The following is a 72089-nucleotide window of genomic DNA, read 5'->3' as shown; positions in this document are numbered from 1 at the left end:
GGGGTGAGGAATGGAAGAAAACCACCACACGTCTTGGGTATTTATAAAACTCGAGGTGTTTTAACCGCTCCTCTTCTTCTTCCCACTCATTTATGCTTCAGAGCGTTTTTATCTGCACACATCTCTGTCACGATACAGTTCTTCCAACACCTTTGCTTCCCATTCTTCTTCTTCTTTTGTGCACATGTGCAGCGTTCATAACTCGTTATAACTCGCTTGAAATTCATCACTCAGAACCCAACTTAATTTTTCCACGCATGGTCTTATTAACTGCAAAAGCTGCTGTGCGTTGACCTATACCAATACACTTTCTTCTGCCTATTACCTTTGCCTTATCAGCTAAACTCCATTCTGCCGTGTGACGACTAGGGAGAACTTTATTTGCAGCGTATGCAATGTCGCGTTCCTTACACGCTTCGTCGAGCGCATTAATCCCCTTATCACCACCCGCCAAGAGTTTTTGAAGCTTTGTTACAGGCCTACAGTAGCTATATCCTGGAATGTGTAATTCCACTGGCAGTTTGTCTAGAATACCCCCACCTACTTTAATGCATCTCCTAGGACGCACGTCATGCTACTGCGGTGGTTGTGGACTGCGTACCCCATTATATAACAAATCGTTAACATCAATCCCACTGTTTTGTGCTTCAGGTAAACCAAGCCACTTCACTAGCGCTCTATTTCGTCAACCTCTTATGACTCAATCCACGAGAAAAACATCCGGTTCTGAGCTTCTCTGCAACTCGTTTCTGTAGAACGTAGAAGAACCTGCAATTTCTTCACCTTTATTATCCTTCAAGATGTAAGTTCTAGGATTCTTTCTTTGCACCTCGGAGACTGTAAATATCTCTGTTGACCAGTTTGGCAGGTATGATTCCCCAAATGCTGTCTTGTGATTTTAAATAAGGACGAAATCACTTACATAAAATTTCTGTTTGCACGGATCCAACATTTTAATACGACAGTACACCATATCCATGAATCCATTATCACGAACATCGACTGGTCTCATTTTTATTGTGCTATGTTTGGTTCGATTATAACGTGCAGTTATTGCTGGGAGGATATCTGTCCATTTGTATGAGCCACAAAGATTAAAATGCTATGACATGACCAAGATATTGCAACTCAGGTTTAAAAAAAAAAAAACACTTGTCCAGACTACACTTTAGTCCTGCATATGATAACACACGAAACGAAGCACGTAAATCTGCAACATGTTCTTCAGGTGTATGACCTGATACTACAATAACGTCCAATTAGTTTCAACAGCTTGGCACTTGTGCAGTCAGCTGTTCCCAATACCATTGAAAAATGGCGGGTGTGGAAGCACTGTCAAAAGGTAAACGCAAATATTTAAACAAGCCCAAGTGACTTTTGACTACACACGCTTTTTGAGATTCTTCATCGAGCGGCATTTGAAAACATGCATTGCGCAAATCAATTTTTGAAAAATAGAGTCCAGCCCGTAATTTGCCCATGAGATCTGGGAGTGGCAATGGGTAAGTATCGATTACAGTTTGTGGGTTGACTGTAAACTTGAAGTCAACACAGAGGTGAATGCGACCTGAAAGTTTAGGGAGCAAAGCCAGTGGACTTGCCCAGTGACTAGCTGACATGGGTTCAATAACTCCGCTATCTAGCAAGTCTTAAAGTTCAGCAGCGACGTTGTCGCGTAATGCACTGGGAACAGGTCTGGCCTGGCAAAATTTCGGCTGAATAGTGTCTTTCAGCGTAATATGTGCAACAAAATTGTTAGCTTTGCCTAAACCTTCAGAAAAGAGTTCTGGCAATTCTTTTAGCACTGACAACATATTGTCCTGAATGTTGAAGCCAAACAAGTCAAAAGAATCAATTACAAATATGCTCTCCAATCTCGTGATTGTAGCACTGTAAAAGTCATTTTTCGTGTTTGCGAGCGTTACATGAGAGGCAAAGTAAATGTTCCGAGAATGGGAATGTCTTGTCCATTATAGGCCGTCAGAGGTGTGCTAGTTTTAGACAAGTGTGGAGAGCCTAACGGTTCACATGTGAGACAATCTAGCAATCTGACAGAAGCATCTGTGTCCATCTGAAATTTCCCACACATAAGTAAATGAACGAAAAGTTTTTTGACTGACGTATCACTGACGAACCTGGACGCTTGCTGGTTGCAGACTTGGAATATACTGCATTAATGACATGGGCTTTGTGACGAGCATTTTGTGAGTGAGCTGAACGCTTATGTTTGTTCTGTTGCAAACATACGGATTGCACATGTCGTTTCCTACCACAGACGTAACGCTGAGCTTGTCAGGAGGGGCAGTCTCGGCGTTTGTGTCGTGTAAAACAACGAAGGCAAGACTTTATTCCGTTCGCCTGTATAGTCGCCTGTTCAGCGAGCTGTGTACGTGGCTTGGAAGGCAGTTTACTTGGCGTGGCCAGGGCACGGCACCGGTGTGGAATGGGGTGATCACAGCTAAGGGACTCAACCCGACAAATAGCTGGCTGCTGAAATGTATGAGTAGACAAGACAGCGGAATCGTACTGATCTAAAATTTGCACTACCTGCTTAAATGATGGATCGGACTGTTTTAACATCTGTTCTCTGATTCTGACATCAGGCACATTGTACACGATCACATCACACAGCATAATGTCTGAATATAAAGAATCGTAAGCACATTTAAATTTGCATTTTCTTGTCGTTATGTTTTCACTGACCGTTTTTTTTTTTTTTGCAATTTAGGAATACATACCTAGCTGCTACCACATTCACTTGTTGGTCATAGCCGGCCGGGGCGACCGAGCGGTTCTAGGCGCTACAGTCGGGAATCGCGCGACGTTACGGTCGCAGGTTCGAATTCTGCCTCGGGCATGGATGTTTGTGATGCCCTTAGGTTAGTTAGGTTTAAGTGGTTCTTAAAGTTCTAGGGGACTGATGACCTCAGAAGCTAAATCCCATAGTGCTCAGAGCCATTTGAACCATTTTTGATTTTTGGTCATAATAGATCGTTAGTGAGGCTGCGACCGGAACGGTCATGGAGTTGCCGAGAAGGAAAGCGTGGCGGGACCAAACGGGAACGCCCCGTGAACAAACAAAATGTGGTGTTACAGCCAGACACCACACTTGCTAGGTGGTAGCCTTTAAATCGGCCGCGGTCCGTTAGTACACGTCGGACTCGCGTGTCGCCACTATCACTGATTGCAGACCGAGCGCCGCCACACGGCAGGTCTAGTCGAGAGAAACCCCCTAGCACTCGTCCCAGTTCTACAGTCGACATTCCTAGCGATGGTTCCCGGTCTACATACGCTCTTATTTGCCGAGACGACAGTTTAGCATGGCGTTCAGCTACGCCATTTGCTACGAGCAAGCAAGGCGCCATATTCTTCAAGACAAAATTGTGAATCATGTTCCGTCAAAATGGTTCAAATGACTCTGAGCACTATGCGACTTAACTTCTGAGGTCATCAGTCGCCTAGAACTTAGAACTAGTTAAACCTAACTAACCTAAGGACATCACACACATCCATACCCGAGGCAGGATTCGAACCTGAGACCGTAGCGGTCGCTCGGTTCCAGACTGTAGCGCATGTACCGTCAAGAGGTGACATTCATCATTAATGCATTAAAGTTAAGTATCAAACTAATTACGTCCGCTTTCTGAATTCTAATTCCTTGTCATGTTCCAGACCTCAAGTCAGTAGAGTCCTTCCCTCCTCACGCCATCCTGCGTGAGCTAAAACGTGTGTATTTCGGCCTCCTCTAGTAACATTCTGTTGGCTCTTTTGCCAACACAACATTGGCGACGACTATAAATCCGGTGTTCCTATCTATACTGCCCTGATTTAAATGTGTAATGGCTTCGCCATAATCTCCAGATGTACTGTCCGAATTTTATCGCGTACAGAATCAGCAGACACAGGCATTACTGGATGCCCTTCGACAGCTCGTCCAGGGTAAACGTGCAATGCAAAACGATTGGGCAGCCGCCGCTCCACCGCTAACGCAGCCACAACAAGCAGTTGCACCGACCTTCTGACCTTTTGATGCTGCACTGGAAAGCTGGACGGAGCGGTCACGCCCATTTGGATTCCATCTCGCCGCCTACAGGATTCAAGGTAACGAGCGGCAGCCTAATCTTTTGTCGTCCGTCGCTGTGCAAGCCTACCATGGGATAGTCAAATTACACTCCTGGAAATGGAAAAAAGAACTCATTGACACCGGTGTGTCAGACCCACCATACTTGCTCCGGACACTGCGAGAGGGCTGTACAAGCAATGATCACACGCACGGCACAGCGGACACACCAGGAACCACGGTGTTGGCCGTCGAATGGCGCTAGCTGCGCAGCATTTGTGCACCGCCGCCGTCAGTGTCAGCCAGTTTGCCGTGGCATACGGAGCTCCATCGCAGTCTTTAACACTGGTAGCATGCCGCGACAGCGTGGACGTGAACCGTATGTGCAGTTGACGGACTTTGAGCGAGGGCGTATAGTGGGCATGCGGGAGGCCGGGTGGACGTACCGCCGAATTGCTCAACACGTGGGGCGTGAGGTCTCCACAGTACATCGATGTTGTCGCCAGTGGTCGGCGGAAGGTGCACGTGCCCGTCGACCTGGGACCGGACCGCAGCGATGTACGGATGCACGACAATACCGTAGTATCCTACGCACTGCCGTAGGGGACCGCACCGCCACTTCCCAGCAAATTAGGGACACTGTTGCTCCTGGGGTATCGGCGAAGACCATTCGCAACCGTCTCCATGAAGCTGGGCTACGGTCCCGCACACCGTTAGGCCGTCTTCCGCTCACGCCCCAACATCGTGCAACCCACCCCCAGTGGTATCGCGACAGGCGTGAATGGAGGGACGAATGGAGACGTGTCGTCTTCAGCGATGAGAGTCGCTTCTGCCTTGGTGCCAATGATGGTCGTATGCGTGTTTGGCGCCGTGCAGGTGAGCGCCACAATCAGGACTGCATACGACCGAGGCACACAGGGCCAACACCCGGCATCATGGTGTGGGGAGCGATCTCCTACACTGGCCGTACACCACTGGTGATCGTCGAGGGGGCACTGAATAGTGAACGGTACATCCAAACCGTCATCGAACCCATTGTTCTACAATTCCTAGACCGGCAAGGGAACTTGCTGTTCCAACAGGACAATGCACATCCGCATGTATCCCGTGCCACCCAACGTGCTCTAGAAGGTGTAAGTCAACTACCCTGGCCAGCAAGATCTCCGGATCTGTCCCCCATTGAGCATGTTTGGGACTGGATGAAGCGTCGTCTCACGGGGTCTGCACGTCCAGCACGAACGCTGGTCCAACTGAGGCGCCAGGTGGAAATGGCATGGCAAGCCGTTCCACAGGACTACATCCAGCATCTCTACGATCGCCTCCATGGGAGAATAGCAGCCTGCATTGCTGCGAAAGGTGGATATACACTGTACTAGTGCCGACATTGTGCATGCTCTGTTGCCTGTGTCTATGTGCCTGTGGTTCTGTCAGTGTGATCATGTGATGTATCTGACCCCAGGAATGTGTCAATAAAGTGTCCCCTTCCTGGGAAAATGAATTCATGGTGTTCTTATTTCAATTTCCAGGAGTCTGTTTCCCCGAAGCGACGTAGCAACTCTGTCCTACGAAGAAATTTTGTCTGCATTAGATGCATATTTCAAACAATCAGTCAATGTAGTTGCAAAACGGTATACCTTCTTTCGTGCAAAACATTTGGCAGGTCAGACTAATCGGGAGTGGGTTGCAACCTTGCAAGGCCTTACTAGGGACTGTGCTTTTGAGTGTCAATGTGGACTCCCATATTCAGATACTATGGTATGAGATGCAATTCCACAGAACGTTTCTGATGTTCGTGTAAGGGAACAGATTTTGAAACTAGTCAATCCCTCCCTTCAACAAGTGATGGACATATTGGATCGGCAGGACACACTTGACTTTGCTCAGGAGTCATTTGAAACTTCGCCAGCTGTGTGTCAGGTTAACCGGCCCACCGGGCGAGCTGTACGGCGCAGTAAACAACCATCGCGCCCCGCCGCGCCACTGCCGCCAGGCTCGCAGCCACGTATGCTGCGCCGGCAAGTATATGCAGTGGTCAATTCATGCCCGCGGTGCGCTACTAAACATTCACGTGAGAATTTCCCGTCACGCCAAGCTATTTGCTTTTACTGTAATAAAAAAGAACATGTACAGAGTGTTTGCCAGAAAAAGCTCAGATCGGAAACTCAAAACCCTTCCAGGCCCTTTGCTTCGCTCCGGAATCGGAATCGAACCAAGGATACACAGGCTCGGAAAACTTTGCCAATGGAAATTCATGTCGTTCATTCCACTCCACCCAGTGCCACTCTCTCTACCAGTGACTGTGTTCGTCCCACAAATAGTGTGCGTCGACATCGCCTGAGCTCCCGTCAAGTAGTAAGTAATTTTGTACCAGAGTCAGTTCACGTTGCACGAGACAGTCGCTCTTGTCATCAGCAGGACAATATACTTTTTGTAGACTTGGACATTAACGGCAAAGTGATACTGATCAATCAAGACTTAAAAACTACTGGGCACACCTCCGTTGCATGCCGCAAATGTTAAGATAACTAGCTACTCAGGTCAAGAGATCCCTGTGTTAGGACATTGCAGCCTTCTTGCAACATACAAAGGACAAACAAAACTTGTCATTTTACGTCCTTCGTTCTTCTTCTGCAGTGAATTTGTTTGATTTAGATTTATTTCAGTTGTTTAACTTGTCTATAGTAAATCAGGTCCTATCAGTGAACCAGACTGTGCCTTCAGACAGTGTTTCTCGTCTATGTGAAGAATTTTCAGACATTTTTGCACCGGGCCTCGGTTGCGCTATGAACAATAAAGCACATTTGGAAGTGAAAGTAAACGCACAACCAAAATTTTTTAGAGCTCGCAATGTTCCCTACAGATTGCGTGATGAGGTTGCAAAAACATTACACGATTTGGAATCACAAGGTGTAATTGAACGTGTGCAGGCTTCTCTCTGAGCATCAACCTTAGTAATTTTGTAAGTAGGCTGTTTAAGTTTTCTTATTGGCAACGTTACGTAGCGCTCTGTATGAAAATCACTGGCTGTGCTGTGTGCAGTCTGTGGCTAGTTTGCATTGTTGTCTGCCATTGTAGTGTTGGGCAGCTGGATGTGAACAGCGCATAGCGTTGCGCAGTTGGAGGTGAGTAGCCAGCAGTGACGGATGTGGGGAGAGAAATGGCGGAGTTTTGAAATTTGTAAAAATGGATGTAATGAACTGCTGTATATATTATGACTTTTAAACACTATTACGGTAAATACAATGTTTGTTCTCTATTAAAATCTTTCATTTGCTAACTATGCCTACTAGTAGTTAATGCATTCCATAGTTTGAATCTGTTATTTAGCTGGCAGTAGTGGCGCTCGCTGCATTGCAGTAGTTCGAGTAACGGAGATTTTTGGTGAGGTAAGTGATTTGTGAAAGATATAGATTAATGTTAGTCAGGGCCATTCTTTTGTAGGGATTTTTGAAAGTCAGATTGCGTTGCGCTAAAAAAATATTGTGTGTCAGTTTAAGCACAGTCGTGTATAATTGTTCTAAGGGGACGTTTCATATGTCGACCCTTAGCCGAGGATACCTCACTGGAATCTTCTGATTTTTTCTTGTAGTTTGTGTAATTAGTGTAGATTTTGTTTATTGCTAGTGCGTAATTGTAGAGAGAATCTCCTTTGTAGTTGCAGTCTTTCATTGTTGTACAGTAAAACAGTTGTGGCATGCATGTAGATTTGCACCAAGAATTTCGCAGCTGTGCTTGCAATTAACTAGATATTATTTTCAGTGCTATGTTAATGTGTTCCCCTATTTTGGCTCTTCAAATTGTGTTTTTCTCTGTTGTCTTGCGAAATATTGTGACAATAATGGCGTGTGAAAAACGTAATACTAGGCTCCAAAGTAAACTGAGAAATGACAGTGAAGACGAAAGCAGTGTGTTAGCGCCACCGTGTAATGAATTACTAATGTTCAACATAGTAATTTGGTAATTGTGCATAGGGAAATGGAGCGGGCGGCAAACAATGGCGTAGGCAGTGGATCAATTAGTGAACAGGGAAGCATTATCGATCGATCGCTCGGCAACAGCTCGCCTCAGGAATCCGAAATGACAGGACACAATTTTACAAATACTGTAGATTCAGGTTTTGCGTCCTCACCGTTTTCTCAAATAAGTCAAGACACATTTTCTGCTTGTCAAAATGTGAATGTTCCTGGCGCAAATGCACTGCCGAAAAGCGTAGAGGAACAGATTCCAGACACTAATGAATTGTTATTACAATTAATGCAACAAATGGGACAAAATCTTCAATAGTTAGACACAATGGAACAAAACACAGACAAACACAGCAAAAGCTTCAAAAGTTATACACAATGGAACAAAATCTTCAAAAGTTAGACACAATGGAACAAAATCTTCGGAAGTTAGACACCACACATGAACAAACACGTGAAGATTTAACTACTGAGTTACATAACATTGAATCGAAATGTCAAAAAGTCTGTAATGACGTAAAAACACAAACTTGTGAGCATTTTCAACCTATTTTTTTGCGGCATGAAAATGCATTACAGAATCACGAAGCAGCCATAAAAGAACTGCAAACCATTGTTCATGAAAATCATGAGACCTTGTGGGCTAAAATTGACTCAGTTGCATCTACTGATTCGGTTACGCAACTTGCAAAAACTCAGGAAAACTTAAAGGACACAGTAGATTCGATTTCAACACAAATGGACACTCTGAAACTTGGTTCAGAAAAACACACTGAGGAAATGTGTTCACTATCGGAGAAAGTAGCCGAACTTTCGGATCAGGTCACTAACTTATCCATATAGGTAGATGATGATCTGAATGACACAAGACCTGTAGCCATCACTGACACAGAAGAGTGCGAACAAATTAGGAAATTCAAACAAAATCAGAATCAAATTAATACGCAACACCAAAGAGATATCCGGGAAGTACAAGATCAGCTGACGCAGGTAATACAAGAATTACGTATTTCAGAGGCCACTCGCGCTCCAATACGGGAAGAGGGACATAGAAATACGGAACAGCCACAAAATAATAACTCGGGGCACTTCGGAAATTATGAAAGAAATTGGCAAGGTACACCGAATTTTGAGATGGAACCGCCGACACGACGTAACAATGACCGATATGCTACTCGCTGACACGATGATTTTGACTATAAGTTGTTCATTACTACACGTAAATTCAAAACGTTTAAGAATTTTGCCAACGACATTCATCCACAAGCGAGGCTCCATCAATTCTCTCATTGTTTTCCACCCAACAGGTCATTAGAGCACAGATTAGAATTTACGTGTGGCTATTTAGAGAATGAACCAGCTGTAAGACTGCGATCGGTCATTCACGATTGTCACAGTGAAGGAGAATTTTACCATGCATTCCTCTCAGCATATTGGTCTCAAGCTACACAAGACCGAGTAAAGCATAGCATCATAATGATGAAACATTTTGAACAATCTGAATTTTCCAGTCTTGTGAAATACGTATTTTGAAGATATGTTGCACAAGAATCAGTACCTGTCAAACCCATACAGCCCCTGAGAACTCATCCGCATTTGCTTAATCAAACTGCCTGAACATTTGAGACATATTATTTTAGCAGGACGTTGCAAAGACGACATTGAAGCTTTTCAGGGACTGTGACAAGAACTGTAAATTGACACTGACAATCACGGAACGTGAAAACAGGGGCAAAACAATTACAGATCACATCCGTCACAATTCCGTGATGACAGAAATAATATACGACAAGGTTATTCTTTCAATGTAAATCGTGACCGAAGCAGACACCACCCGTATGAGAACCGTTGGCAGAGTAGTAATAATTACAGGGAAAGATCAACTCTCCGCGGTAATGACTATCACAGAGACAATCAGAGAAACAGACAATATGGGAACCAAAATAATTATTATCAAAGGAGACAGAATAACTTAAGATGCAACGGTCCAGCGCGCAGTTACGATTCAGGGAGAAATTCTCCACCACGTGACCGACAAGAAAGAAACTATGGAATCTACCGACATGACGACAGACGATATAATCGTACCAACAGACCTGAACTGCATCAGAACTGGCGGGATTTAAACAGGGCAGGGCCCTCTCGTCACGGTGAATTTGTAGAAGTTAGGTCTCCAAATCCCAATAACGACGCACGCCAACAAAGGAACAGACTTCTGCACCGCAGGTTGCTGCGTGCGCCGGCTGGCTCAGAGAAAAATAACATAGACGCTAACCTTGAGAAAAATTCCAGTATTCTTTACCGACGTATACGACATGATAGTTCCGTTGTAGCTCGAGCTTTGCATAGTAGGAAGAGTAAAGGCTTGCACCACATTTCACATGTAAAACCGTTTATTGAAAGATAATCTGCTTTTTAACTTCGTCTTTCCCATAAAACGTTTCTCTTCACATTTCTAGTATGCATTGTCAAACTTAGAAACTATTACCATGCAACAATGTTTGAAGTTAAATATCCAGTCAAGAACCAAGAGAAATTATTTAAACAGAAATTACGAATGCATTGTTATTGTGAACAGATGACAAAGTGTTATTGTGTGTGTACATTCTTGCTTGTTAGTTGCACGATTACGTAACGACCATAAGGCTGACATACTTAGAACATGTACCTGTACTGCTAACGAGATTTTAATGCAACATTTTGGTTTACTTGAAAATACATTCTGGATTTAAAGTACTTTCTGTGAGATACCAGATGACACAGTGGTTAGTTTATGTGACAGCTACACGATTTTATCACGACACTACTAATGAGTGACAATTTACAATGTTGCTTTTGTGGTGTATCTGTTTTATATCCGCATAGTTTTTCTGAATTCTTCTGTAAAGTAAAACATGTTTTAGTAGTAACTTTTGTGGTATAGCTACAATGAGACAGCCTTTTCCGTAGCACAACAATACGTTACAGCACAGTAATTTCTTCATCACAACAATAAGCGTAATAACTAACATATCTATACGCAAAACATTTCACTTTTGTTTATCATGAGGTAAGTACATTGACTTCTGCAGAACTTAGCTTTTTGAGGACAATAACTACAACACTTCCACAGAGATTATCTTACAGGAAGACGCACATTTAGCGCTACAGGACACGTATTTGAGTGATTAATTTTGTTCTTAAATCATTTATTTTTAAAGATATTTGAAGTACAATGATACAAAGGTTTTCCGTAGTACATTTCATTCCATTCTTGTAATCTGTAACACCTTAGGGTATAATTACATTAATCCTCAGGGGGGTACACGCTTACTTTGTGTATCATGTGTTTGGATAGCACAAGGAGCCCTAGATAATATGGTATTTGCTTATACAACTTTACATGTCGGTACCATATTTCTCTAACACATAAATTACACAGCTATCTGATCATTTAACTGAGAGAGACAAACTTTTTTTTACTATGGCAGTGACAGATGTTTACGTAATTACACCGTTGGATAACTTCACACTTACGAAATTGTATTTTGTCTGTACTTTGTGAACTGTTCATATTTTTTCAGACCCATTGTGATATTATGAGAACTTTAAATGATATATTTGGTATGGGATCACGATTTTTAAAGTACGATTGAGGTAGATGACACTACTGAAATGAGCAGATAATTTTCTTAGGTTTCGAAATCATTTGCTCTGATTGATCTCAGAAAGGTACCAGTTAGTTCAATGTAGTCAATTACAGTCATTGGAAAAGGAATGGACAAGGTACAGGGACACAGTACAAGAAGTGGCTAAAGAATGTCTTGGAACAGTAGTGTGTAAAAGTAGGATGAAGCAAACAGCTTGGTGGAACGATACAGTCAAGGCAGCCTGTAAAAGGAAAAAGAAGGCGTATCAAAAATGGCTACATACCAGAACCCAGGTAGACAGAGAAAGTTATGTTGAAGAAAGAAACAAAGTCAAACAGATAATTGCAGCATCCAAGAAGAAAGCGTGAGAAGACTTTGGAAACAGGTTGGAGACTATGGGTCAAGCTGCTGAAAAACTATTCTGGAGTGTAATTAGCAGTCTTCGAAAGGGAGGTAAGAAGGAAATGACAAGTATTTTGGACAGGTCAGGAAACCTGCTGGTGAATCCTGTGGATGCCTTGGGCAGATGGAGGGAATATTTTGAAGAGTTGCTCAATGTAGGTGAAAATGCGATCAGTAATGTTTCAGATTTCGAGGTAGAATGGAATAGGAATGATGATGGAAATAGGATCACATTTGAGGAAGTGGAAAAAATGGTCAATAGATTGCAGTGCAATAAGGCGGCTGGGGTGGATGAAATTAAGTCGGAACTCATCAAATACAGTGGAATGTCAGGTCTTAAATGGCTACACAGGATAATTGAAATGGCCTGGGATTCGGGACAGGTTCCATCAGATTGGACAAAAGCAGTAATCACACCAATCTTTAAAAATGGAAACAGAAAAGATTGTAACAACTACAGAGGTATCTCTTTAATCAGCGTTGTGGGTAAAATCTTCTCGGGTATTGTTGAAAGGAAAGTGCGAGTATTAGTTGAGGACCAATTGGATGAAAATCAGTGTGGGTTTAGGCCTCTTAGAGGTTGTCAGTACCAGATCTTTAGCTTACGGCAAATAATGGAGAAGTGTTATGAGTGGAACAGGGAATTGTATCTATGCTTTATAGATCTAGAAAAGGCATATGACCAGGTTCCTAGGAGGAAGTTATTGTCTGTTCTACAAGATTATGGAATAGGAGGCAAACTTTTGCAAGCAATTAAAGGTCTTTACATGGATAGTCAGGCAGCAGTTAGAGTTGACGGTAAATTGAGTTCATGGGTCAGAGTAGTTTCAGGGGTAAGACAAGGCTGCAACCTGTCTCCACTGTTGTTCATATTATTTATGGATCATATGTTGATAAACAATAGACTGGCTGGGTGAGATTAAGATATGTGAACACAAAATAAGCAGTCTTGCATATGCGGATGACTTAGTTGTGATGGCAGATTCGATTGAAAGTTTGCAAAGTAATATTTCAGAGCTAGATCAGAAATGTAAGGACTATGGTATGAAGATTAGCATCTCCAAAACGAAAGTAATATCCGTGGGAAAGAAATATAAACGGATTGAGTGCCAAATAGGAGGAACAAAGTTAGAACAGGTGGACAGTGTCAAGTACTTAGGATGCATATTCTCACAGGATGGCAACATAGTGAAAGAACTGGAAGCGAGGTGTAGCAAAGCTAATGCAGTGAGCGCTCAGCTACGATCCACTCTCTTCTGCAAGAAGGATGTCAGTACCAAGACTAAGTTATCTGTGCACCGTTCAATCTTTCGACCAACTTTGTTGTATGGGAGCGAAAGCTGGGTGGATTCAGGTTACCTTATCAACAAGGTTGAGGTTACAGAAATGAAAGTAGCTAGGATGATTGCAGGTACTAGTAGATGGGAACAATGGCAGGAGGGTGTCCACAATGAGGAAATCAAAGAAAAGCTGGGAATGTAGCAGTCAGGGCGAACAGGCTTAGATGGTGGGGTCATGTTACACGCATGGGAGAAGCAAGGTTACCCAAGAGACTCATGGATTCAGCAGTAGAGGGTAGGAGGAGTCGGGGCAGACTGAGGAGAAGGTACTGGAGAGGGGATCATGGAAGAATTTTATAAGGGGGCTATGCTCCAGACTGAACGCTGAAAGGCATAATCAGTCTTAAATGATGATGATGATTCGAAATTATTGCAGAAAGCTACGACGTTTTTGAGATTTTGCTGAGTTTTTATGATATTATTATGATGACAATGTGTATTATGCTGTTGAGGAATGTTTATTATGATATGTTTTTATTATGATGAAATATTGAAGAAGTGTCGACGAATATGTATATGTGTAATAAGGTAAGGAATAATGAATAGTAATTAGGGATGCTGATTTGTGAAAAAGGTTGCTGAAAACCAAGAATCGTACTTTAAGAGTTATGAAATGTGTGTAAATGCGTGACTGTATCACAATGCCGGCGAACATTTTTTTGGACACTGTTATATTCATAAGATTTTGTTTCTACACATTTGCAACCCAAATTCTCGACCCGTGAAATTTTGTATATGAGACTGTCACTGTAGCGGAAACTGCTGTCGTAAATATTTCCGTAAGAAAGTTAAGTGACCACCTGCACATAATGCGTCGTGGGCACCCAGCTGTGTCACACACCTGGAGAAAAAGCCATTAGGGTGTGCCTTTCCAGAGGCACAGGTAGAAAAAAAAGGAAGGCCATTATCCTCGCTGTTGACATACCTTTGTAGAAAGCATCGTAAATACGACACCCTCAAACTTGAAAACATGATAACACTGTGGAGCTCTTAATTTATGATATTTACTGCAATGCCGAATGAAATGACGAGAAATATTTTTATGTCTATACATCTGATTATGACTACTGTCTTTCTAGTTGAGAGAAATGCCATATGGCTTGCTTTATGTATTTATTTGCTCATTTTCTTTAATATCTAGTTTCTAGCTGCACTGCATCATTGTTTAAAATAAAATTTTATGAATGTACTAATATAAATATTTTATGCCTACAGACCCAGTAAAGAATAACTTAAAAAAAACGAAGGAGCACAAAAAGACATTTCCCTTCACAGGACTTGCATACATAATTTTCTTTTCAAGTACTTGGTAATTTCTCTTGTAGAATAAGTTGTGGTGCACCACTTTAATTACATAGACATAAGATGTGAATATACATTTCCCTTGTCTGCATTGTTGTCTTTAGTGTAATTTTTTTTTCTGCTTGAGCTATGTCATGTTTAGATATAAGTTATTTCTGCTGCTGTTTGCCAGGCATAGTGTTACTGAATTTGACTTTGTATTACGCTGTTAAGCCAGTTTTACTACGAATTTATTTTTCTTGTTTGCTGCACATTCCCTTATATTAGTTGTAATATTGCTTTTGCTTTCCTAATTTATGCTGCTTGCTTTGCCATTTGTATTTTTTATCATTGCTGTTTGTGTTAATTGTTTTATGCTGCTGCATTGCCTCGTCCCTTAGTTTAGCATCTGAGCTCAGTAGATTTAAGTTAGCTTAAGAGGGTGTAGCCTATAAAGGAATGAGTTGCGATGAATTTGAAGAAATGCACTGAGAGGTTATATGAGAAAAATACAGAAAGCATGCTTGGATAGGATTCTTTTTGGTGGAAACAAAGTTTGAAATAAGATGAAAGATCTATGGAATGAAGTTTTGGGTTGGACTGCAGTACCAAATGTTACACTGAAAACAAACCCTGTCCTTTCCTTTTGTGTTATCCCACTATGTGTTTGTGTACCCTTGTGTATTTGTTTTCTTCCTGTCTCTGTGTAGTTTCATAGAATATTTTTCTTCTTCTAATACTAAGCTACATTCACTATGATGAGGAATACTGTTATTCTCAAATATAATTGGCATTAATAATATGTTATTTACTTTGTAAAGATGTTTAGACATTATTTATTCTGTTTTGTTTTAATGCTCATGTGTGAAGTTGATGTTTCAATAATTATTCTGATCTTTTATGTATGTACTTATGTCATAATTCCTGTAACACTGACGTATCTGTCTATTTCTATTCTTTTGTAAAGCCTGTTTTACTACAAATGTTATCTGTATTGTTATGTTCTTTAATGATGTATTTTGTACTTTTGTTATTGTATTTTTATGTTACAAAATTGTAATTGACACCAGTTCATCATATTAGTAACTTGTAAGTTACATTTCACTGCACACGTTTCTGTTGGTCATAGTATATGGACAATATGTGAGAAGTAGGGACTGTTAGTGTTTGCACGTGTGTTAATAATTCAGCAAGGGACTGGATAACAGCATTGCTGGTTCTAAGGACAATTCCAAAAACTTTGTGAGTGCACAAGTGGTGGTTTATGGACTTGCTATATTCTCCGCAAGACTCTTCGATGGTGAATGTGCACCTGCACAGTCGCAACAGATGGCTTCTGGCCGTCTCTACATGGACAACAGTGGGTCTGCATCTTTGATGGCTCACCAATACCATTATTTCTACAAGGACTGCAGTGGGTCTGCACCTCTGGTGGCCCACCAATACCATACTCTCTACCAGGACTACAGTGGGTCTGCTCTGTGATGACCTACCTACCAATATTCTTCAAAACGTCGAATGACTCTGCTGTGGGTTTGCTCTGTTGTAGCCCATTACCTGTCAGCATGTCAAGAGTCAGCACTGTCTTTCCGTTGGAAGGACAACACTACTTCTTCAAGACTGCATGGTCATCCACTATTTCCGTGTGCATTGTCTTTTACTGCTAAGACTTTGAGAAAAGAAACGGCAGTTTCACTGTGTTGAATGCTCAGGACTGTCTTTATGGACTGTGAGAACATTATAGCTTTTGACCAACATTGTATCAATAAGTGTGTGCATTTGATTTCTTTGTTATTGTAATTACGATTATGAAAAATTTTAACAAATATGTATTGCCCAGTGCCCAAAACAATTTGTAAAATTTTTTGTGGGGAGCGTGGGGGCTATGTAAGTAGGCTGTTTATGTTTTCTTATTTGCAACGTTACGTAGCGCTCTGTATGAAAATCTCTGGCTGTGCTGTGTGCAGTCTGTGGCTAGTTTGCATTGTTGTCTGCCATTGTAGTGTAGGGCAGCGGCAGCTGGATGTGAACGGCGCGTAGCGTTGCGCAGTTGGAGGTGCGCCGCCAGCAGTGGTGGATGTGGGGAGGGAAATGGCGGAGTTTTGATATTTGTAAGAATGGATGTTATGAACTGCTATATATATTATGACTATTAAGGTAAATACATTGTTTGTTCTCTATTAAAATCTTTCAATTGCTAACTATGCCTATCAGTAGTTAGTGTCTTCCGTAGTTTGAATCTGTTATTTAGCTGGCAGTAGTGGCGCTCGCTGTATTGCAGTAGTTCGAGTAACGGAGATTTTTGGTGAGGTAAGTGATTTGTGAAAGGTATAGATTAATGTTAGTCAGGGCCATTCTTTTGTAGGGATTTTTGAAAGTCAGATTGCGTTGCGCTAAAAAAATATTGTGTGTCAGTTTAAGCACAGTCGTGTATAATTGTTCTAAGATGACGTTTCAATTTTGCCGAAACCTTCGGGAATATTGAGACTTTGTGTGGACTTCAAGGAAACGCTGAATCCACAACTAGCGATTTCAACTTTTCCTTTACCCCACGCCGAAGATCTTTTTGACAAACTGTGCCCAGGCAAATATTTTTCGAAGTTGGACCTAGCAGATGCGTACTTACAAATACTGGTGGACGGAGAATCCCAGCGCGTTTTGGTGGTTAACACGCATCTTGGTTTGTATCAATTCAAACGACTGCCATTTGGGTGTGCATCCGTCCCTGCATTGTTTCAGCAATATCTACAAACTGATTGTGCATCGGTCCCTACTGCAGCAAACTATCTGGACGATATTGTGATATCCGGAAAGATGGAAGAAGAAGATTTAGCCAATCTCAGAACATTATTTCAGGTCTTGCGACATCATGGTCTTCGCTTACGAAAGGACAAATGTGTGTTTTTTGCCCGTGACTTGCCATACCTGGGACATGTACTCAATGCCCAAGGCTTACATCCCAGTCCCGCGCACCTCCGTGCCATACAAGACTTGCCTTCGCCGCAGAATTTGAAGCGGCTACAGAGTGTGCTGGGAAAAATCAACTATTATCACAGATATGTGCTGCATGCCTCTTCCATTTCAGCTCCGCTTCATCGCTTACGCCGTAAAGGTGTTCCTTTCGTCTGGACGACAGAATGCGAACGTGCCTTTCGCTGTTTGAAATCGGCGTTGCTTTTCAGTACTTGCCTTACGCCATTCGATCCCCGGAAGTCCCTTTTGTTGATGGTGGATGCATTGGATTTAGGGTTCGGTGCTATGCTTGCGCACAAAGATGGCTCGCACGATCGCCCTATTGCCTTTGCGTCCAAATTGCTCTCGTCTGCGGAAAGAAATTATTCACAGATCGAGAAAGAATCATTGGCTCTCGTATTTAGTGTTACAAAGTTTCATGACTTCTTGTATGGTCGTCACTTTACCATAATCACAGTCCACAAACCTTTGACTTTGCTTTTTCATCCGATCATGCCTGTACCTCCATGTACAGTGCAGAAATTCATTAGCTGGTCTATTTTCCTCTCACAGTACCGCTACAGCATATAGTATCGGTCCACTGCTAAGCACGGAGACGCCGATGCGTTGCCCCGTTTGCCTGTTGCTGAGGATAGGGCATTCGATTGCTCCGAACTTGCTTGCATGTTCATTGATTCGGAAACTGATGACGTAGTGGAATCGATTCCAATTGATTTTCGTCGTGTCGCTACAGCCACAACTGCCGACCCTGTCCTTGCTACCATTCTGCATTTTGTAGCTCTTGTCGAAGTCACAGATCCGGGACCCGTTGGTTCGCCGATTTTTTGCTCACAAGGAGAGACTTTTTGTTCAATGTGGTGTTTTCCTGTTGCGTTCTGATGATGATCAGTCCAGGGTCGTGGTCCCATGTTCGTTACAGTCCTCTGTCTTAAAGATTCTCCTCCAAGGACAATGGGGTATAGCGAGAACGAAACAACTTGCTCGTCAGCACTGTACTTGGTTCGGAATCGATGCCGCGATTACGACTAGGTGCTCTTCTTGCATGGTGTGTGCCGAACAACAATCAGACCACCACGGAAATTCTTTGCATGGCCAAAAGCCACTTTCCCTTGGCAACGCTTTCATATCGATTTTGCTGGTCCATTCTGGAATGCTCGATGGTTGGTTGTGATAGATTCATTCAGTAATTTTCCTTTTGTTATAAGGATGTCTTCCACGACATCATCTGCCACCATCCAAGCGTTATCTGCTGTCTTTTGCATTGAAGTCTTCCACAGACAATTCTTTCCGACAATGGCCAACAATTCATGTCTGCAGAATTTCATTCACTCTGCAAGGCCAATGGTATTCAACATCTGACGTCCGCGCCGTTTTCGCCACAGTCTAACGGTGCCGCTGAACGATTGGTCAGGACTTTCAAGTCACAGATGTTGAGGTTAAAAGAGTTGCATTCTCGGAAGGAGGCGTTATTGCTCTTTTTGTCCTCGTATCGCTCTCAGCTCCGAGATGGTCGCTCGCCGGCTGAGTTGCTCCACGGTCGCCATCATCGAACCTTGATGTCTTTGCTACATCCGACGCATCAGGTTCTTGTGCAGCGGCAGACACCTGCTTTTGCCCCAGGCGACATTGTCTACTACCGCCACTATCGAGGTTCACGGCGTTGGCTCGAAGGGCGCATTCTTAGCTGCCTCGGACGCGCTATGTATCTGGTTTTGGAGGCCTCTGGTGAGGTGCGCCGATATCTCAGTCAGCTGCGCCTCTGTCGTCGCACGGGATCTGCCGCTCGCCATCTGCTTTCAGTGACGATGCCGTCTGGTCAGCGCCCTGGGGATCCATCTACTGGCTCACCTCAGCCCCAGGTGTTAGCGACGCTGCCTTCCATTTGGCCCCATGGCGACGCGCTCCCGCCGCCGTCTGTTCTCCCGTTGGCGACGCCTGCAGTGGACGCGTCGCTGCAGCCGTAGGGCGCCCCCCTGGGTCACGCGCCTCCGATCGCTTCCCGTGACCAGTTGTCCTCCGACATGGAACTCTTGAACGCTCCGGACCATACGTCGTCTTCGCCCGTCGGGTGCCCCAGCCCGATGGAGGTCGACCCTTCGGCTCCTCCTGACTCTCTACAGGCGCATACACCGCATGTTGGCGTGCACCCTGGAGTAGGTTTTCAGGCGTTCCCTAGCTCCCCGCGGGCTAGGCAGGGTGCGGGTGGCACAGCCTCGCCTGTTGTTAGGGTCCCCAACTCGTCGCATATGTCAACATGGGGTCCTCCCCACGGCGGGCGGAGGCCTTATACCACAACCGTCTGCCGATTTGCGGGGAAGGAATGTGGTGTCACCGCCAGACACCACACTTGCTAGGTGGTAGCCTTTAAATCGGCCGCGGTCCGTTAGTATACGTCAGACCCGCGTGTCGCCACTATCAGTGATTGCAGACCGAGCGCCGCCACACGGCTGGTCTAGTCGAGAGAGACTCCCTAGCACTCGTCCCAGTCGCACAGCCGACTTTGCTAGCGATGGTTTCCAGTCTACATACGCTCTCATTTGCCGAGACGACAGTTTAGCATAGCCTTCAGCTACGTCATTTGCTACGACCTAGCAAGGCGCCATATTCTTCAAGAATGTATTCTGAAGAGACAAAATTGTGAATCATGTACCGTCAAGAGCGACGTTCATCATTAATGGATTAAAGTTAAGTACCAAACTTATTAGTCCGTTTTCTGAATTCTAATTCCTTGTCATGTTCCAGACCTCACGTCAGTAGAGTCTTTCCCTCCACACGCCAGCCTGTGTGAGCTAAAACGCGTGCATTACGGCCTCCTCTAGTAACACAGTGTTGGCTCTACTGCCGACAAAACACAAAACGAATGGGGAATTACGGACACGACGACCAAGCAAGACCTAACGAACAACAACACGCAAATAGCAACGTGGTCACAAGCGAAATCTCACGAAACCACAACGTCCACTCGTACACGGAGTAAAGTAAACACTCTGTCTGTAGGCGTGATGTTGATAAACTAACGCGAATATCAGACTGCCTGCTGAGCGAGAGGCAGGCGCTTAAATACATGATAGTCCATCGCTATCGGCCGCTGGGACCACGTGCTCCACCGTGGCGCCCTCACATTATACGCGAGACAGGAGCTCCCGCGCAGCCATGGATTACGACGCTTAGAGAGCCTGTATAGGGAGAGAGTGGCCAACCAGACGATACGGCGGCCATTTTTCTGCCAAACTGCGTGCGGGACTTTTGAATGGCCAGTAGTGGAGTAGTGGAGTACACACCCACCGAATCAAAAGCACAAGACAATATGGCGAAATCATTCGTTAAATGCCTTTGTTTATAAGAATAATGTGTTATAATAATTTTCACACAGCCAATTTACAGGTCTGTTTTCAAATTTAACTATGTATATTGCAAGTTGCTTTATATGTAGTAAAAAGCAAAAACGACTTACTTCGCATAGATAAGAGTACTTGGTAGGTTTCCACAAGGCTCCTGTTTGATTTATGTCAGCCCTGTTGACTGTGACTGCCCACTGCTTTCGTCTTTCTTCATTGCGTGGAAATGCTAACATACGAAATCCACCTTCGACTCTATTAGAACAACCAAATGCAGCACAACGTGGCATAGTTTACGAACGTCTGCAGAACGAATTACAGATGTCAAACATAATACTGTACAATTACTAACGTGTTTACTTCAAACATGTAGGCCTACCGACTTCATCACAAAATGCTTCATTATTTCAGCTTGTATTTAAGATCGCAAACGCTAATTACGTACTAAAAACGATATACAACTAAATCGAACATGCATGCACAACGCATAACAAGTCTCTCAATAATTCAAATACCTTTTAATCGTATCCAAAAGTCCTCTGAAGTCCAATTCAACTCAAAAGCATGGCGAACACAGGAAGCACAAGAGACGTTTGGCGCCATTTTTCTGCCAAAGTTAATCAACCAATCACGGGCAACTTCACCTATGGCCACTCTCTTCCTATACAGGCTCTCTAACGACGCTACGGGTGGAGAGACCTCTATTGGTAATCGAGGTCCATGCCATCTGGCGCGGATTCGAAACCCGCGGCACTCGGTACCAGATCCCACCCCCTGAAACTTGCGGAAACGCCCCGGAGAGTTCCGAGACAGATGGGAGGAGACCCAGGCTCGTCCACCGCCAGTGGCAGGGAGGAAGGGATGTCCGAGGTATCCATGACGGCCGATCCAGACTCCAGGGCAGCAGAGGGAGCCGCCGTTCCACCTACGGGTTGAGAGGGCCGGCAGCAGGCCCGTGGGTAGGCAGCAGCCGGGCGCAGTGGCGGCGACTCGAGGAACACGTCTGTACCTGAAGAAGGTAGAGGCGGTGGCGGGAGTCCCGCGAAGGCACGCGTGCGGGGCTGGTTATGATGGCGGTGCTCCAAACCTTTCGGCGTGTGCACAAACGTCACACGCTGCCTATGGGCCACGACGACGTGGCAGGCGGCCAACCTTCCTTGCTCCCATTCATGCTGGCTCACATTGCCGCGCAAGTGGAGTAACACTGAGAGGGCTGGGAGTGCGGGCGGGAGCGAGACGGCATCAGCAAATGGAGCAGGGTCCGTGGCTGTCGCCCATGGGGGAGCTCAACCGGACAGCAGCCATCCATTTACGTGGTGCGATAGGTGCTCAGAAACAGGTTGAGAGCTGATGTGGTTGGAGATGAGTCGACCACCTTCGTCAGCTGTTGTTTAAATTTGCAGACAAGCCTCTCTAACGCGACGTTTGAGGAAGAGTGGATAGGCGGGCTATGGATATGTTTGATACCGTTGGCCTGACAGAAGTCGTGGAAGGAGGATGCTGTGAATTGGAGACCAATGTGTGGAACATGCCCTCTATGGCGAGAACCTGGGCCAGGGCCGTGAGTGTGGCCTCTGTGGTGGTGGATGCCATGCGGACGACATATATGTATTTGGAGTAGTCATGAACGATAAATGACGACATGGACCCAAAAAACGGGCTCACAAAGTCAAGATGGATGTGATCCCAGAGCCAGCGAGGCACAGGCCAAGGTGCGAAAGACTGAGGGGGCTTGCCTGGTGACGGGCACAAACAGTGCACCCGCGGACCAGGTGGTCAATATCGCCATCGATGCTGGACCAATACACGTGCTGGTGAGCCGAAACTTTCATGCAGGACTTACTTGAGTGCCTGCAGTGTAACAAACTGAGCACTTGGTGCCTCAAATCCAGAGGGATGACCACCTGATGGGCACCCGAATCTGTGGCCAACAGAAGGACATCATCAACCACAGAGAGCCTGTGGGATAGGTGGCTCCAGGGGCTGAAATCGGTCTCCATCCGACAAGTAATATAGGAGGGTCAGCCGTGGACCATGTATCGGAGAACCTGCCGTAAGATAGGGTCGCGGCAGGTAGTTGCAGCAATGTGAGCAGCAACCAAGAGGCGGTCCGGAGAGAAGGGAGTAAGGCAAGGGACAGACTTCAGCATCGCCTTTAAACGGAGAAAAGCCTGGTCACAGGCAGGAGTCTAATCAAAATTCACCCCTTTGCAACGCAAGTGATTGAGGGGTTGAGCAAAGGAGGCTGCCTGAGGTAGGAACTTTAAGTAATTAGTAACCTTGCCCAAGAAGACCTGGAATTCAGATAAGTCCTTGGGATGAGGAAGGGCCTCAATGGCCGCTACATTACGATTTGAAGGGCGAATGCTATCATTGCTAAGCCAGAGGCCTAAGTTGGAAAAAACAACACTTGTCCAGCCAACAGCGTAAACCTGCAGAATGCAGAGCGTGAAATAAGGGGCTCAGGTTTTGCAAATGTTCCTGGTGAGAACACCCAGTGATCAAGTTGTCATCCAGATAATTCACGCAGGCAGGGATAGGCTGTGTAAGCTGCTCCAGAAGCTGCTGGAAAATGGCCGGCGCCGAAGAGACACTAAATGGAAGGCGCTTGTACTTGTACAATCCAGAAGGCGTATTGATAACCAAGGTGATCTGGGAATCGGCATCCAAGAGTAAATGGTGGTATGTCTCAGCCAGATCGACCTTGGTAAAGTACTCTCCCTGGCAAGCTTGGTGAGATCTTCCTGAGGGGGAATGGGGTACGTGTCTACGAGGGACTGAGCATTGACAGTATCACTGAAGTCCCCACACAGGCAAAGGGATCCATTGGGTTCCCATATGACCACCAATGGTGTCGCCGAGGCACTGTAATTCACAGGATCCAGAACGCCAGTGGCATGGAGCCGACAGGTTCCTGCTTGACTGCCGGCCGTAAGGCCACCGGAAGGGGTCGTGTCCAGAAAAAGCGAGGCTGCGCATCCGGTCGAAATGTGACGAGCGCATGAAAATCGGAAGAACACCCGAGACCCGTTTCAGACAACGACGCAAATGCGGAGCACAGATCGTCCAAGTCCTGAAAAGGAACAGCCATGGAAACGACCTTAACTTCATCGGAAATTGAAAAGCCAAACAACTGAAATGCATCCAGGCCAAAAATATTCGAAGCCGGCGGATGGTCGACGACAAATAGGGTAAAGAGCCGGGGAACACGTTTGTACGTCGCCTGGATGACGAACTGCCCACGAAAGGGAATGGAACTGTCTCCGTAGGCGACCAAACACCGAGGGGGAGGTGACAACTCTGAAGAGCCCAGGTGGGTATATGTCGCTATATTAATCAGTGAGACGGTGGACCCAGTGTCGACCTGAAAACTGACATCCTCAGTGAAAAGGCGGAGCGTGAAGAAAAACTTCTGGGCTAATAGGTCATCGTGTGGGACTACCGATTGCAGAGCATGGACGGTATCTTGAGGCCCAGGAGGGGCAAGACCGGAGCGAGTAGAGCGACTACGACACACCGATCGAATGTGGCCCTCCTTGTTACACAGCGTGCACGTTTTCCAGCTTTGGGGACAATCAGCTCGAGAATGTTCGGTAAAGCACTGTGGGCAAGATGGAAGCGGGCCGCGCGACCGGCGACGAGGGGCGACCGGAGGCGCCGATGCAATAGAGACGTCGGACAACGAGGAGTCCCGACGGCGCATGCCTCTGTCGGCCGGGCCACGTCGACGTCACGAGGGCGGAACCCGCCGAGACGCATCGATCGACGGCAATTGCGGAGCCCTATGAAACGCTCATTAGCCTCCTCTGCAATTTCAAAGGAGCGTGAAATGCAGAGAATCTCCTCCAAGGAGAGGTTATCGAGTTTCAACGCCGCAGTGCGGACCTCAGGATCGGGAGCCAGCTGAACCACCAAATCTCGGATCAGGGAATCCGCATACGAAGCCTTACACTGCTGATTGGTGCAAGTAAAATCGCATCGACGGCTGAGACCCTGCAAGTCCGTGACCCTGGAACAATATGATTGACCAGGCTGTTTATGGTACTGGAACTCCAGCCGAGAGGCGACCACGTGGTAGCACTGGGAATAATAGTTCGTCAGCAAAAGGCATATCTCCTGGAAAGAGAGAGCCACAGGGTGGGACAACGGTGCCAACTTGCGGAGAAGTAAGAATGTGTCTGCGGAGGCCCAAGACAAAAACAACAACCGCTGCAAGGAGTCACCTGTGAGTTGAAAAGCTGTGAAATGTTGATTCAGCCGATGTAAGTACGTTTCCCAGTCTTCTTTAGGATATTTAAATGGTGGGAATGAGAGCGGACGTGTTAAAGCATCGGACACCCGAGCAATTGGATGCTGTTGTGGTAATGCATCCCAAGCATCGACTTTGTCCGTTAGTAACCGCAGCAACTGTTGTAAGGTGTCTAACTGGAGCTGCTGCTGCTGTATGAGCTGCTGCTGTTGCTCAAGAAGACAGACTAACTTCGCCTCCATGCTAACAACTACCACCGATTATCTCGTCACCAAATTGTTGTAACCGGAATGGTCACGGGGTTGCCGAGAAGGAAAGTGTGGCGGGACCAAATGGAATCGCCCCACGAACAAACAAAACGAACGGGGAAGGACGGACACGAACAACAATGGACGACCAAGCAAGACCTAACGAACAACAACACGCAAATAGCAACGTGGTCACAAGCGAAATCTCACGAAACCATAATGTCCACTTGTGCACGGAGTAAGGTAAACACGCTGTTTGTAGGCGAGAGGTCGATAGACTAACGCCAATATCAGACTGCCCCCGAAGAGGGCGGGCTGGCAGCAGCTCAGTATACCGCTCTTCAGCCTACAGAATTTGTTTTAAAAAGAGGGTCCGCAGCTCGTGGACGTGCGGTAGCGTTCTCGCTTCGCACGCCCGGGTTCCCGGGTTCGATTCCCGGCGGGGTCAGGGATTTTCTCTGCCTCGTGATGACTGGGTGTGGTGTGATGTTCTTAGGCTAGTTAGGTTTAAGTAGTTCTAAGTTCTAGGGGACTGATGACCATAGATGTTAAGTCCCATAGTGCTCAGAGCCATTTGAACCATTTTTTTTAAAGAGGAAGATAATAAATAATAAAAACAGGCGATAAAATCGGAGACTTAAATGGTAACATGGTGGAAAAAAAATCGTGGAACCTAAAACATAGAAACAATGGGATGATGATGCTAAGAAAATACATATGAGGCAGACAGGTAAAATAATAGAGAGACAATTAAAAAACACAGCGACTGTCCGGTTTCTGTTCGCAAGCGACATAAAATTCACACCCAGCGACAGGATGGTTCCTGTTCGCAACTCGTAGCAAAGACGAAACAACACTGAACATTCCCTTGAACACTGCACTAAAAAGTTGGCAAATATGACCAAAAAAATGGCTCTGAGCACTATGGGACTTAACTTCTGAGGTCATCAGTCCCTTAGAACTTAGAACTACTTAAACCTAACTAACCTAAGGACATCACACACCTCCATGCCCGAGGCAGGATTCGAACCTGCGACCGTAGCGGTGGCGCGGTTCCAGACTGTAGCGCCTATAACCGCTTGGCCACTATGGCCGGTAGCAAATATGACATACCACAGCCGAGGGCAGGTGGGGGAAACCTGGACAGATAATGGGAAAATAAAAGGGGTGAAGGAGAGGAAAAACGAAAGTGGGGAAGGGGGGAAATGAGCCGATGGAGGACGAGTACCCACAAGAGGGGGGAGGGGGGCAGGGGTGCTCGGCAGAAGCTACAGGGAGTGGGGAAGGCAGAGGAGGGGAATACAAAAGGACTCGGGGGGCAGTCTGGGACCACGTGCTCCACTGTGGCGCCCTCACATTATACACGGGCCAGGAGTGTGCGTACATCCACGGCTTAAGGCACGACGGCTGGAGAGACCTCTAGTGGTAATCGAGGTCCATGCCGTCTGGCGTGGATTCGAAACCCGCGGCGCTCGGTACTAGAGAGGCGATAACCTGGTCATAAACAAGTTCACTCGGAGTGGCGTTAGGAAAAGGTCTATGAATGAGGCGGAACACTGCACAACCTACCACTGATAATAGATGGCGAAGTTTCTCAGTACCTGGAACTTTGTGGGCGAGTAAATGTGCCTCGAACTGGGACATCATTCGAGCTATTCTTCTTCGTGTTGTCTAAACTTTCGAAAAGGTGGTATAGCAGCTGTAGTAGGCTGCTCTTGTTCTGTCGGGCGCAGAGTGTTGGCGAGTAGCTGCTGCACTGTATTGAGAAAGTAGATATCTGGTTCGTCTGAACTGGATTAGCTGTGGGGCATCTAAAACTTGCGGCTGTGGCGGGATAGGTGGGGTGGCCATATTGGAAGACACAAATGCAAAAAAATATACAAGGCAAGAACGCTAAATAACGACAAAATCAAAGAAATTTTCTGCAACGCCCACTTAAATACACTGATTAGCAAAAACGACAAGAAACTGGTAAAGCAAAGCGAGCGTAATGACAAAAGAGAATGAACGTGCTGGCAAAATATGGACAAAAAACAGAAGTCTGTGGCCGGCAGGCATGTACAGGGTGTTTCAAAAATGACCGGTATATTTGAAAGGGCAATAAAAACTAAACGAGCAGCGATAGAAATACACCGTTTGTTGCAATATGCTTGGGACAACAGTACATTTTCAGGCAGACAAACTTTCGAAATTACAGTAGTTACAATTTTCAACAACAGATGGCGCTGCAGTCTGGGAAACTCTATAGTACGATATTTTCCACATATCCACCATGCGTAGCAATAATATGACGTACTCCTGAATGAAATTACCAGAAACCTTTGACAACGTGTCTGGCGGAATGGCTTCACATGCAGATGAGATGTACTGCTTCAGCTGTTCAATTGTTTCTGGATTCTGGCGGTACACCTGGTCTTTCAAGTGTCCCCACAGAAAGAAGTCACAGGGGTTCATGTCTGGCGAATATGGAGGCCAATCCACGCCGCCTCCTGTATGTTTCGGATAGCCCAAAGCAATCACACGATCATCGAAATATTCATTCAGGAAATTAAAGACGTCGGCCGTGCGATGTGGCCGGGCACCATCTTGCATAAACCACGAGGTGTTCTCAGTGTCGTCTAAGGCAGTTTGTACCGCCACAAATTCACGAAGAATGTCCAGATAGCGTGATGCAGTAATCGTTTCGGATCTGAAAAATAGGCGAATGATTCCTTTGGAAGAAATGGCGGCCCAGACCAGTACTTTTTGAGGATGCAGGGACGATGGGACTGCAACATGGGGCTTTTCGGTTCCCCATATGCACCAGTTCTGTTTATTGACGAAGCCATCCAGGTAAAAATAAGCTTCGTCAGTAAACCAAATGCTGCCCACATGCATATCGCCGTCATCAATCCTGTGCACTATATCGTTAGCGAATGTCTCTCGTGCAGCAATGGTAGCGGCGCTGAGGGGTTGCCGCGTTTGAATTTTGTATGGATAGAGGTGTAAACTCTGGCGCATGAGACGATACGTGGACGTTGGCGTAATTTGGACCGCAGCTGCAACACGGCGAACGGAAATCCGAGGCCGCTGTTGGATCACCTGCTGCACTAGCTGCGCGTTGCCCTCTGTGGTTGCCGTACGCGGTCGCCCTACCTTTCCAGCACGTTCATCCGTCACGTTCCCAGTCCGTTGAAATTTTTCAAACAGATCCTTTATTGTAACACTTTTCGGTCCTTTGGTTACATTAAACCTCCGTTGAAAACTTTGTCTTGTTGCATCAACACTGTGTTCTAGGCGGTGGAATTCCAACACCAGAAAAATCCTCTGTTCTAAGGAATAAACCATGTTGTCTACAGCACACTTGCACGTTGTGAACAGCACACGCTTACAGGAGAAAGACGACGTACAGAATGGCGCACCCACAGACTGCGTTGTCTTCTATATCTTTCACATCACTTGCAGCGCCATCTGTTGTTGAAAATTGTAACTACTGTAATTTCGAAAGTTTGTCCGCCTGAAAATGTACTGTTGTCCCAAGCATATTGCAACAAACGGTGTATTTCTATCGCTGCTCGTTTAGTTTTTATTGCCGTTTCAAATATACCGGTCATTTTTGAAACACCCTGTAGTTCGGTTGTATGAATCGTCGCCAGTTGTGGTATCTTGCCCACTTGTCGCTAATAGGGTGCCTATGGGATGCAGCGTACTCGGAATGCTATACAACAATTCAATAAATAAACGTTAGTAGTTCTATTTCCAGAAAGCAAATTGAAGATACTTAACTTGACTATAACAAATGTCGTTAGTGATAATGGAAATGAAGTCCCGTGCTTCTTGACAGAGCGTAGGGGAACGATGAGGGAGACCCGCACTGCCGTACTAGGTGTTCCTTCGACAGTAATGGGGATGAACGATGATGATGAAGACGGCACAACAACACCCAGTCATCTCGGGAGACGTGAAAATCGCTGACCGCGCCGGGAATCGAACCCGGGACCCCGTGCTCGGGAAGTGAGAACGCTTTCGCGAGACCACTAGCGGTGGACTCGCTAGCGACAGGCGACAGGCGACACGAAAACAATACAGTTCTTGTTATTCACAGAGACCAAGGAAACACTTGATACGGATCACGACGATGTGACAGCACTTATCACGTTGCAGAGTCGGGCCGATCTGAGCGGCCGAGGCTAGCAGGAGCTGCGATATATGCGCTTGGTGCAGGAAGTGCGTCTGGCGCCGTGCGGTCCAATTCCATGCACCACTGGCCGCCGTTTCCTCGCTGCATTCTCTGGCCTTGTGTTCTGCATCTTCGTTCCAGCGTTTGTGGTTACACCAGAATAATATTGATACACATATAATAAACACATCAACTGCTTGCTGAGATAACTGATTGACTGGCCTGTTACTGCCCCCCCCCCCCCCCCACTACCCTCCGGCCCCCCCCCCCCCCCGCCTCGATCCTTCTCCAAGATTGGAAGCGCTGTTGTGTACAAACCTAACAGCAACACAGTCACATGCCGTCGCAGGTGTGGTTAGACATATAAGATGGATCTGTTTACAAATGTTTAATTACAAATTCTTATGTGAGCTGGGACACATCCGTTGTAAGCATTAAGAAATGAGGATACGTTTCAAGGGAGCTTTTAGCTTTTCCCTTTCAATTTGAGGAGAAGAGAGAGTGATGCGACGATACTGGTTCGCCACATCTCACTAAGTGAGTATATATATATAACCATTTTATGTTGTATTCTCGTAAACTTTCTGCGTAGAAAAGCAGGTATTCTACCATATTAGCTCATCTCTTCCTAAGTTCTGGAATGTTGGGGAGTGGCACCTGCAAGCCTTCGGTAATTGGTTGAGAAAAGCGCAAATGCGAGAGGATTCCCACCAGAAATATTCATGAGCAGTAGTTGGGCGAGTAAGCTGCTTTGAGAATGCCTTAAGCCCGAGTGCCAAAAAAGTGCATCTGAAATCTTTGCGAGCCATAGGCCCTATCAGGCCCTGAGTGATTTGAGGAAAGCCCATACATCATCCTGAGAACGAAAGCAGGAAAGCTGAGCCACCGCAACCTTCCCGTCAACAGCGAGCTGCATTTATGCACACACATACGTAACTGCCGACCATAAGACGAGGGCTGATACTCTACCAACTGTTAGTTTGTTAACAGAGAGTACAACAATTGCTGGATGAACAAATTCTGCAAGCTTTCCCTGCACGCAGAAAGAGAGAGGGAGATCAGTCGTCACTATGGCAAACCTTGCAGTTTCCTCCAGTTCTACGACAATTTTGAGAAGTTCGAGGAGTACAGTCAGTCGTGGTTCGCTTGGAGAGCAGAGGAGTCATTTTCGCGGTGAGCGCACGACGTTGCTCGTGTCTCGCGGTTGCAGAGTTACTTTTCGATGCCCGGCTTCAGGTTGACACGCCTATAGCTGTTCTGAAGTAAGTATCGCATTTAGCGTTTGCGTTTGACTTCGCAGTGCATGGCTCACCACTTTCGAGTCTTTTTCCCAACTTGTGACTGCATTTTATCGTTATTTCTTTATCATAATGCGATCTAAAGTTAATACTACACAGCGTATGGTCTTATGTTTTGCACAGACTGCGGAAAATAGTCTGTATCTCAACCTACAGTTTTGCAGAGAGAATTCAGGTGCCTCCTGCACAGATACAGTTTTCATCAATTTAAATGTTGTCACACTAGTGACACCTTGAGTTTGCAAGAATATTGCTATTTTGGCTTTGATGAAAGTAACTGTGAATCGGTTCAACTTTATTTAAAGGCATAATGATTGAAACCAAATAAATTAATACATTTAAAAATATGTTTTGTCCCTTCATCGTTTCTTGGCACAGCATTCTGATGAGGCGACCCTTTTCTTATCAAAAATGTATCGTCCATGGATTATTGCTGTCGGAATTTTGGTCCCACTGTGATGGTGTTTCCAATGTCAGGCAGGTGTCATAACGAAAAACATATTATTTTCTTTTAATCTTGAAAGTTATCTCTTTTATTTTTCATTATATGAATTTCATTAAATTTTTATCTTGCTTGTAATGAAATTCCAACAGCATTATCACTTAGCAGTGTGAAGAAATGTCAATTTAACCTTTGTACGATTTGTTGGATTTTATCTGGGCATAGAATTGGTTGTTTGGTCTTCTGTTTGTTGAGTTCGCGGGTATAGCCGGGAGTTTGCACTAACTATACTCGGTCGACCCACAGACTTGTAGAACAGAAGTACAGACGACAACATTTTATGTCTACCCTGAGCCAGAGTCCTTTGGTTAGTCTTTTGAGAGAGGGTCAGACCTGCTGAGTGGGATGCATTTTTGCTTGCAGAAACAAATTGCAGGCACAGTTTTGCGCCTACCGAACTGCTTATTTATTTTTTCAGCAACAACACCTTTTTATTAATTACAGATGTTTTGTGTATGTATTTTTGGGAGTTTCAAAATGGTAATTTCATGTAAAGTTTGATGAATAAATATTCAGCGTGTGATAATCTTTTCAGTTTTTAGTAGTGTTCGTCCGGTAATATTTAAAAGATATTAGGTCAGTTTTTCTGTTTTTATTGTATTGTTACTTGTTCTGTCAACCATGGGTCATGGAGATACAGACCAAACTTGTAAAGCGAGGAAACTCACACGGGAAAAAAATTCAACAGAACCCGAAACTGGGTGTTTTCAATCCCCAGTAGAGGAAAAACGTTATGTGTAGAGAAGATATTAGAGAATAACAGTCAAACGAAAGTGAAATTAGTAAGATATCCAGTAAATCCGATGGTTTTAGAAATGGGAGATATGCCACTATGGTTTAACCCTTTCAGACCCGATTTTTTATTTCCTTATGAAGAAAATATCTGATACCATTTTTACATTCAGGTGAGTCCCCTGACAACATTTTTCTAAGAAAAAAATTCCATATGATCTCTAGTTTTCTAGATATTTAATGTACACAATTGTGTTCATCAGGTCTCGAGCTTCATGTCATACATTACGGAAGTTAACACTATGGATCAAGTATGCCACTCTTTATTTCACTTTAAAACAGAAGAAACAATAAAAATAATTCCAAATTACAGTTCTTATTTAAACAACAATGGTCAAAACACAGATTTTAAAGTTTCGCATGAAAATGCAAAAAAAATTTCTGTCCTTTTGGAGACATAAATATACTTTACATTTTCTGCACTGAATACTAGAACGCCCTGTACATTTGGGAAATATGCAGCGACTTCGAGCTCCTGCATCATGCAAAGGCAAATGGTCAATGGAATGAAACTGTATCTCTGTAGCTGGTCATAATTCTCCTCTTCTTTTTGGTCCAGATCTCTTTTGATGGGCGGTACCTGCTGCATTGATACCTTGAGATTTCAGTACTTGAAACAGAAGATACGGTAAAAAGAAGTTGTCAGAGTATAATTTATGACCTTTACCTTTTGAGAGTGGAACAGAAAATTCTAAACCAACAGCAGGACCTAATCCAATTTTTTTACAGTATGCTGTATTTAGTTCAGTTGTAGCACCTTGATACAAAAGGAAATCATGCACTATTCCACTCTTTTCACATGAAGACTTTGATTCCCCATGGACTTGGTTTCCCCTTGACATACAGCTTTGCAGCAAACTTCCCAGTGAAAGGAATAATTCCTTCACTGACACAAACATTCTCTTCTATAGGAAGTTCACTGCAGCATTTTCGAATGGCTGAGTAAATAGGCCTGACCTTGTAAAATTTATCTTTATGTTCAGGTGGCTTTTCCAGTTTGTTCACCAAATGTAAATTTGTACGTAATTCTAAAAATCTGCCTCGTGACATGTTTTCCAAAACACATTTACCTTCAGGCTTGTATCCCAATACATTCATAATCTGGGAAATTTCAAGGTGCCAGTCAATATATGCAAACCAAATAGCATCTCTTGTGCTTGAGGAGTTGACTGCTTGAATAAGGATTTGCCTCGTTGTAATGCATAAATATGAGTATGTGCTGCCATGCTAGTGAACAAATCATCTGGTATATATCTTTTGAAGTATTGCATTGGAGAACACAAGAGATATTCTTCAAAATTTGGAGCTTTGCATGTTTCTGCAATGGTACTTAGAGGCTTGCATTTCCATTTTATGGGTTCTTTAGGTGTCACCATCATGTTGTCACACAGGTTATTCAATTCTGGGTTGTTTTCATCGCATAAAAACTTCATTTCAGCATCCACCACCTCTCCAACATCTTCATCTTCAGATATGGTGTCTCTACACACATCATTCACCCCACATTATTTGCTCCAGCACGTTTTACTATTTGTGGAGCTTGCCTTTCAATAAGTGGTACACTGTCATCCTCATCTCCTCTCAAACTGATGTTAGAAAAGCCACCATTTTCAATTATGTCCATAATCAAGTCCCAATTTTTCCTCACAGAAAGGTAATCCATATTTCTAAGTCAAAAGCAAGCAATATAAAATAAAATCATATGTACAGGTCAGTTATTCTCCTTTCTTGCTGCTCGTACTGAAATTAATGGAAAAATTACCATACGTAACTACCATAGCCATGCAAATATAGCTGACACACATTTTAGGTTATTTTTTCCTATTTTACGCCATTAAGGACCTGTTGTACACAAATGTGTACATTAATCTTACCTGATGCATAACACAAATATGAAATGAATAAAATTGCTGAAAATTCCACTGAAAGAATGTCTAATGTTTCCAGAAGAAGGAAACCACACAAAACATTCATAAACAAAACCCACAACATGACTATTATATCAATAAAGTCAGCGTGTAATGGCTTCCCACAGAGAGACGACACCAGAGAGTATATTTTGCTCTGTGGTTCACAGACTGCTCACAAGAGAGCAGCAGCAGCTGGAGCATGGCTAAAAGAAACATACACAAATGTGCAAAGTGAGTTTTAAATGCACCTCACATTTTTTGTCAGCGAAATATCAGTGAACAAACTTTATGTACACAATTGTGACCACCAGGTCTGAAAGGGTTAAATAGATTTTTAAAAAAAATGGAAAGCGGTATTAAGAACCCAGACACAGATACAGAACAGAAATTAAGAAAGATAGGAAGCAGGCACAGGAAGATAAGAAGAAATTTTGGGAGAAGATGGCCGTGATAGATTTCAAATTCAGAATTATGGATAAACGCATAGACAATGTTAACAAATTAGCTCAAAGCGGAGAGAACAGGCTTTTGTTAGCCGAAAAAAAGAGAATGAAATGGAAGGAAGTTGTAAGAGAGTAAAATATACGGAGAATTCAAAATCAGACGTTGAGGAAAGAGTGCAAAATTTAGAGGAGCGTCCGGGTCCAGCGACAACTGAGCTAATTCCCCTTTCCACATCGGAAGATTCTGTCTCACTTTCATGAGACTTGGGGGCATTACAGAAAGATGTGAGGCGAGCGCGAGTGCTGGAACTCTCCTTCTCACTAGCGGGGAGAAGAAGTAGAAATGATAATGAATCCAGTGTTTCGTGCGGTAGCCAAAGTTTAATTGGACTATCTCCACCGAATATAACTACAGAGGAATCTGTAACTTCCGTTACAACGTCTAGAACAGACCATGCTTTCAGCTAGAAGAATTCCTTTTCATTAACAAAATTTTTAACGTTGCATGTGAATGGGGATTCCACAAGAAAACTTGGTGAACCTAATTTCAATCTAGGCTGCCGAGTCATTGCCCCATTCACCGACAATTTTATTCACTATACGCAAGTCCGTACCACGTGAAGCATGTGATTTTCGCAATTGCCGGCATGCTGGAAACCCTGCGTACGAAGGAAATCATTGGAACCCATCTCTTCTCCAGTCTGAAACCATATGTGCCGTAGAAATAGTTTAGCATTAGAACCAGATGTAAATATACATTTTCTTTGCATATAACACGTAAATATCATTAGTCATAAATTATCTTGTTATTACATTCGAGTTTTGGCAGTATGTTTTAGTCTTTGCCGGAGAGTTTTCTCGTGTGAACATGTGTATGATTTGCTTGCACGGGAGTCTTATTGTGTTTAATTATCGCCCGGATTAATGTGTCCTTGTAAACACACGAATTGAAATCAGCTTCTTTCTTGCTTCCAGGACTTTCGACGCCGGGCGTGACACGTCATATAGCTCACTGGGGAAGAGGTTTTCCTCTATCACATTTTATTACATAGTACGATTAATAGTTGCAGCATTCCTCTCCATTATTTGTACATTTTATTGCAACCACGCGAGGTTTTAGTTTCCTTGCTTCACCTGCTATGAACTGCGAACATCTTACCTCACGTGACTTGCCAAATGCGAGGACTAATATAAAGTGAGAGCACTCAAAAGTTTTTATTGAATTCATTAATAAGAAGTTTATTAATTCAATTCCTTGTATTGTTACGGTGTACTTCAACGTTAAACATTATTCTTTGATCTGAGTTCTGAACAGCAGATGACTCCGGCAACTATAAACATATCAGGGTTGTAGGAAGTTGAGAAAAGTAGTATTCTACTCATTCGAGTCATGTGTTTACAGGTGTAAGAGAATGTTTACGCAGGTAGGCTGAAAGGAGCTACCCTACAGCAGGATATCGTCCAGCGAGTAACAACGAACGGCCTTGTACCTGCCGTTAATCCTCGTCCCTAACCAGCAGAGTGCTGCTGTTGTGTTAGATACTTATATTCAGGTCTGTAAGCCTACGAGCCGTCGTGATTTGTGTTTGACATATGACGGCGTTCCTCTGCGCTCATCGGCACTATGTACGTACACAGACACCACCGTTCCGTGTCAGCGGTCCTGGGTCTGCTGAGACAGATGTATGAGCATTTTGTATGATACACTTGCACATTTACACAGTATGATAAATTACACACTCTCATTTGTCTTGAACACCACTGGTTTTATTATTTTCTTATTTTTATTATTTTCTTTATTATTATCTACTGTCAAATGAGACAAACATTCATCTCTTTGTTATGCGCACAATTTGCTAACACAACCCCTTTTTACTATGTCACAGTGTATTGTATTCATGCTTATAGAAGCAGTGGTCCTACATGCTGCTTATAGTGCGCATATTTTTATTTGCTGCACGAAGCTGGCCTTGTATGTCCAAGCAACATTAACGCATGGAAGAGTACATTCGATTTCGTAAAGATACTTTTTTATGTTAAACTGTGTCTTAAGCTTTGCAGAATCTGTGCCTATAGCACTATTGCTTTACTTTTACAAGGGCAGGTTCCATACTCTTTACGTGGTAACACTTGAACTGAGAGTGAAACGTAAGCAAAGCTCCACTATTTTTATTATGATACATGGACTGAGTCACACATATTTTCCCATTAAGGTATTAAGTGCAAGGCTGTCAGGAATTCATTTTATTCGCGTCTTGTTTTGATATTAAATTGGAGAACAAATTCTCTTCTCTTGTAGAGCCACTAAGCAGTGACGATTGAGGATACATATCAAGGGAGCTTTTCTCGGCATTGGTTGACAAAAATGAAAATCCCTGCGGGTTCCCACCAGAAATTCTCTTGGGCAGTAGGCGGGCGAGTAAGCTACTTTGAGTATCTCTTAAGCCAGAGTGTTTAAAGTGCGTGTTTCAAAGCTGTGCGAGCCACGTGACGTCATGAGAAATTTGAACCAAGCCCATAGGCAGTCCTGAAGATGGAAGCAGAAAAGCAGGGTCACCGTTACGCTCCCGTGAGCAGCATTTGAAGCGATCTGCATTTATGTACTAAGAAATTTTCCCGCCAGTCTTAAGGCGAGTGTCGGTATTCTGCAGACTGTCAGTTTGTTAACAGAGAATAAAAGTGCTGTGTGAGAAAATTCTGCAGGCTCTCCCTGCAAGCAGGAAGAAAGAGGGAGATTTTCAGTTATCACTTTAGCAAACCTTGCGATTTTCTCCCCTCATACGGTAATTTTGAGGAGTGTGAGGGACAGAGTTTGTCGCCTTTAGCGGTTTTAAAGTAACTGTCGCATTTAGCTTTTGCGTTTGTGTTTGCAGTGCATAGTTCACAATTTGCGCGTCTTTTTCTCAACTTGTTATGCATTTTATCGTTCTTTCTTTATCATACTGGGCTCTAGATCAAATGGTTCAAATGGCTCTGTGCACTATGGGACTTAACATCTGTGGTCATCAGTCCCCTAGAACTTAGAACTACTTAAACCTAACTAACCTAAGGACGTCACACACATCCTTCCCCGAGGCAGGATTTTAACCTACGACCGTGGCAGTCACGCGGTTCAGGACTGAGCGCCTAGAACCGCTCGGCCACCGTAGCCAGCACTGGGCTGTAGAGATAATGCTATCTCCTATATGTACATTTTGTATGTTGCACATACTTTAGAAAGTGATTTGCATCTCAGTCCATAGTCTTCCACAGCGCATTCACGTATCCTCTATACAGATAGAGTTTTCAGCATCTTCATTGTTATCATATGGTGATCCAAAGAAGCCTTGAGCTTGTAAGCGTATTTCTATCCAAGCATTAGGTGAAAACAATTGCGGATCAATACAACCTCAATTTAAATCATAATAAACGTAAACACGCCTCACATTAAGATAAAACATTAATATTTTATCTTAATATGTGGTGTGAAAAGTGTTATTTATACATGGCGATGTATGCAGACAATGTAGCGCTTTTTCATGTTGGTTTTACAGGTGCTTGACAGTGACAAGTAGTCGCAATTAGCTAATCGCACGGTTAAATATAAATCACATTACAGCCTACTGCGGACCATGTTTACGTTTATTAAACATCTGGTGGCTGTAGATCCCCACAAATAGAAAATCTTAAGGCATAATTATTTGGACCAAATAAGTTAATGCATTTAAAAATAACTTTTATTACTCCATCCTTTCCTCCCACACTCAGCAGTGTGAACAACTATCAGTTTAACAGTTGTTCAGTTGTGTTGGATTCTATATGAACATATAATCGGTTCTTTGGTCTTTTGGGTGTTAAGTTCACGAGTGTGGGAGGCAGATTACACTAACGACTGCTAAACTCCAGTCAACCGTCACTCACGTACAACTGAAGTACAGAAGACAACATTTCAAGAGGATGAGCGCAGAATCAAAAAGATCGGGCAAGGGAATTGGCTCGTCCTTTTCAGAGGTACCATCACAGAACGGAAATCTGGATGACCAGACGGGGATTTGAACTATTTTCCTTCTGAGTGCGAGTCTCACACCTCACCACTGAACCATTTTCTTTGGTGGGTGACAAAATGACCGGTGACAGCGAAATGACAGTGTCTTGCATGTGGTCTGTGCTGGTGTGTGATCAGAGCAGGAAACTACCATGTCGAACGCAAGCTTTGAGATTCAGAAGCACTAGAGTCTGGATTGAGACTAACATGAGCCCAGCTTTGTTGATGTGTCACACAGTTCCCATGTCTCATCAAATCCATCGGTACCGGTTACCTAGTATGCCATTGATAGAGCTGTCTACGAACCTGCTGCCATGTGCGAATACAAAGACTTGTTTAGGTGGTCACTAAATTTCATTAGTTTCGAAGGTTTTGGGTACCAAAAATAACAACATATAAAATTTAACAAGCAGTCGATAAATTGTAAAAAATGTTTGTATTCTTAAAGAAATGAACCAGACATAAAGGTGAAGTCTAATGACATTGCAGAAGTAATACCACAGGCGGTTTATATGGTGTTACGAGACATGAAGACGGGAAGGTCTCCAGTACATTACCATGTTTTACTAGGAATAGTGAAAACTGGAGGTATAATTAATACAAAGCGAAAAGACATATTATTTACGGAATGTCTACAGCAGAAGTTAATTCACCAAAATTAAAACAAAGCTTTAAATATTCTACTTCGCAAAGTAGGCTAATAGAAATCAAAATAAAGTATTGGCCAATCAGCCTGCTCCCCATAACATACAAGATATTCACCAACAACACATTAGAAGAGCAGTCGATACAGCAAATGCGCGACTTCAAAGTTCTTAACGAAATTACGGAAAAGAGCAGTGGGGTGTATTTACCGATTTGTCAGATATTCATAGATTTTGAGCAAGCTTTTGACGCGGCTTCAATATATTCTATACTATCAGTCCTCAACAAAGAAGTACTGATACAACTACTGTTGGTATACTGACGAATATACACATTACTACTGTCCACTGAACGACGGAAAGATTCACTGTGGACCTACAGGAAGAGACAGGAAAACAGTCGTGTGGTTTAGGGAGAAATTTTCAATTCATTGTAAATCGACCGAGGAAGTTCTTTGCCGGATTCCACTATTTGCGTACACAAGAAGTAAAGAGTGGTCACCACCTGTTTTGTAACCCACCCACAAGTGGTTAGATTAACATCCCGGAATTTGTGATCACATATAGATGGCTGAGAGTATCCTTTCGGTATATCTTTCGTAGCTGTTGTTGTGGGACGACGTGGTCAACTATCAGTGCCTACAGTATACAAAACAGAATAGTACATTCTCGGGCATCCCGTTTCCCCAGTTGTAATGTTAAGCTTCTCGCTGTTCTCATTTCTGCTACTTCTCATTACTTTCGTCTTTCTTCGATTTACTCTCAGTCCATATTCTCTACTCATTAGACTTCATTCCATTCAACACATCCTGCAGTTCTTCTTCACTTTGTATGAGGATAGAAATGTCATCAGCATATCTTATTACTGATATCCTTTCACGCTGCATTTTAACCCCACTCTTGATCCTTTGTTTTATTTCCCTTATTGCTTCTGTCCATTCACCGATCGACCAGTAGGAATGAAAGACTACATTCCTGCATTACATCCTTTTTAATCCCAGGATAGAAATGTCATCAGCATATCTTATTACTGATATCCTTTCACGCTGCATTTTAACCCCACTCTTGATCCTTTGTTTTATTTCCCTTATTGCTTCTGTCCATTCACCGATCGACCAGTAGGAATGAAAGACTACATTCCTTTCTTCGATTTACTCTCAGTCAATATTCTCTACTCATTAGACTTCATTCCATTCAACACACCCGATCTTATTGTTCCCTCCTGTACATATTGCATATTATCCGCTTTTCATTATAGCTTACCTCCATTTTTCTCAGAATTTCGAACATCTTTCATCATTTTACATTGTCAAACGCTTTTCCAGGTCGACAAGTTCTATGAACATATATCGATTTTCTTCAGTCCTGCTTCCATTATCGGCTCAACGTCATAAAGGCCTTTACCTTTCCTAAAGCCAAACTAATCATCATTCAACAGATCGTTAGTTTTCTTTTAAACTCTTCTGTATATTATTTTTGTCAGCAACTTGCATGCATTAGCTGATTGTGCGATGATTCTCGTACTTGTCGGCTCTTGCAGTCTTCGGAGTTGTGTCCACCAGTATCATACATTCTACCCACCAGCGTGAATAGTCGCTTTGTTGTCACTTCACCCAATGGCTTTAGAAATTCTGATGAAAAGTTATCTATCCCTTCTGCCTTATGTGATCTTAAGTCTTCCAGACCTCTTTTAATTTCTGATTCTAATATTGGATCTCCTATCTCGTCCCTGCCGACTCCTGTTTCTTCTTCCATCATGTCATCAGGCAAGTCTTCCCCCTCGTAGAGACCTTCAGTGTAACCTACAACTATCCGCTTTCTCCGCTGCATGTAGCAGTGAAATTCCCTCTGAACTCTTAACGTTACCGCCCTTGCCTTTAATTTCACAGAAAGTCGTTTCGACTTCCCTATATGCTGAAGCCGTCCTTCCGACAATCATTTAGTTTTTGGTTTACTCACATTTTTCATGCAGAAATTTTGCCTTAGCTTCCCTGCACTTCCTATTTACTTCGTTCTTAAGTGACGTGTATTTCTGTATTCTTAAATTTCCCTGAATATTTTTGAACTTCAGCCGTCGGATCGCTAAAGTATTTCATCTGTTATCCGTGGTTTCTTCGCAGTTGTCTTCCTTTTACTTACGGTTTCTTTCCAACTTCTGTGATTGCCCTCTTTAGAGATGGCCATGCCTCTCCAAATCTACTGCTTACTGAGGTAATCATTATCGCAGTGTCTATAGCCTCAGAAAACTTCAAACGTATCTCTTCATATCTTAGAACTTCCGTAGTCCACTTCTCTGATGACTGACTCTTCTCGACTAGTCTCTTGAACTTCAGCCTACACTTCATCACTACTAAATTGTGATCAGTACCTATATCTTCTCCTGGGTTCACATTACAACCCTATATCTGATTTTGGAATATCTGCCTGACCGTGATGTAATCTAACTGAAATCTTCCCGTACCTCCCGACATTTTCCAAATATACCTCCTCCTCTTTTGATTCTATAACAGAGTATTCGCTGTTACTAACTGGTGTTTATTGCAGAATTTGTTAGCCTTTCTCCTCTCTCGTTTCTACTACCAAGTCTGTATTCTCCCATAACCCTTTCTTCTACTCCCTCCCCTGCAATCGCATTCCTCGTTCAATACTCTCATATGTGTAGGTTAGAGTCATAACCCACATGCTCCAAAATAATGAAAATTGAGATGCCGACATATTCTCATATAGCTTTATACACAGAACATAATTCACGAAACAGATATTCACATTTGGCACAAGATCCTTGAGAAAACCGGTGTTAAACTTTATGGTTAGTTTCTAAACTCTCATGATCCACGGCTTTTTGTGAGTTTTGTCCCGTACCTCATCTTGACAAATCAGCGACTAGCTCACTCTTCGTCATTTTCTTGTGTAGTAGTAAATATTGATGCCAGTGGAGTGTGTTTTCTGTTCTGTTCAGCTATTTTGGGGAATATAATTCAATATAATGGTTGGAATAAAAATTATTTGAGACACAAGTCATGGAAGAAAACGTTTCACCCATTGGACAAAGAGGAAGGTCAAGGAAACGTTCACAGCATCCAGAAATGTGGAAAAGTCAGGAAGCCAAACGAATTAGGTTAGAATATCCTGTTTTCTTCATTGTTTTCAAATTAAATTGATTCTGGTTATTGGCTTGATTTGTTTCTCCACGTAAGAATGTATAGGACTCTTTCTCTGGAACTTAAGAGTGAGGAATCGCAAATTCAATATTTTAAGTCCATTTTTGAAAAATGAAAAGAATCTCACAGTGTAGTTTGTTCTATCATTATAGCTACAAACCTTCAGTGCTGCCCCAGTATCTGACATGTCGACACCGTGGAGGAGCATTTAATTGCTGTTCACTTTCTGAACGATATTAAAAACTTTCATGATTTGTTTTATAAAACACCGGAAATAGATTATCAGAATCAGTTCATATTGAAGCATGTGGAAATTCGCTACGTCATCAGACATCGTCCTAGTTGATCACTAAACTGTAGAAATGTGCACAGTAGACATTTCTTTTGTGAAATTGCAAACGGTATTCCAAAGTAGAGAATATCTTTTGTAAACTAACACAAGCAAAGTCCATAAAAGATGATTAATTGGTACTTATCACGATTGACATCGGAATGTAATATTATATACACGCCGTAGAAGAGAAAGTGGCTTGCAGTCGGAACCAAAAAGTGTTGCATATCGAGTCGCAACACAATAGTTCCCGCGAAACCAACATCGTCCAAACAGCTCAGTACCAAAACTCACAAGAATCGATATGGGGATTGTCAAAACTTACATGTTCCATAGGTCATTAACAAAACTCACATGATCCATAATATAACCTTAAATAATTGTAATTCCTCAATAAGCAAACATAATCTGAAATATACATAATGATTTATAGCTATTGTTCTGGCACATACTGATGTCAATATATGGGACAAGAGCACGACACATGTAAAACACGTTTTCAGTCATTTGTGAAAATTTATGTTTTTTGAGCATATGAGTTATGCTCCTAACCCACTCATATACTTTCTCTGTCTGTTCATACTCCGCTTGCGACGTCGGCATATATAGCAGAAGTATTGCTTTCGGTGTTGGTTTGCTGTCGATCCTGATGAGAATAACCCTATCAGTGAACTATTCACAGTAACTAAGTCTCTGCAGTATCTTCCTATTCACGCCTAATCCTACTCCCGTAAGACCATTTTCTGCAACTGCTGATATTACCGTATACCCGTCTGACCAGAAAGCTTTGTCTTCCTTCCGTTTCACTTCATTGACCGCCACTATGTCGAGACTGAGCCTTAACGTTTCCCTTTTCGGATTTTCTAACTTAGCTACTACGTTGAAACTTCTAACATTCCACGCCCCGACTCGTAGAACGTTATCCTTTCGTTGGTTATCCGATCTTTTTCTCATGGTCACCTCCCCCTTGGTAATCCCTACCTCGAGATGCGAATGGGTGATTATTCCGGAATCCTTTGCCGGTGGAAAGATCATCATGACATTTCTCCAATTACAGGCCACATTGTGTCTTTACTGCAGTGATTTCCATTGCATTTTGCATCCTCATGCCGTTGATCATTGCTGATTCTCCGACTTCAGGGACAGTTTCCCATCCCAAGGGCAAGAGAGTGTCTTGAACCTCTATCCGCTCCTGCGCCTTCTTTGACAAGGCTGTTGGCTGAATATGGGAGACTTCTTATGCCTGGAAACGTCAGCCGCCAATTCTGATGATTTTTACTCAAAACCGAAGTTGTCACAGGTTTCGGATCAGGAATCGAGCTGGTTTTTGCACACGTACCCAGCATTCTACTAGAACTGGAAATGAATGTTCATTATGCTTGATGACTGACATGTGAAAGCTCGGTCTGCAGCCCACTGAATTTTCAAAGAATATTCATTTGGAATGAGTTACCATCTCAATCTTTGGTTAACTTTCCTAAAAAAAAGTTGCTACGGATGGAACTTGTGGCATTGTTTACCGGTTACTCGGGAATGAAGATAGTTCTCCACACTGATACAAAGCTGTAAATATTTTCCTTGACAAGGAAGTGGACAGACAAGACATAATACTCCAGACCTGTCAGTCTCTCCTGTGTATTGTAACTAAAAATGGACTACCGTTTTCACCAACAGTATAAATGATACTTTTCATCACGCAACGTAACAAGTTGGCATCAGATGTGAAAAAAGAACAATGCGCCATTTGCAAATCATTAGCGAATTAAGGGGGTGGACTCGTGAATATGAATATCGCATAAGGAGAAACTATAAACAGGAGTGAGAATTTCTCGTACAGATTCGACACTTTTCCCTGTAACAGAATATTCATGATTTTTCCATGTATATAAACTTTTACATTACATAAAAGGTCGAAGGTTTTGTTTTATATATTACAGCACAGAGGTCTCCATCATACACGTGACACACTGAACGTGAGTTAAACTAAATATAAGATGGCGGCCACGTCTTTACTAATGACGTCATGTTATCTAGTAGTTTCACTGGTTGCACCAAAGAACACCATGGTACATTAACAGACTTTTGCTACAGCTATGACAAATATTAATGCAGATACTGTTATGCTTAGCATAGATCGCGATGCAAGCTATATAATTACCTCCTAAAAATCGTGGCAATATCCAGTCAAGGCTTTTTTTCAGTAATGTTTGATTTCTCTTTTTGACTAACTAAGCTAACTATGACAGTGTACATATTCCTTTCGTCGATATGACATTACAGAATTTGTATTAAATTTGTAGCTAAATCCGCTTTTTTAACTCTTGTTATGAATATCGCTGTATATTTCTATTTCTTCCTACAAATTCATCCGAACTTGCTTCTCGGCAAAATATAGTTTCCTTCAAGTCTGTTCTCTGTGTCTCTGTGTTGGCTACGTGAGCAGCGTAAGCTGATTTGTTTTTAACCTGAATGTCTCCACGTGTTCTCTGTAAGATATGTTAAATTCCTGCCAGTTTAGCCATCATAAACTTCGGGCCAAACAGAAGAGTTCAGATTATAAACACCAGATTTGTGATCTCCTTCATCTTTTTTTAACTAATGAATTTTTAATGTTTTGTTCTGTTATTTGTGGAAAAACTAACGTGTATCTTCTAGCACGAAACAAGATTGGTATCTGAAATGGCCCTTAGCAACGCAGACATATTTCACTGATTTGAGGAAGCAGTATAACTGTGCTCAAGTGTTGTTTGCTTTAGTTATGTAGCTACTTTTATTATTGTGTTTGTTATAATTAGTGATGTGAAGCTTACTGGTAAAGGTACCTTTTTTCTTGACTGATATTTTCCAAAACAACAGAGGTGTTCTCAAATCATCATTCACAAAATAATGACACGAATACGAATTGCCACTCTGGGATCCACAGATGTTTCCTCAGTTGCCCTTGTGGATCAGGGCATTGGTTCAACCTTTGCCGATGCTACGTCAGTGGTGCAGCTACCATTAGGTTCCATGAGGATATTAAGAAAATCAAAATTTAGAGATTTATAGAGTCAGACAGATTCCATTTCGCTTAAACTGTTTTCACCATCCTTATACGTTTTCTCATTCTTAAAACGGAAAACTGGAGAGAAATACGAGTAAGTGTTAACGGAACGTACGTCAACCATTAATGTTTACCTGATGACATTCTCTACATTTTGCCCGTGGCGCAGATAAATTTAAAACACGAATGTAAAATTGTAATAGAGTAGTTTTCATGTAGGTTAAAAAATTAAATACAATTATATTAAAAAAGTCTAATCAACATATCAAAAAGAAAGCAATAGAAATTAGAAATGAACTTCGTAGAACCAGTTGACGACTTTAATTGTATTCTAGGCTGTTGTAGACAAAGATAGGATAGAGAGCAGAAAGAAACAAACAGAACTGCGAAACTGGTAGGTAGACGGCGTTAGGAATATCCGGTACCACAGGAAAGTGTGATAGGACCGTTGCTGTTTACAATATAAATGATCTAATAGAAAGTGTCGGATGCTCTTTAAGGCTATTCGCAGATGATGCAGTTGTCTATACCAAAGTAGTAACGCCAGAAGATAGCAAGAATTTGCAGAACGACCTGCAGAGAACTGATGAATGGTGCACGTTCTGGCAGTTGACCCTGAACGTAAATAACTGTAGCATATTGCGTATGCATATGAAAAGAAATACACTACAGTACAGCTACACTATTGACGACAAACAGCTGGAGACAGCGTCTGCCGTAAAATATTTAGGCGTAACTATCCAGAGCGACCGTAAGTGGAATGACCACATAAAACAGCTATTGGATAAAGCAGACACCAGGCTCAGATTCATCGGAAGAATCTTAAGGAAATGTAACTCATCCACGGAAGAAGTGGCATATAAGGCGGTTGTTTGCACGATTCTTGAGTATTGTTCATCTATCTGGGATCCCTATCAGGTAGAACTGATAGAGGAGATAGAGAAGATCCAACGAAGAGGTGTGCGTTTCGTCGTGGGATCGTTTAGTTGGCGAGAGAGCGTTACGGAGATGCTAAACAAACTCTACTGGCAGACGTTACAAGAGGGGCGTTGTGCATCACAGAGAGATTTACTATCGAAATTTCGGGGCAGCACTTCCCCCCAAGTACATCTCGCGTATTGACCACGAGGAGAAAATTCGAGAAATTAGAGTCAATACAGAGGATTACCTGGAATCATTCTCCCCACGCACTATTCGCTAGTGGAACGCGGTGGAGGAATTAGATAGTGGTACCGAAAGTACCCTCCGCCACACACCATTAAGTGTCTTGTGGAGTATGATGTATATGAACATTCAGCAACAGCACGGATGCTAACAGCTGTCATTCTTAGTGGACGAGAAAGGACAGATGACACTTTTACGTACATCGAATGTCATATTTATTGACTCCCATCATATACTTTCAAACTGTAATTTTGTTCATATTTGACGTTTCAGGGTTAGAATTTTTGAGGTAAACTGGACCTTAAGGGGCTCCGTAACGCCCTATACTTGCAATGTTAAAATAACGCTTATAAATTACATCTTTCCTCACAAAGTATTTGAGGTAGGAAGTTGAACTTTTTACAGATTATTTATTGGAATATGGGCTACAACTTAACACAGGGATTTTACAAAATTTTAGTTCAGTTATTAAAGATGATTTTTTTTCAATTGTAATGAAAATTCACAACATTTTTTTGCAATTTTTTATTTATATATTCAAAAATATACAGTTTTTTTGGAAAAAGGCTGTGTTAAATTATGCAGAAGGTACTGTGTATCATTTACTGAAAGTTTGAAATAAATATGTTTGGAAGATCCTCAGAAAACATGTAATTAGTATGAGAAAATAAAAGTTTTGGGAATCGAGCGACAAAGCTTGGATTAACTTTTTAGTGCATTCCAGGTCCATAGGATGGATTACCTTCATCCTCTGCAAACTCCTCCTCCAGCTTCCTCTTGTTCCTCCTCCTGTTTACTCTTGCTTGTATTTCTAGACTCTTTACAGCCCTGTCTGCCACCCGAAGGCGTTCCTTGTCTAAAGCAAGCATCGCTCGTACCATGTTAGATTGTTATTACAGTATTTACAGTAATAACACATACCTTTGGCTTTCCAACATTTCTCCTTTTCTTAAAAGCCATCAGAGGATTTCTAATAACTTTACTTTTACTCATTATCATACCTCAACAAAACAGAGACTCAAGAAACAGAATTAATTACGAATATTTTCGAGATAACGACAGAGTAAATAAACATGAAACAATCGACAATCACACCAGCGATATATATTGAACCATCACAGGTTAGCCACAACACATACTTCATCTCACATCACTAAAATGTACCTGATGAACAAGGACGTTAATAATAACACCATTTGACAGCAGTTAAACAGCGCCACAGTGGGTCACGCCCATGTAGAACACATTTCAAAAAAAATTTAAAAATTGTTGTAGTCTTCGGAACTGAATAAATTATATATCTATTAAAAGGTAATAGTCTGCAGATTCAGAAAACGCAAAAAAGTAAAAATTGAACTTTTCATGATTTTGAGCCTTTCCGGAGCCCCTTAAATGTTTGATTAGCCCTGTTCCGACACGCCGACTTCTAGATGCAAGTAGACGAATCCTGGTGGTGGCGAAGCTTCTTTACTCAAGAAGCCTTCACGAGGCTGAGTAAATACCCTTCCAGACTTCCTAGTCTCAGAAAAAGATTTGAGACGGTAACGGGAATCGAACCTGGGCTCTTCCTCACAAAATACATAGACAATATCAGATTTTCGCTTTGTTTTCGTCTTTCTTTCGGTCTGTTTCTTCACCGTTTCCTTGTCAGGTTTTCTGGGTGGATGTCGCATGACATCGTACAAATCCAGTCAATGAGAACTTGACTGGACGTTTTCTTTTACAAAAGGGGGAGGGGCGCTCTCCGGTTACATGTCATATGTTCTATATATGTATGCTAAAGTGATTTTTGTGCAGATGCAATCAGTCAGTTAACGAAATTAAGTCTACTTTGATTTGTGTGTTATCGAGAACGTGATGAAGGTCTTGTGGATCGTAATTAGTGGCACAGTGAGGAGATTTACTTATCAAATATCGACCTTTCTCCCTACACGAACTTACAGACGTTAGTAATACTTCCAGAGCAGTTCTGCAGCGAAAAGCAGAGACCTAAAATTTTGGACACCAGTGTTGGTGTCCAAAATTAAAGCAACAAACAGAAATTTTGCAAGGTTGCGTTTATTTTGTCACAAAACGGTACAAACAAGTAATAGTAAAGTAGAAACAATCTAAAGAATACAGAACGTAAACAGCTGCAACGTCCATAACGATAGACGAATATGTTCTGCGTTTTTTTCCAACTTAACCGATTTACACACACATTAACGTGCTCAGTATGCGGTGTGATCACCTCTGGCAGCAATAAAAGCCTGACTACGACGGAGCATGCTATGAATGACGTCATCAATCTCATATTGAGGCAATTACGACTATGCCGGCCTCTGTGGACGAGTGGTTCTAGGGGCTTCAGTCCGGAACTGTGCTGCTGCTACGGTCGTAGGTTCGATTCCTGCCTCGGGTGTGGATGTGTGCGATGTACTTATGTTAAAGTAGTTCTAAGTCTAGGGGACTGATGACCTCAGATGTTAAGTCCCATAGTGCTCAGAGCCATTTGAACCATTTTGAATAATGACCATTATTTCTACAGAGTTGTTCGCAAGTTCAAAAAAATAGCTCTGAGCACAGCGGTCGCGAGGTTGCAGACTGAAGCGCCTAAAACCGCTCGGCCACAGCGGCCGGCTGTTCGCAAGTCTTGGAGAGTTGTTGGTGGATGCAACGCATCTCCCTGATACATCTCTCACATTCTCCACGGGAGAGCGAGCAGGCCGCGTCATGCGTGCAATATGTACCGTTTCCAAGAAAACATCAATCACCTGTGCTCTATGAGGTCGAGCATTATCGTCCATCAATAAAGCGTCTGGGCCCTCGGAACTCACAACGACCGCACGTTAGGTCCCAAGATCTCGTCTCGATATCTGTCAGCAGTTAAACCTTGCCGATTCACCTGTACAATTTCATGAAGAGTTATGCGAATGGTCAACGTATTTCCTGCACCCACCGTTAGGAATCCTCCTCAGTACAGGTCTCTTTCCATAATGTTTGGGTCTCGACACCGTGTTTCCCTAACCCTCCAGATGCGAATCCGCCGAGAATCACTGTCCAGACCAAATCGGGACTCATCTGTGAAAAGAACATTGGCTCACTGTTCGACTGTCCAGGTGGCATGTTGACGACTCCACTCTAGGCATTCCCTTCCGTGAAGACGCGTCAAAAGGTACACATACAACAGGTCTCTGACAATGAAGGCTGTTCTGCTGAAGCCTTCTCTACGCCGTTTGCCTCGATACAACACGTCCAGTTGATGCTGCGAGGTCAGATGGTAGTTGCCGTGTAGTACTAAGGCGGTGCAGTCCTGCCCTTGCAGTCAAACAAAGGTACTCTCTTTCTGGCGTCACACATGGTCGGTCCTGCTCTGGTCTTCGGGATACAGTTTCGGTCTCTATAAACTGTTGCCAGTTCCGAGAAACAACCGAACTATTCACATTAAGCCATCGAGCGACATCAGTTTGCGACTGTCCTGCTTCCATTTTTCCTGTTACCCTCCTCCACAAAGAATCTGGTAGGCTTCATCTCTGTGCCGTATTGCACCGTCTGTGGCGGTGTACACTAATTTTGTGGCTGTGAGACCAGTCGGCAAGACTGTCCCGTCTGATAGGTGCCTTATGTCATAGCTGGCGTGGTTGGTCATTGACGAGAACGCCATCTCTCGTGCAAAACAAGATAGTATGGACATCTGTTGTACCGTGAATGAGACACAGGACGGGGAAAAAGCGGTTTGTTGCTTTAATTTTGGATACCAGTGTATACCTACGATCGGATATTTGGACATGTGTTTTCCATTGTTGTCCCAAATCATTTACGCTGAAAACGATTTGGTTCCTCTAATACTATGAAGGTATGATGCAATAATCTTAGATCGGCATCGAATCCACGTTCTCTTCATTGCTATTACGTATCCTATGAATAAGATTACATACGTAAAGGTAACTGAATGCACCTGGCGGCAGTGATTATGTTCTGGATTGGCAAGACAGCCAACCCACTATGACAGGAAGCCGAAAGGCACGCGTTTTAGCTCACGCAGGCTGGCGTGAGGTCTGAAACAGTTAAAGGAATTGAGACTAGTAAAAAAAAGTACGTAGCTGCTGGAATACTTAACTTTAATCCATAATTGGTGAACATCGCTCTTGACGGTACATGTTTTACAGCATCAATAGTAACTGGTAATGGCGCCTTGCTAGGTCGTAGCAAATGGCGACAAGCGGGTCCGACGTATACTAACGGACCGCGGCCGATTTAAAGGCTACCACCTAGCAAGTGTGGTGTCTGGCGGTGACACCACAGATTATTTATATTTTCTTTCTTTATTATATTTCAAAACAATTCGATTAACTTACAAGAGGTGTGGCATTCGTGCGTGTCGTAAACATAACAGATTCACTAACAACATCCTTGTGTGACTAGTGAAACTGTTAATGCGTCTGTCATATAATTCTTTTTACAACAACGGCTTCTTTTATTTTTTAAACGTACCCTGTAAACATCGTTGATTTGTTCATGTACAAATGAATGCAGTTGTGTGTAACAGTAACTTTTACCGAATGTTGTAAACGTTTTGTGAGAACTAATTGTAGTGAGAGTTCCGGTAGGGAATGTTGCCAGAAAACAGACAAGAACCCTTAACAGACATAAATCGGCTTGCCCGCCAAAAGAGCACTGTAGTTAAGTGGCACCTTGTTCGTCGTTGAATGTGAGCGATAACACACCTACAAGGCGGGCATCTCCGATTCCATGGTGTAACATTACCTTTGGAGGAAAAACTGCTCCTAATACTCCGTGGAAGATGGTGGACGTTGTGTGATGTGGACCATGAAATACTTCTGGGTGTCGGATGGAAGTTTTTCTCCCGGCGCCACGATTCATAGTCGCTTACTGGTAGTAAAATACGCATTTCGTTTATTACACGAAACATGCTGCAAACTAAAGATACGAAGCGTTAACTTCTAACCACTAATGCCACATCTCTGGTAATTTTACACAAAGTGTCCATTAAATGTCTGGTACAATATGAGTAACTTGAATTCCACAGTTAATTCTGTGCCAAACTATTTATAGTCATATCTGCATTAAATTCGTGCATTTTACAGGGGGCTCGAATGCAGTGTTTGAAGTTAGTTGAATGAGCCTGCTGCAGAACAGTTCTCAAAAAACGTTTAAAGTCGCACGTGAATTAATTTTGAATTTTCTAGCAAATATTGCCGTAACATGTAGTTCGTATAATAAAAGACCGTGTAAAAATAACGCTAAACTCCATCAAAATTAATTATCGTCAGCTACTGCTACCACCTGTGTTTCGAAGCTTTCCATTACTGCAGTGGAGCGACACACATTTGAATCTGTTCCCCATCCAAAAAGTTAATTACTGCATTCAATCAAGCTGTTATATGGACTGGCTGTGGACCTGACTTTTATCAATACGTGAAACGTCCCCTTAGAAAAATTATACATGACTGTGCTTAAACTAACACACAATGTTTTTAGCGCAACGCAATCTGACTTTCAAAAATCCCTACAAAAGAATGGCCCTGACTAAAATTAACCTATACGTTTCACAAATCACTTACCTCACAAAAATCTTCGTTACTCAAGCTACTGCAATACAGCGAGCGCCACTACTGCCAGCTAAATAAAAGATTCAAACTACGGAAGGCACTAACTACTAATAGGCATAATTAGCAAATGAAAGATTTTTATAGAGAACAAACAATGTATTTACCTTAATAGTCATCAAAAGTAATAATATATATAGCAGTTCATGACATCCAGTCTTACAAATTTCAAAATTCCGCCATTACTCTCTCCACATCCACCACTACTGGCGGCTCACCTCCAACTGCGCAACGCTACGCGCTGTTCACATCCAGCTGCCCAACACTACAATGGCAGACAACAATACAAACCAGCCACAGACTGCACACAGCACAGCCAGTGATTTTCATACAAAGCGCTACGTGGCGTTACCAATATAAAAACCTATACAGCCTACTTATATAGCCCCCATGCTCCCCACAAAAAATTTTACAAATTATTTTGGGCAGTGGCCAATAATGATTTGATAAAATGTTTCATAATTACAACAACAAAGATATCGAATGCACACACATTGATACAGTGTAGGTCAAAAGCTAAAATTTTCTCACAGTCCATAAAGACAGTCCTGATCATCACAGTAAAGTTGCAGTGGTTTTTTGTTTTTTTTAAGTCTAAGCAGTAAAAGAGAATGCACATGAAAGTAGTGGATTTCCATGCAGTCTTGAAGTAGTGTTGTCCTTCCAACGGAAAGACAGTGCTGACTCTTGACATGCAGACAGGTAATGGGCCACAATAGAGCAAACCCACAGCAGAGTCAGTCGAAGTTTTGAAGAATATTGGTAGGTAGGTCATCACAGAGCAGACCCACTGTAGTCCTGGTAGAGATTATGTTATTGGTGGGCCACCAGAGGTGCAGACCCACTGCAGTCCTTGTAGAAATAATGGTATTGGTGGGTCATCAGAGGTGCAGACCCACTGCAGTCCTTGTAGAAATAATGGTATTGGTGGGTCATCAAAGATGCAGACCCACTGTAGTCCTTCTAGAGATGGCCAATAGCCATCTGTTGTGACTGTGTGGGTGCACAATCACCATTGAAGAGTCTTGCGGATAATATAGCAAGTCCATAACCACCACTTGTGCACTCACAAAGTTTTTGGAATTGTCCTTAGAACCAGCAATGCTGTTATCCAGTCCCTTGCTGAATTATTAACACACGTGCAAACACTATCAGTCCCTACTCCTCACATATTGTCCATATACTATGACCAACAGAAACTTGTGCAGTGAAATATAACTTACAAGTTACTTAATTTGATGAACTGGTGTCAATTACAATTTTATAACATAAGAATACAATAACAAAGGTACAAAATACATCATTAAAAACATAATAATACAGATAACATTTGTAGTAATACAGGCTTTACAAAACAATAGAAATAAACATATTCATCAGTGTTACAGGAATTATGACATAAGTAAATACATTGAAAGGGTACAGTACCATACGACATTGAAAATAGGCACAAAATACTTCATTATTTTCGTCAGAACACCACATTTTTTTGTAAAATAACTCAATTTCAATTAATACAGCGAAGCCGGATACCAGTGTGGGAAAGAATGACAACTTATTTATTTAATTGATCATATGTGCACTCCCACAAAATAAATCCCTACATCCAGTTTGGTGAGATCTGTGAAATGAATGAATGTATGGTCGTCTGCTAACCGCAGATAGTGAATGTGAATATATGATCATCTTTGAGACGATCCTTTGGCCACCTTTGGTGGGACCAAAGAGATGAAATTTACCTGAGCTTTGAGCGCCTGAAATGTGGCTGACCAATACGGTAGCAAGGTGCTCCCCCACTTCGGCAGAGGTGCGAGAGGACCTGAAGAACGGCCATGTTTCAGCGCTCTGCCGCTGGATCTTGTGCTGTTAAGACCTGTCTTAGGTCTGCTCCGTAAAGAGAAAAGAGTGGAGACATGGTATGCATGTGGAATATTTCAGAGTAGTTTGAAATAATAATTTCTCTATTTCAGGAACTTTTGTGGGGAGAATTAAATGTCAGGCAGGTAATATTAATGGGATCGTAGTAATCTTCGGAAGTGACCAACGGTCACAATGAAACCACGTGTAGCAATAAGTTGAAATACTTCCGTGTGCTTAAGTTAAGCTGAATTACTAGCGTGTGTACTATAAGTTGAAATATTTAAGAAATAGCGTGTGCAGGACTTGAAATTAGAGGCGAGTACTTCCATGTGGTAAGTACTGTGTGAGTCTCAATCTGTGTATGAGACACAGGATAAAGAGAAGTACTCGTCCGTGGTATCAGTTGAGGACTCGTGTGTGTGATGAATGTGTTCTTAATATTACTTTGCGAGATATGTTTCCGTGTGACGCTTGATTCAAATTATAATACTCTGAGAGAGAAACAAGGTGAGTCAGCCGTCTATCCAGCAACGTCACTTGGCTTGCATTGCACAGGAAGACGTGCATATATCTCCAGAGTTCATAGTGGGAAAGTAGAATTACGAAGTAGGGCAGTGTCGTGTGAAACTGGGATAAATATTAATTGAAGTGGGAAAGCTCAAAGTGATAATGTTATGACTATTCCCTGTGTAGTATTTCATGTTGTGGTGTGGTGTATGTCATGTAATTTAAGTATGTGTGGTTTGCATGGGAGAGTAGCAAGGTAGTTTCAGAGGTAGTGGGTTATGCGTGTTCCTTTCGTACTGCTCGGTCTGGAGGGAAGTTTCGTGATTATGATTGTGAGAGTCGAAGTGTGAGAAATAATAAAAGATCCATCATCCTATCCAGAAAGTGCACTGCAGCGTTAAATAATTACGAGACCATAAGATAGAGATTCACCTATGTAAAGCCATGTCCACTGGGCGGAATTTCTCATGTGTTATTGTTGTAGGTTATAGAATTTGTGTGTTTAGGTTATAGAATTTATCGGAATAAATAAGACAGTGAAAAGAAAAAGATTGGTGGCCTTTTCCTTCGAATTGTATGTTGTCATGATATTCAGAATTTATAATGTGTGCGCCACTCATATTCAGTGCGATGGCCACGTGTTGATAAAAGCCGTTAAATAAAAAAGAAAGAAAATGTGGTATTGCCAGTGCGTAGTGAACGGTCAGAGTTCTGTAAATTACTGATAGTCAGATGTGCGTTTCCGTTGCGTATTACTCATGTTGTTGTTGTTGTTGTGGTCTTCAGTCCTGAGACTGGTTTGATGCAGCTCTCCATGCTACTCTATCCTGTGCAAGCTTCTTCATCTCCCAGTATCTACTGCAACCTACATCCTTCTGAATCTGCTTAGTGTATTCATCTCTTGGTCTCCCTCTACGATTTTTACCCTCCACACTGCCCTCCAATGCTAAATTTGTGATCCCTTGATGCCTCAAAACATGTCCTACCAACCGATCCCTTCTTCTAGTCAAGTTGTGCCACAAACTTCTCTTCTCCCCAATCCTATTCAATACCTCCTCATTAGTTACGTGATCTACCCACCTTATCTTCAGCATTCTTCTGTAGCACCACATTTCGAAAGCTTCTATTCTCTTCTTGTCCAAACAAGTTATCATCCATGTTTCACTTCCATACATGGCTACACTCCATACAAATACCTTCGGAAACGACTTCCTGACACTTAAATCTATACTCGATGTTAACAAATTCCTCTTCTTGAGAAACGCTTTCCTTGCCATTGCCAGTCTACATTTTATATCCTCTCTACTTCGACCATCATCGGTTATTTTACTCCCTAAATAGCAAAACTCCTTTACTACTTTAAGTGTCTCATTTCCTAATCTAATTCCCTCAGCATCACCCGACTTAATTTGACTACATTCCATTATCCTCGTTTTGCTTTTGTTGATGTTCATCTTATATGCTCCTTTCAAGACACTGTCCATTCCATTCAACTGCTCTTCCAAGTCCTTTGCTGTCTCTGACAGAATTACAATGTCATCGGCGAACCTCAAAGTTTTTACTTCTTCTCCATGAATTTTAATACCTACTCCGAATTTTTCTTTTGTTTCCTTTACTGCTTGCTCAATATACAGATTGAATAACATCGGGGAGAGGCTACAACCCTGTCTTACTCCTTTCCCAACCACTGCTTCCCTTTCATGCCCCTCGACTCTTATAACTGCCATCTGGTTTCTGTACAAACTGTAAATAGCCTTTCGCTCCCTGTATTTTACCCCTGCCACCTTCAGAATTTGAAAGAGAGTATTCCAGTTAACATTGTCAAAAGCTTTCTCTAAGTCTACAAATGCTAGAAACGTAGGTTTGCCTTTTCTTAATCTTTCTTCTAAGATAAGTCGTAAGGTCAGTATTGCCTCACGTGTTCCAACATTTCTACGGAATCCAAACTGATCTTCCCCGAGGTCGGCTTCTACCAGTTTTTCCATTCGTCTGTAAAGAATTCGCGTTAGTATTTTGCAGCTGTGACTTATTAAACTGATAGTTCGGTAATTTTCACATCTGTCAACACCTGCTTTCTTTGGGATTGGAATTATTATATTCTTCTTGAAGTCTGAGGGTATTTCGCCTGTCTCATACATCTTGCTCACCAGATGGTAGAGTTTTGTCAGGACTGGCTCTCCCAAGCCTGTCAGTAGTTCTAATGGAATGTTGTCTACTCCCAGGGCCTTGTTTCGACTCAGGTCTTTCAGTGCTCTGTCAAACTCTTCACGCAGTATCTTATCTCCCATTTCGTCTTCATCTACATCCTCTTCCATTTCCATAATATTGTCCTCAAGTACATCGCCCTTGTATAAACCCTCTATATACTCCTTCCACCTTTCTGCCTTCCCTTCTTTGCTTAGAACTGGGTTGCCATCTGAGCTTTTGATATTCATACAAGTGGTTCTCTTCTCTCCAAAGGTCTCTTTAATTTTCCTGTAGGCAGTATCTATCTTACCCCTAGTGAGACAAGCCTCTACATCCTTACATTTGTCCTCTAGCCAACCCTGCTTAGCCATTTTGCACTTCCTGTCGATATCATTTTTGAGACGTCTGTATTCCTTTTTGCCTGCTTCATTTACTGCATTTTTATATTTTCTCCTTTCATCAATTAAATTCAATATTTCTTCTGTTACCCAAGGATTTCTATTAGCCCTCGTCTTTTTACCTACTTGATCCTCTGCTGCCTTCACTACTTCATCCCTCAGAGCTACCCATTCTTCTTCTACTGTATTTCTTTCCCCCATTCCTGTCAATTGTTCCCTTATGCTCTCCCTGAAACTCTCTACAACCTCTGGTTCTTTCAGTTTATCCAGGTCCCATCTCCTCAAATTCCCACCTTTTTGCAGTTTCTTCAGTTTCAATCTGCAGTTCATAACCAATAGATTGTGGTCAGAATCCACATCTGCCCCAGGAAATGTCTTACAATTTAAAACCTGGTTCCTAAATCTCTGTCTTACCATTATATAATCTATCTGATACCTACTAGTATCTCCAGGATTCTTCCAGGTATACAACCTTCTTTTATGATTCTTGAACCAAGTGTTGGCTATGATTAAGTTATGCTCTGTGCAAAATTCTACAAGGCGGCTTCCTCTTTCATTCCTTCCCCCCAATCCATATTCACCTACTATGTTTCCTTCTCTCCCTTTTCCTACTGACGAATTCCAGTCACCCATGACTATTAAATTTTCGTCTCCTTTCACTACCTGAATAATTTCTTTTATCTCGTCATACATTTCATCTATTTCTTCATCATCTGCAGAGGTAGTTGGCATATAAACTTGTACTACTGTAGTAGGCATGGGCTTTGTGTCTATCTTGGCCACAATAATGCGTTCACTATGCTGTTTGTAGTAGCTAACCCGCACTCCTATTTTTTTATTCATTATTAAACCTACTCCTGCATTACCCCTATTTGATTTTGTATTTATAACCCTGTAATCACCTGACCAAAAGTCTTGTTCCTCCTGCCACCGAACTTCACTAATTCCCACTATATCTAATTTTAACCTATCCATTTCCCTTTTTAAATTTTCTAACCTACCTGCCCGATTAAGGGATCTGACATTCCACGCTCCGATCCGTAGGACGCCAGTTTTCTTTCTCCTGATAACGACGTCCTCCTGAGTAGTCCCCGCCCGGAGATCCGAATGGGGGACTATTTTACCTCCGGAATGTTTTACCCAAGAGGACGCCATCATCATTTAATCATACAGTAGAGCTGCATGTCCTCGGGAAAAATTACGGCTGTAGTTTCCCCTTGCTTTCAGCCGTTCGCAGTACCAGCACAGCAAGGCCGTTTTGGTTAATGTTACAAGGCCAGATCAGTCAATCATCCAGACTGTTGCCCCTGCAACTACTGAAAAGGCTGCTGCCCCTCTTCAGGAACCACATGTTTGTCTGGCCTCTCAACAGATACCCCTCCGTTGTGGTTGCACCTACGGTACGGCCATCTGTATCGCTGAGGCACGCAAGCCTCCCCACCAGCGGCAAGGTCCATGGTTCATGGGGGGGTATTACTCATACAGGAGGATAATTTGTAACTTAATTGTGAGTACGAGATTTCATATTACTCGATAAATAAGAATGAATCCACTCGCTTGGCAGACTACTCATCTTGCAGGCCAGACTGCTTGATGCCACAGTATGAGCAAGGCATGTGGGTGCCTCTCAACATAAAAGATCAGAATAACTTTTAAAACATCAACTTCACACATGAGCACACACAATAAATAATGTCTAAACATCTTTACAGAGTAAATAACATATTATTAATGCCAATATATTATATTTGAGGATAACAGTATTCCTCATCATAGTGAATGTAGGTCAGTATTAGAAGAGAGAAAAATTCTATGAAACAGTACACAGAGACAGGAAGAAAACAAATACACAAGGGTACACAAACACATAGTGGGATAACACAAAAGGAAAGGACAGGGTTTGTTTTCAGTGTAACATTTGGTACTGAAGTCCAACCCAAAACTTCATTCCATAGATCGTCCCTCTTATTTCGACATTTGCTCCAGCCAAAAAAAAAATACTATCCAAGCATGCTTTCTGTATTCTGTTCACATCCTCTTTCAAAAATAGTTTTTCTCCACTGTACACTACTTTTTTGGTTAAATAGTGAGAGAACCATAGCTCATGTTTCTGTTTATAATGCAGCACAAAGAAACACAGTTCATAATGAGATGAAATAGTTCATACGAACAAAACATAGTATAGGTCATTTAAAGCACCATATTCTTAGTTTCGTGCATATTTTTCTGGGGTTACTAAGTGGTGAATCTAAAAAAATTAGCGGGGAATAACTGAGTCATAGCTGTTCTTCCGTATGTAACAGTAGCTGTTGACACGTAGAAAGATGTTGCCAGTGCCTACAGCTTCGTCAGTGATGAAATGCACACTTGTCTAATCGCATTGTTCCACCTCGAGTCGACGTCTACGCACAGGCAATCAAATGGTTCAAATGGCTCTGAGCACTATGGGACTTAACATTTGAAGTCATCAGTCCCCTAGAACTTAGAACTACTTAAACCTAACTAACCTAAGGACATTACACACATCCACGCCCGAGGCAGGATTCTAACCTGCGACCGTAGCAGTCGCGCGGTTCCGAACTGAAGCGCCTAGAACCGCTATGCCACTGCGACCGGCGCATAGCCAATCAATCCTCTTGTTGTGCCCATTTACAGATGCTCAGCACTCCATCACACGTTCATTCATACTCACAGCTAGCCACCTCTACTTAATCGAGAGAGGTTGCGCAGTGGTTAGCACACTGGATTCGCATTTGGGAGGTCGACGGCTCAAATCCCGCGTCGGGCAATCCTGATTTAGTCTTCCGTGATTACCCTAAATCGGTTCAGGCAAATGCCGGGATGGTTCCTTTGAAAGGACACGGCTAACGTCCTTCCCTAATCCGATGAGACCGATGAATTCGCTGCTTAGTCTCTTCCATCAAATCAACCGACCACCCAACCTCTGCTTCCACATGCCCTTGATTTTCTTACTCGTGACACAGAGTTGTTTCAAATATTTTACAGTGCTTTCGTGAAATAAGTGTGGTCCGCAAAGGCTATTGAATATACAGGGTGATTCACGAAGATATGCAAATATTGTAGTATGTTATTCTACAAGTAAAACCAAAGACAATAGTTCATATAGACATAGGTCCGCAAATATTTGGTTACGGACTTACGGCTAATAAAATATTTTGCTGAAATTTAGCAGCGTCGCTAATATGAAGATATCCCAAAACTCTACGTGGTTAAATTATAATAAAACATGTCCCAGATGTGTATATCCAGAACAGCCAGAGAAACAAAGATTATTATACAGGTAAATTTGTTTACTTTCCATTGAGAATGCAGATATGTTTATGTCATTGTTGCCAACCGTTAGTGAGTTGTTTCAGTCGCTTCCTAACCTTGAAACGAGTTAGTTTTCTGTATTTTTCCGTGTAAGAACATAATAACAACAGTGTATTTAAGTGAAACCACATAGTAACTGTTGTGGTTTGTAGATTATTTATGAAATAGTGATGTCTTTAAAATGTAAGACAGAGGAATACGCCGATATGGTGCTTATTTATGGCAAATGTGATGGTAATGCTACGGCTGCAGTTAACAAATATCGCGTCCGTTGTCCAATTCGGAGGATTCCGAATGCACGAGCCATTAGTGGAGTATTTCGAATGTTAGGGGAGACAGGTACTCTACATAGCGTTGATAATCAGTACGATATATGAAGACGATGATGAAGACATTATGGACGCTGTTCAACGTAGCCCGAATACCAGTACAAGACGTATCTCTCAACGATTAGGCATTTCACAATCTAAGGTATGGAGACACTGAAGTACAATAATCTGTATCATTACCCTAAACAAAAAGTAGATCACTTACATCCGGGAGATCCTGCCCTTCGCTTGGAGTTGTGCAACTGGTTACATACTAATCGGCAGTTGCACAAATACGGGGTGCTTCTAAAGTCACTATACATTTCAGTAATGTAGTAACGGAATATTTGTTTCTTGCAGGTACTACGGCAGAATGCTTACCGAAGAAGAACGAATCGCTGTTGTATCTGCTCGTCTTCGTGGAATGACATGTGAACAGGTGTGGACAGACTTTGCCCGTCGATTCCGGAAAACAGGTCCCACCAGGCTTGCTGTCATGACCCTAGTCAATAAATTCCAGCGTACTGGAAGTGTTGCAGATGAACAACGTCCAGGGAGGCCGGCCATAACACCAGACACCGTGCAAAGTGTGCAGGATGCGATTACACGTAGCCCTTTCGCATCTACCAGGAGACTTAGTAGGGAGCTTAGTATTCCTCAAACCACTGTATGGAGAGTTCTTCGTTACAAGCTGCACAAACGTACGTACCATATCCAGGTCGTACATAAGCTTGAAGCGGAGGTTCAAATGGCTCTGAGCACTATGGGACTTAACATCTGAGGTCATCAGTCCCCTAGAACTTAGAACTACTTAAACGTAACTAACCTAAGGACACAACACACATCCATGCCCGAGGCAGGATTCGAACCTGCGACCGTAGCGGCCGCGCGGTTCCAGACTTAAGCGCCTAGAACCACTCGGCCACAGAGGCTGGCTGAAGCGGAGGATTACGCAGCCAGACAAGCTATGTGTCATGACCTGCTACAAGCTGTGGAAAATGATAATTTGATGCAAAATGTCTTGTTCATTGATAAAGCTACATTTCATACCTGTGGACATGTGAACGGACACCTCTGCAGGATCTGGGCAGACGAAGAACCAAGTGTGCTGCAGAAATGGCAACGGGACACAGCAACAGTGAATGTGTGGTTAGGGATTACGAGGTCAACAGTGTACGGGTTCTTTTTCTTCGAAGAACGAACCGTTACTGGAACCACATACCTAGATATATTTTTGGAGCCCCAGTTGATATCTGACGGGATTATGAATACTGTTGTTTTTCAACAGGATGGTGCACCACGCCATTTTGCCCTCGTTGTTCGGGATTATCTGAATCAAGCATTTCCCTGCAGATGGATCGGTCGTGCCTCTCCACGGATATGAGCACCCCTCTCTCCTGACTTGACAAAAAAAATGGTTCAAATAGCTCTGAGCACTATGGGACTTAACATCTATGGTCATCAGTCCCCTAGAACTTAGAACTACTTAAACCTAACTAACCTAAGAACATCACGCACATCCATGCCCGAGGCAGGATTCGAACCTGCGACCGTAGCAGTCGCGCGGTTCCGGACTGAGCGCCTAGAACCGCTAGACCACCGCGGCCGGCCTGACTTGACACCCTTAGACTTTTTTGCATGTGGGTTTATCAAGTCTAAGGTATACCAGGTGAAGATCCGCAGCATCGAACACTTAACACAGCGGATTCGAGCTGCAGATGCTCAGATTATACCAGATATGCTTGGGCAGGTTTTTCGGTCTGCAGTGGAGCGCTGGGGGGTGTACCTAGACATGTAAGGTGGTCACATTGAAATTTACTGAAATCATGTCATATTGTAACATAAGCTGCAGTGCTATTACATATTGGTTAATAAAATTTGTTTAAGTACAAAATGTATAGTGACTTTAGAATCACCCTGTACATTTTATTTACTGATGAGACACAGTTTACTCGAGATAGTATAAACAATTTTCATAACGAGCACGTATGATCTGAATCAAACCCACATGCAACAGTGCAACGCAGTTTCCAGCAGTGATTTAGCATAAATGTGAGGACCATTAATTTTCCTAGCAAGTCTAATTGGCGAGACGTACTTACAATTCCTTCAAGAAGAAATTCCCCTTGCTCGAAGATGTTCCTCTCGCTACGCGATCGTAAACGTATTTTCAACACGACGGCACGCCTCCACATTTGTCCAACGCCGTTACTACGCATTTCACTGAACATTTTACCAGAAATGGACTTGTCGTGGTGCTACACGTCTGTGGCCACCCAGATCGCCCAATTTAATACCAATGGATTTTTGTGTATGTGGATGGATGAAAGACATAGTTTATGAGGACAAAGTCATTACCCGTGAGGTATTACTTGCTCGAATTATGAATACAATAGACGAAATTAAGAACAACCCTGTGAAACTGAAACGAACAACAAAATCTGTTCATACACGTGCACCTAAATGCACTGAACTCGGTGGAGGCATTTCTGAATATTTATTATGAATGTATTGTGAAATTGTATGTACACTGTAGAACTTCCTTCACTCTGAGCTTTGTTTTTCCTGGTTAACATGAATCCACGTGTGCTATGGTATTAATAAATGCAGATTATCTGACACGTTCATACAATTTCAGTTACCGTTATTACCATCATTTTTCGAAAACTAAATTCCCTACAACTTCTGTTGAAAACTTTGTGCAATTGTCTGGAATTTACAAAACAAATTGGCTCATGTATCTAATAAATTTAAAAATTTAAGAAATTATGTCTTTGCTTCTCTGGATGTTCTGGAAAACTACTGCAGATACACGTCTGAGACATGTTTTATTAGATTCACCAGATCAATAATAAAATAAATGGAAATTGTGCTTTACTTTAACCTTGCACAGTTTTGCGGGCTTCATAGTAGCGAAGGTGATAAATTTCAGGCAAAATCTTTTGTTAGCCGTAGCTCCGTAACTAAACGTATGCGGACCTATGTTTATATGAACTTTTTTCTTTAGTTTTACTTGTAGAATAACATACGAAAATATTTGCATATCTTCGTGAATCATCCTGTAGAAGTTTATATCGTGGTACTATACTTCTATGACAGGTGGTTCCACATGTGTAAAGATCAAAAAATGGCTCTGAGAACTATGGGACTTAACACCTGAAGTCATGAGTCCTCTAGAACTTAGAACTACTTAAACCTAACTAACCTAAGGACATCACACACATCCATGCCCGAGGCAGGATTCGAACCTGCTACCGTAGTGGTTCCAGACTGAACCACCTAGAACCGCTCGGCCACACCGGCCGCCCTAAATATCAAAGAGAATCTGAATATGACAGTTTATAAAAAATTAAATAACTACTTCAGCGAGTTACGCAAACTCCCTACGGCTGTTACCACGGCCTTGTGAAATAGCGCTAGTGAAGGGTCAATACAGAAAATATAATCCGAACAACAAAAATATAATCTGTAAACGTGGAGAAACGAATAAAAAACATGTATGTGAATAACCTCAGTATTGCAAGATAATCTTAGGAAACTTATAATGTGTGTCAATCGCTGGAAAAAAAGCAAATCGTGATAACTTTTTATTATTAACAACAGCGACTCTTCATTCAAAGTGTTAATTATTGAAAAGCGTGGCTCAAATTGTTACTTTGCTGTACTGAATGTATGCATGCATGCCTTCCTTCAGTTAAATTTACCATTGCTTCAACTGTGACTGAAAAATAATCCATTGAATTGTGTGTTGGTAAAAGCTAAATGGTTTTGTTGTTTTTCACAGTAGTGATACCAGTATTAAAAGAGGAAGTAAATTAAATTTCAAACTTCGTCCTTTTCGGTTTGTCCTGATTTTTATTCAAAGTGTGATGCATGATAATCAGTCACAAAGAATATTTTCTTTAAATATATTGAACTTTCCATTTTTATGTAGTATGTGTAATTGTATAATTGTTTATATAGTCATGTTTGAGGGTAGGACTATGTATGTCTAGAATAGTGTTTTCATGTCTCTCCCCGTTCTCCTCCTTCCTCCATATTCTAAGTAGTGCACAATTTTACTACCTATTTCTTTAGTCGAAAATGTTGTTTGATTGCCAGTTTAGACAGTTCAGATTCACGACATACTGTCACGCCTTTCACACATTCGGTGTTCGTGTACTATACTAATTGTGGTGTGGGAGCAGCAAAACATCATGTAGCCAAGAGTTCCTTGCTACAACAGGCTCGCAAATGTCCGGTGGTCACAGGGTATTACACCGAGGTTCCTCATTTGGAGAACTAGAAGGTTCCTTCTGCCTATTAGTGGCTGTCACGATCATTTTAATGTCCTATGGAAATGAAGCGACTCTTTAATTCATTTCTTGCACGCCTGGGACGGTGGTTCACGTGGTTTATGTCCCCCTGGGCTCCTCGGTAGAAAATTCAGATCGATATTCACGGCTGTGTCCCACCGTAAAATGTGGCGGCAGTGCGGGCTCACTTTAAACTTTCCCCTCATTCCGGGAGCCTATATATTTCCTTCGAACAGCCGGCAGCCATCGCAGTAAGCGGGCGGCGTTCTCAGCTGACGTAGTTTGCAAAACTTTGGAGGCTGCCCAGCAGGCGTTCGTGCTTGTTGTCCGTCTGCCGCTGGTAATCTGCAACGGAGAGGAACGTCTCAAAGAGAAGCGTTTACAAAACTTAAAATTCCCCATTTCGTTAATGGTTCACCAGATTCACCCCGGAATAACTTTTGCTGCTTCGGGCTGCAAGAGTCAGTTTACGATTTTCGGTTAAACTCTAATTTTCCCTGTCGTTTAATGCTTTTGTCTCTGTCTTCTCTTTAATATTGTGGACTCTTTCTTTCCAGCATTTGACGATATTTGATTGTTTCCCTTTTTGACCAACTGACACGATTCATTTCTCTGTAGATTGTCCCTATCAAGAACGATCACCAAAGACGTCAACGGTTTGAAGAACTTGAAAGGAACTGAAGATCGACAATTCGAAAAGGAGTACAAGTGCAACCTTTCACTCACACATGAAGGATGAACAGACTTTCGAATGGTGTGTTTCCACACTAAACTACCAGACACATTTAGCCTGGAAAGCATTCACCTCACTGAAGCACACCACATTTCACCAATAAACTGAATGGCATACTGCTTGTACCATTTCTGGCTTTACAGCCATCACATTCACCCACAAGGAGCTCTTCTTAGAGCAGGTGATAAGGCACCAGTGGGAAGACGACGTAATTTGATGTGAGGTACCGAAAACAGACGGTTTGGTTCGAATGGCCCTGAGCACTATGCGACTTAACTTCTGAGGTCATCAATCGCCTAGAACTTAGAACTAATTAAACCTAACTAACCTAAGGGCATCACACACATCCATGCCCGAGGCAGGATTCTAACCTGCGACCGTAGCGGTCGTAACAGATGGTTTATTCGTTTCGTGTATCGTGAGAAAGATCGCCCAAACTTTGGTCCTGCTCCGAGGTTGGCTGCTGTGTCCGGAAGCAGCGTGCCTAAATGATGAAGTTCTGTTATTGACATGAGAAAAACTAAACAGTGAACTGCCGGCCGCGGTGGCCGAGTGGTTCTAGGCGCTTTAGTCCGGAAGCGCGCAACTGCTACGGTCGCAGGTTCGAATCCTGCCTCAGGCATGGATGTGTGTGATGTCCTTAGGTTAGTTAGGTTTACGTAGTTCTAAGTTCTAGAGGACTGATGACTTCAGATGTTAATAGTGCTCAGAGCCATTTAAATTTAAACAGTGAATTTACTTGCATGTCTCAGTAGCAGGCTATCCATTATGTCAAAAGTGTTACTTACTAGCAGAATAATAAACGGTTGCTAAACGAAAAGGCAAACGAAGTACTCAGAGATCTTCTGATTGCGACTAACTTGAATGGCGGGCGAGGTTATTCGGCTGTAAGATCAGAGCTGATTCGGCAGTCTCGGAGGATAGACATGTTGTCTGCCGCGTCTGTACCAGTTAATACTTAATTAGCAATGTCTGGTTTGAAAATGTGAAAGCTGGCTGGGCAGTCTCGGAGGGAAGGCAGGTTGTCTGCCGCCGTCGATACTGGTTAAGAACTTAATTAGCAATCTCTGGTTGTTTGGATATGTAACTGAGAAATAGTTTGATAATAATTATGGAAACACACAGTCCATTATTTTGTTTATTCTGTGTGAAAGTGCGAGGAATGGAAATTATTTGTGAGTCATAATGTGGACTGTAATTGTGAAATCTCTCGTGTTCTAATAAAAAGCGAGTGACATCCCTTTTAAAGAAACCAACTCAAAATTCATTTATTTTTACTGTACCAGTTCCTCGCCAACAGTTTATTGCATCCTCAAGTTAGCGGATTCACGACCTACGTGCTGTTTTCTGGGTAGAGGTCAACTATAGACGACTGCAGGTTGATAAACAATACTCGGAACTGAGAGATTCCACTCAGGGTGATGGCAGCAGCTACGCAGCTAGTGTGTGCTGCAGTTGAGGTACAAATGAGATCAGTGACACGTCATCTGTGGTAACACAGAAGAGGTATCAAAGAAGGAAATTTTCGAGAGAGGGATTTTCAACTCATGAAAATCCCTCTCGCTATATCTCTCCCTCTTTCACTTGCCTTACATGGCATCTCTTGCGGGGATATCTTTGAAGTCGAAGTCTTTCGAATCATGAGACGAGATTTTACTAGCGAGAACTGTGAACTGCGACCAGAGAATTGTTTAAGGGCTGTGATTCAAGTGAATTGTTAAGGACCATAGGACTGTATACGAACTCTGATAATTAGGCGTGGAACTGTTTTGAATTTCATTTGAACTATAATAACTGATGGTGGGTAACGGCCTTGGAGCAGTGGATACACCGGTTCCCGTCAGATCACCGAAGTTAAGCGCAGTCGGGAGTGGCCTCAACTTGCATGGGCGTCCATCGGGGCCGCCATGCGCTGTTGCCATTTTTCGGGGTGCAATCAGCATCGTGATGCCAATTGAGGAGCTACTCGACCGAATAGTAGCGGCTCCGATCAAAGAAAACCATCATAACGACTGGGCGAGCGGTATGCTGACCACACGCCCCTCCTATCCGCATTCTCAGCTGAGGATGAGACGGCGGTCGGATGGTCTTGATGGCCCACTAGTGGCCTGATGACGGAGTGCTCGCATTTTTATAAGAACTGATGTCGGAAAGTGAAATTTTTTGTTATTATGATAGTACACTACTTTACATTGAAATTGCTACACCAAGAAGAAATGCAGATAATGAACGGGTATTCATTGGACAAATATATTATACTAGAACTGACATGTGATTACATTTTCATGCAATTTGGGTGCATAGATCCTGAGAAACCAATACCTCTGGCCGTAATAACGGCCTTGATACGCCTGCGAAACAGAGTTTTGATGGCGTGTACAGGTACAGCTACCCATGCAGCTTCATCACAATACCACAGTTCATCAAGAGTAGTGACTGGCGTATTGTGACGAGCCAGTTGCTCGGCCACCATTGAATAGACATTTTCTATTCGTACGAGATCTGGTGAACGTGCTGGCCAGGGCAGAAGTCGAATATTTTCCGTATCCAGAAAGGCCCATACAGGACCTGCAACATGCGGTCGTGCATTATCCTGCTGAAATGTAGGTTTTCGCAGGGATCGAATGAAGGGTAGATCCACGGGTCGTACCACATCTGAAATGCAACGTCCACTGTCCAAAGTGCCATCAATGCAAACAAGAGGTGACCGACACGTGCAACCAATGGCACCCCATACCATCACGCCGGGTGATACGCCAGTATGGCGATGACGGATACACACTTCAAAGTGCGTTCACCGCGATGTAGCCAAACACGGATGCGACCATCATGATGCTGTAAATAGAACCTGGATTCATCGGAAAAAATGACGTTTTGCCATTCGTGCACCCAGGTTCGTCGTTGACTACACCATCGCAGGCGCTCCTGACTGTGATACAGTGTCAAGGGTAAACGCAGCCATGGTCTCCGAGCTGATAGTCCATTCCGCTGCAAACGTCGTCGAACTGTTCGTGCAGATGGTTGTTGTCTTGCTAACGTCCCCATCTGTTGACTCAGGGATCGAGACGTGGCTGCACGATCCGTTACAGCCATGCGGATAAGATGCCTGTCATCTCGACTGCTAGTGATACGAGGCCGTTGGGATCCCGCACGGCGTTCCGTATTACCCTCCTGAACCCACCGATTCCATATTCTTCTAACAGTCATTGGATCTCGACCAAAGCGAGCAGCAATGTCGCGATACGATAAACCGCAATCGCGATAGGCTACAATCCGACCTTTACAAAAGTCGGTAACGTGATGGTACGCATTTATCCTCCTTACACGAGGCATCACAACAACGTTTCACCAGGCAACGGCGGTCAACTGCTTTTTGTGTATGAGAAATCGGTTGGAAACTTTCCTCATGTCAGCACGTTGTAGGTGTCGCCACCAGCGCGAACCTTGTGTGAATGCTCTGAAAAGCTAATCATTTGCATATCACTGTATATTCTTCCTGTCGGTAATATTTCGCGTCTGTAGCACGTCATCTTCATGGTGTAGCAATTTTAATGGCCATTAGTGTAATATCGGTGTAAATCAGTAATATTAGGTGCTGTATTGCTGCGAGAATAAAAGTTAATGTTGCGACCGCGGTCTATGGGATTAAGTTATATATCAGCACTTCAAAATTCTTCATCCTACGAGAAGGCTCTGCGTGCAGAGCAGGCCGAGGCCGCCACAGGCAACAGGTGCGGCTGCAGCAAGCGGCGGCCGGTGCACTTATCTGTACAGAGGGCGTCTGATGTTTCATCTTCATTCAGCACACGACAACACTGAATTTGTAGCCAGCAGTGCGGAGCGTCAATACGTCGAAGAAGTAGTTTAGATGTTTCTCTGTTACATAGCAGTCCAAGTCTTATAATTGGAACATTAGTATTTGTAAAATGTCTGGGAGAAAAGGAATTGAGTCATATGTGGGTTATATATGCGTTTAATGATATGTCAAATTTAGTCCAAAATAATTCAAGTGGAATCATAGATTCAAACTTTGGTGACAAATCCGAAATAGTAAATTCAGTCACCAATGATCTCACTGAGTATTATGAAGTACCCACGAATGAATGTAGAGTTAACTAATTGTAGTGGATGGGTGCCTGGAGGTGCCGTATTAAAACTCGGCAGAGCTTTTCAAATGATTTATTCGTTTCCACTACAGTGCTTCGTTGACCTCGGTCCGCGTCACAGGCCCCGCAATGCTGGGGCCACTGCCCCAGCGACCTGTGCAACGCAACACTGTGTCGTGCCGGACTTGTTTGCCAGCTGTTGAGTTCTGATTACGTCAGGATGGCTGCGCCAGCAGCCGACTCAGCTGCCACCATTCTGGTTTACTCTGCGCTGTTCCGTCGGGAGCCGTAGCCCGGCCACGCTGCTGCTTCTTCCTCAGCTGGCGTCGCTGGGAACACGGCGGCAACGACCGCCCGCGATCCGGAGTACGAATCTGCGGTCCTCGACACGGATGTCTCCGGCGTGTGTCGGGAGCCTAGACGACTGCCCGCGGTAGCGAGCCGAAGAGTGGCCCGCCCTGGCTGGCTGCAGACCCCGCGTCGGCCTCGGAGGGTCGAACCGACGACCCGCCGTGGACTGGGATGCTGTCGCTCCATCTGTTGCAGCGTGTAGCTCGGCGGTGTGACAAGCGCCGCCGTCCAGGAGAGATGCCACACTTCAATGAATCTGATTAAAAAAGAACACCTATTTAGTTTCTGCTGCATGCCTCTGCTGCGCTAACGCATCGCTCCAAGTCACATACCCGTGCCAGTGAGCCCCTTCTGCCTGTAGCTTGCGACATGCGAACCGCTGCGTTCACTCTTTTCAGCGGTTCGATGACCCCTGTGGCCTCCATTACACTTCGCAACCGCTGGTCAGCGTAACTTACTGCAATTAAGCCTGCACCTGGCTGTAACTTGTGAGCACCAAATCTAACTTCTCTATCTTAAGCTGTGGTGCTGCTACATATTAATGAAGACAGTGAAAATATAAATTTAGTGTCAAGCAATGATAATATAAACCCAGGACGTGTAGTACCTACTCAAAATGAAGTTATTGATTAGCATGACGATGCCAGAGAAAATTACTCTAACGTCGACGTTACCAATGAGCCAACAGAAATATTACATACATTAAGTCATGGTACAGCATCAGTTGACACTTTGTAAACTCAGGGTGATGATCAGGATATATAGTCTATGCTAAAATTAATTTTGTAAGAAAAAGTAGCAAGGAAAGGAAATAAGTAGGAGTTAAAAGATGTTAAGATACGAATAGCTCAAATTAGCGCCAAGTTCAGTGCTTTGGAACAAAAGGTTACAAATCTTGAAGCTGAAACTGAGGGATGCTACAAGAAAATAGGTTATGAAACAAAGGAGTGAGGCAAAAAATTAGGAGTTTGTGAGTCAGGAGTAAATAAGAAGGTTGATTATGAAATCGAAAAGTTAAATATAGTTCTGCATTATCCAAATTGGGCCATAGAAACAACAATTAATGACATTACTATTGCAAGACAAGGGCAAAGTAAAACTATCAAAGCATGTAATGATAAAAAAAGATACGGTGGAGCAATTTACAGAGAATCAAAAACGACCATGAAATACTTAGTCGTAATATTTCACATGCAGAAACCTCTTGTAAAGGCAACCCAAGTGTGATTCAGGGTAAAATGAGAGAAATAGAGCAAAACGTACTTACTGAGATGCAAGACAAAATAGAAAATGAAGTCGAAATTTGATGCGAACACGAAAGAAAGAAAGAAAGGTGCTGTTCATGATATGGAACCATACACACAGTAGCCTTCATGAGACAGTCATTCCTGAGAACAAGATAGAACAACAAAAAACCAGATTCATGACCAGTATGTTAGAAGACGA

Source organism: Schistocerca cancellata, chromosome 4 (assembly GCF_023864275.1).
Source record: "Schistocerca cancellata isolate TAMUIC-IGC-003103 chromosome 4, iqSchCanc2.1, whole genome shotgun sequence".
NCBI classification, from domain to species: Eukaryota; Metazoa; Arthropoda; class Insecta; order Orthoptera; family Acrididae; genus Schistocerca; species Schistocerca cancellata.
Note: the sequence above shows the minus strand (reverse complement) of the source record.